The sequence below is a fragment of the Gymnodraco acuticeps genome, unplaced genomic scaffold (genome assembly GCF_902827175.1).
Source record: "Gymnodraco acuticeps unplaced genomic scaffold, fGymAcu1.1, whole genome shotgun sequence".
NCBI lineage: Eukaryota > Metazoa > Chordata > Actinopteri > Perciformes > Bathydraconidae > Gymnodraco > Gymnodraco acuticeps.
The window spans coordinates 796,053-868,141 of record NW_022992177.1 but is presented as its reverse complement, the minus strand read 5'-3'; the positions used below and the strand labels follow the sequence as shown (position 1 = coordinate 868,141).

At 40.5% G+C, this 72,089-nt stretch overlaps 1 protein-coding gene across 1 annotated transcript; it reads left to right on the top strand.

The window, feature by feature from the left end:
* The first annotated feature begins 34,790 nt into the window (after positions 1-34,790).
* LOC117538925 (alpha-2-macroglobulin-like) lies at positions 34,791-70,170 on the top strand. The gene is made up of 36 exons (XM_034204905.1): positions 34,791-35,096; positions 37,473-37,653; positions 38,649-38,805; positions 40,680-40,732; positions 41,565-41,585; positions 42,029-42,197; positions 42,300-42,384; positions 43,479-43,599; positions 43,692-43,806; positions 43,902-44,011; positions 44,781-44,936; positions 45,661-45,897; positions 46,192-46,255; positions 46,751-46,896; positions 47,005-47,154; positions 48,237-48,413; positions 48,635-48,710; positions 50,307-50,421; positions 51,246-51,471; positions 51,764-51,890; positions 52,895-53,016; positions 53,912-53,963; positions 56,429-56,512; positions 57,001-57,177; positions 57,522-57,603; positions 59,076-59,232; positions 60,249-60,323; positions 60,958-61,126; positions 65,585-65,781; positions 66,631-66,846; positions 67,568-67,686; positions 68,468-68,558; positions 68,705-68,773; positions 68,916-69,021; positions 69,710-69,749; positions 69,893-70,170. Exons 1-36 carry the CDS (start codon positions 35,017-35,019, stop codon positions 69,894-69,896), a joined length of 4,326 nt encoding a protein of 1,441 aa, XP_034060796.1. The 5' UTR covers positions 34,791-35,016; the 3' UTR covers positions 69,897-70,170.
* The last annotated feature ends 1,919 nt before the right edge of the window (positions 70,171-72,089 follow it).

Genomic DNA, 72,089 nt, shown 5'->3' with positions numbered 1-72,089 from the left:
TTTTGAACCTTAGCATGTTCACCACTTAACATCAAATCTTTTATATTTGTTCTTAATTTGCTAGCTTTACTTAGCTTAGCCTTTCTGCCATTTTGCAACCTCTCAAGTTTTTCCGCAAGTGCTTTGGCAGAGAGTTTAACTACCCGCTTAGTGCTTTGCGCATCACTACAGAGCTCTGGCCACGCTATCCAGCTTGCCAGCTGCTGGTATGTCCGCAGCGCGCTCCTCCATATTTGAATGTCTTAAAGTCAAAAGGATTGTTACAAATCAATCAGTACAATACAAGCGCTTATTGTTCATCCCTTTCACAACCAATGCATTGGAATTACGCCCCTTATGTGTGCACACAACTTAATTCCTATGGCCATTTAAACCGGTTGTAGCGCGCTACACATACCTCCTTAGATGAACGTAGTTCCGTGACAAGCGGCGAAAAGCTTCCCGGCACCATTCAGCGCGTTGCTCCTGTCGCCTTCCTGTGCAGCAGATGAGCAAACGAGTTGTAGCCGTCCTCCTCTCGGCGTCAGGTGGCTGATAACAGCTGAGCAGCCGGCGTGTTGTTTTCCTCCTCTCGGCGTCCGGTAGAAGGTGAGCAGCCGCTCTCAGCGTTCGATAAACGCAACGAAAAAATGTCTTCTTGTGTTACTCCAAAAAAGGCTAGTTTTTGACTATTTTACTCCAAAAAAGGCTAGTTTTTGACTGTTTGTAGAGGCTAAGCCAACGCTTTAAGCCTCTGAGGATCCGCTTGGTGGGTGTAATTGACGCACACCTTGTTTGCTGCCGAATAAAAGTCAGAACCAACGTTTCCAGTTCGAAATAGTCCATTTATTTCCCTTTTTTACTGGTTTCTTTGTTTCATTCACCACACGATATTTATGGTTTACACAATAACTTTTGCTTTGTTTTTAATCCCGTGTTTGTGTGCGCGTGCTCCTTGTGTGTGCTCTCCGTGTGTGGTCAAAAACTGTATGGACCTTCCGGCGGAACCTCTCACCAACACACATAGGTTCCTACCTTTATACCCACAGTTAATTGGCTCCTACACCCCCCTATATTTTTCTCCAGGATAGTCACAACTTCACCAAAATCATACTGGTGCTTGCTGTCCCCTTCTAGTTTGTGCTCACCAAAGCATTTTAATCTGGGCCCTGCAGGTACAAAACTAAAGAGGGGCTTCCAAATCCAGCAGCACCAACACCTGATCTGCCAGATTTTGAAGCCCCTCTTTAGTTTTTCACCTGCAGGGCCCAGAGTAAAATGCTTTTGTGAGCACAAACTAGAGGGGAACAGCAAGCACCAGTATTATTTTGGTGAGTCTGTGACTATCCTGGCCAAAATTACAGGGGGCGCTTCAAAATCCGGCAGCTCTAACAACTGCACTGCCGGATATGGAACCTCCTCTTTAGTTTTTCAACTGCTGGGCCCAGAGTAAAATGCTTTGGTGAGCATAAACTAGAGGGGAACAGGCAACACCAGTGTCATTGTGGTGAAGTTGTGACTGTCCTGGACAAAGTTGTAGGGGGGGGGGGTGCCATATCTGGCAGGAGAAATACCTGCTCTGCTGAACATGTTATAGAGAACAGTGCAGATCTAAAATAAGGAACATTAATAGTGTGATATAGGCAGATATAAGATCAATAATACCACCTTAAAATACAATAACAAATAAAATATGAGTGAAATTACAAACCACAGAGGAAAATTACATTCAAAGGAGCAATTAAAGCGAGTGAAGCCAGTTTGAACACATATCTTTTAGGCTTGTTGAAAATAACAGTGTCTGACATATTGTATATCATTACTGTCATATAATTGCTTACTATTCATGGTTATCAGTAGTGCTGTAGCGACGCGTCGACGATGTCGACTTCAAAATATCGTCGACGACATATTTCCGCGTCGACGCGTCGCTACACACACGTGGGTCACCCAAAGCAACAAGCAGTTCGCAATCGCACTTCAAACACAATGGAGACTGAAACGGCTACCACCTCCTCCTCACAGGATTGCGCACGAAGCCCCCAAACGAAAACATCTCGCCCTAGGTCTTCAAAAGCATGGGAATATTTTAAAGTTAGTCCAAAACGCAAAGATATTTATATATTTATATCTCACTGAGACTGCTGCATAGCCTAGCAGAAGCAGCAGCTAGCTGTGGTGGCTACCATTAGCAGCTAGCATTTGCTCTCCGATTTTTACATAAAATGGAATTATGGATTATAAATTCAATCATTTTTTTATACATAGACGTTAAAAACCTATGGATTAACCGATTCAGCCGCGTTTTTTCTCATTTTATTGCCATTGAACACGTCTTTTGATCAGATTACGGTGGTGAGACGATCTCCCGAGAAGCTCTGTGAAGGTACGTGTTGTGATGACTGTATTTGCTTCCCCTGTCGCGAGTCCGGATCACTCAGTGATGATACTATATACCCACATAATCTGTGGAGTCTCAGCTTTAATCGGATATATTGTATGTGCAGCTACGATAAGTAATAAGGGTACTTTTATCTTGAGTTCTGTGCCAATGTCCGTTAGCATTTTTCGCTCAGGGGTCATTTAGATGCTTCTTATGAGACTTGTGTTTTGTTTTGGTAAACATGGTTTGTATCGTCAGTTAGCTGAGATTATTACCGTTAATCTGGTATAACATATTAATAGGTTCTTAAATATTAAGATCCCCTGAGACACAGTATCGTGAAAAAAAAATGTTTTACATTACGTTTTTTTTACATTACGTTTTTTATGAATTGAACAACAGAAAAATAATCGTTAGATTAGTCGACTAATGAATCAAATAATCGCCCGATTAATCGTTTTCAAAATAATCGTTTCCCCCCAGCACTAGTTATCAGACACTTAAACAACAGAGAAGGTTTTAAGAAATAGGACTATACTGACAAATGACATATTATCCTGTCATTGTCTGTTCTGTAGGAAGGAGGAATATAACAGAGTGGGACTGCACTCAAAAACGGAAGTTTGTTCCAATACGAAGATTGTGACTATCTGAAAAGTGTCCTTAAAACGAGCCTCCTCGCAATTGTATGCACATTATTTATTCAGCCGTTTGCTGTTTAATCTGATGGGAAATATATCATTCAAAAGAGAGAGAAAAGCTTATTAAACTAGACGAACGCTCAATACAGGCGATGACGTCACGTTTGCGCGTCCCCGCGAACAGGGCTTCAATCTACGGCAAGTCTTCTTTCACTAAGCACAAGAGCAGACAACAAACTAGTACAATTAATAGTTATTAAATGAGCAGCCAACAATCAAAATTATGAAGTTACTGTTTAAGGACATTACAGGCAAAAAGATCGTTTTTTCATGCAGGCTACTATTTTGCTTCCATGTTCTCTTCCACTCTAATTGAAAGAAAACATTAAAAAAAAAACACATATAAATGGTGTTCGTCTTACTACCCTGTCTGAATTCATCTATATATATAAAGCTAATCTGCATTCAAACATAACATTTCCGGGGAAAATACTGACTTGACGTAAGTAACTATCTGGGGAAGTTGTCAGGTGCTATGTTTTTGTTTAGTGTATCCTTTTCACCTGCAATGCCTTGGTAACTTCATGCAAATTAGCGCATTTTAATTAGGCCTAGTTAACGCCTAATTTGCATATCAATGTGGCGATTGTGATGACGTTATTAGATACACATTTGACTGTATTCACCTTTAGTGTCTCTCCTTAAGTACAGTACATTAGCCTGCATGCCCATGATAAATTGCCTTAGCTACCATGAGCTAACTTATCCATTAGCTCAGTGGTTTTCAAACTGTGGTGGGTCGCGGAGGTACTGCAGGGGGTCGCCGGAAGATTTTTTAATTTTATTATTTTCTCCTTTTAGCTTTGTGAAGCACCTTGAGATGACGTTGTTTTTAAAGTGCACCTATATACATCAAATGTATTGTTATTATTATTATTCAATTGTAAACAAACACTGCTCGAAAATATCTCATTGGTCAGAGAGCTGTGGGCATTATTCTGCCCTTGCGTATGCATCGCACTGCATAGCTTAACAGATAGCGAACAAAGAAGGATACCTTTATTTTTGCTGCTTCGGCTTTAGCTCTTGCCCTTGTCGCTGCAGCACTGGCAGATGACTTGCTTGACCTTGTTGATGACCTGTGACTTGAGGCCCGGGACCTGGTCTCCACAGACCGGAGTTCTTCTTCCTGGTCATTCATCTTACTGCTGTCTGATAAATGAGTCTTTAGGTTGAAGTAGTAGCGTGCTGATCACAGAATTATTTCGCTGCCTTTCCAGCTGAGTAGTGTCTTTTTACTATTCTGCCCTTGCGTATGCATCGCACTGCATAGCTTAACAGATAGCGAACAAAGACTCAGAAGACAGTTGTTGAGTTGACCATTTACTGAGGCTTGAAATTGTAAAACTGCAAGAATAAACAGAAAAATACAACACAAGTTACACAATTGAAATAGTACATGTGCAACATAATGCAAATAGAGTGCAGTATAATCAACAGCCTATGCTAAGAATGAGCTATGTCCGTTAGCTTAGCAGCTAGTTAGCTTATAGCTAATCTTAAACATTGAAACCACACAATCAATTAAACCACATTTTTGAAACACATAACTTGGCACACAGGTAAGTTTGTATACTTACAGACAGATCTACTCCAAGGATTAAAACAAAATGATCTGTGGCATAGAACTGAGCTACGATGTGCTCTGCATGGCTTTGCTGTGTAAACTAAAACACAAGAAGGAGAGTCGCGCTATTTGGTGCCTTAAAGTTACAGTACTGACTTTTGCCACTAGGGGGTGCCAATACACTATGCGGTGTCAGAACACTCCCCGCTTGGTAAACCTGTTTACCACTATTTACATCTCTTTACCCTTGGTATCAGTAACACCACATCGCTGATGGGCCTAAGTTACTCTTTAGCTGACCCTTTCGCAATTTGCAGTCCAAACTTGGAATGGCCTTTACTATCAGACCAAGAGGCCAGTCATTACGTTGTGCTTGAACGTCCTTTAACAAAACAACGTCACCGTCCTGGAGATTAGGCTGCTCCTCGGTCCACTTCCTCCGAGGCTGAAGAGTTGCCAGATACTCCTGCTTCCACCGTTTCCAGAAGGAGTTCGCCAAGCTCTGGACCTGGCGCCACTGTACCTTACATAGGTGATCCAGTTCAAAGTCCCCGGGGGTGTGGGTGTCACACTCGCCTTCTGGGTTAGAAGAATAGCAGGTGAGAGTATCTCAGGAAGGTCTGTATCATAAGAGATGGGAACCAGAGGCCTGGCGTTCATGATGGCCATAACTTCAGCCATCAAAGTGGCCAGGACTTCACGGGTAAGTTTATCCTTATTCTTCAACTGCAGTGCATCAAGGACCCGTCGAGCCACACCAATCATCCTCTCCCAAGCTCCACCCATATGTGAGGAATGAGGTGCATTAAATATCCATGTACAACTGTGGTCTTGCAGATAGTCCTTGATCTCAGGATCGTCCGTGTTTATCTGAAGCTCTCTGCATGCTCCAATAAAGTTTGTGCCTCCGTCTGACCTGAGGTGTTTGACAGGTCCACGAATCGACAGGAAGCGCCTCAAGGCATTAATGAAACTTGAGGTGGACATGGTTTCAATAACCTCCAAGTGAACAGCTCTCGTACTGAGACATGTGAAAATGACTGCCCATCTTTTACTCTCAGCAGCACCACCTCTTGTGCGACGAGTTATCACACTCCATGGACCAAAGACATCAAGCCCTACATGTGTAAAAGGTGGATCCATGGACAGTCTGTCAGCAGGCAGATCGGACATTTTCTGAACCTCAAACTTGCCTCTCAACTTCCTGCAGATGACACATTTGAATGTTATACTCGAAATGAGCCTCTTCCCTCCTACTATCCAGACACCGGTGGTGCGCAGTGCGCCCTCTGTTAAATGGCGACCTTGGTGAGCTGCTTGATCATGATAGCGTCAGACTAAGAGAGTGGCAACATGATGACTGGCTGACAGAATGAGTGGATGTTTCTCTTGGTCTTCCAATTGGGCTTTATGGATGCGATCCCCAACTCTCAGCAATCCATCCTTGTCAAGAAATGGGTCCAGTTTCACAAGAGAGCTGTGGCTATGAACATTAATGCCCTGATTTGCGCAGTCCACCTCGTTCTTGTAAACATCCTGCTGCACTGCCTTCAAGATGATTGTTTTGGCCTGAGAGAGCTCTGAGGTGTGTGACTGTTTGCAGTGATGCCATCCATTGCACTCTACAGTGTGAGACTTGCTGGAATTGGCTACATGAATGAGCATTGCCATACCTCTTAGTAGAGCCTTCCAAGTAGAGAAATGTTTGAACCGTTGAGATCCGAGACTCTGCTCTGTGACTTTGGTTGCAAGAGAGATAACTTGAGGATACATTTCTTTATCAGTCTCTGGTTGCACAAGTTCAAATGATTCAGTCTTATTTTCTTGCTCTGTGTCTGGTCTCCTTTTGAATGAGCGCTGGAGAGAGGAGAGACGCTGCAAGGCATGTTCCCTGTAATTAGGAAGGGGTTTGCGGGGAAGCGAAAGGGCAGTGGTGCCACCCAGTGGTTTTCATCATCCATATACACCTCGTTTTCCATGGTTCGGAGAAAGACCATGTCATCCACAGACAGGGCTGGTTTGTCGTCATCAGGTGTTTTTCGAAACACACTTTCTCCTATACAATCTAAACTTCCATTAAGGACGTTTTCCAGGCTGTGAGAAGGGGCTGGAAGATGATGCTTGGCTGGACCATTTAACCTCTCCTTCACCTGAATGCTGTTTGTGCACGGCTTAAGAAAGGATGGGTGTCCATTTTGAAGGACATGGGTCTTGTAGACGTTGACACTGTTTGAATTGTGAGTCCCATCCAGGCATATTTCTCCAACTATGACCCAGCCAAGGTCAAGGCGCTGGGCGTAGGGTGAGTCGTGAGGCCCGTTACACTGTTCACGCACCTTATGTAGACGCAGAATGTCTCTTCCGAGCAGAAGGAGAATAGGAGCATTGGTGTCGAAGGGAGGAATCTTGTCAGTCACTTGCCTGAGGTGCGGAAAATACTGTGTGATCTCCGGAGTGGGAATCTCTGACCTGTCGTCAGGCAAGTTGTTACATTCCAACAGAGGAGGGAGTGCTGCTTTAGTTTTTCCATCAAGTGACTCCACTATAATGTTGCATGCTTTTCTTCCTGCTGTCTCTACTTTGCCTGAGCATGTTGTTAGAGTATAGGGAGATGCATTGCCATTCAAGCCAAACAGATCGAAGAATTGTGATTTTGCTAACGACCGATTACTTTGATCATCCAGCACTGCATACACTCTGTGTGACTTGTTGGGATAATCAGCCTGGTATACATTCACCAAGCAGATTTTCGAGCACGATCTGGGCTTGGGAGCACCACAGCAGATTTCTGTACACATGGAAGTTACTTCAGGTGGCCTTTGTCCTCCAGACTCGCCGCTTTGCTCATTCTCAGGTCTGAACATACCAAACGACCAAGGAGCTGGACCAGGATGCATGGCTGAGGTGTGTTTGTCACTTTCGCACTCCTTGCATTTAAGTGTTGCCTCGCAATCTTTGGCAATATGCTTTGTGGATTCACAACATCTAAAACAGATGGATTTCTCCTTTAAATAGGTTATTCTCTCATCAAGGTGTCTTCCTCGAAACCAATGGCATTTTGACAGTGGATGAGGCTTGTTATGCACTGGGCATTGTTTGTCTGGTTCCTCTGTCTTGATAGCTGAGCTAGACTGTGAGGCAGAAGAAGTCACTTCAGTTTTCCTAACTGAAACAGCTGTTCTCTGAGTGTATGTAGGTGTTCTATCCACTCTAATGTCACTTTGGGAAGAGGAGAGACTGAATGCAAAACTTGGATCATTTCTGATCTTTGCCTGGGCACATACAAATTTCACAAAGAAACTGAAAGGTGGGAAAGGCACAAGATAATCTTCCTTATACCTGGAGCCTTGCGTTACCCAGCGCTCTCGTAGGCTGTAAGGAAGCTTTTCCACTATTGGATTAACACCTCTTGCCGTGTCCAAATATGCTAGGCCAGGCAGGAATCCACCAGATTTAGCGGCATCTATCTCCAGTAGCAAGTCACCTAGCTCTCTGAGCTGGTGGATGTCTTTGTTTGAGATGGTTGGAAATGTCTCTATTCGTTTTAGAAGGGCATTTTCGATCACCTCTGGGCATCCATAACATTCCTCTAAGCGCCGCCATATCATATTGACACCTGCTGTGGGGTTATGAACGTGCACTGACCTTATCCGCTTTGCATGTGCTGCTGACTCCGGTCCAAGCCATTTGACAAGGAGGTTGAGCTCTTCGTGGTCAGACAGATACAGCTCCCTTGTAACTGCTTGGAATGATGATTTCCATGCCCAGTAATTTTCTGGACGATCATCAAAGGCAAGGAGCCCAGAACTCACCATCTCTTTTCTCATGAGATACTGAGCAAGATCAGGAGTATGAGGAGTTGGAGCTGAGTAGTTATTTGAAATGAATGCTGGAGAGACAGGAAGAGATGCATAGTGTAGGTCCTCAGTGGGTTTGTGCTCATCTGCACCCTTGTGTATGCCCTGCTGTCTGTTGTTGTGAGAAGTGAGTTTCTGTGTTTCCACGTTTTGAAACTGTTTGTGAGTGTTTTGTAAAAATGAATGTTTATCAATGTATTCTGTTGTGCGTCTTGCTGGATCCTCCTGAGCTACATCCTGTAACTCACCAAGATGTCCTTCTTCCAAATCTGCTGCAGCTGCTTCAAATATGGCTGCCTCTTTAGATGCGGCCACAGCTTTACTTTCCAGCTTCAAAACATAAAGGTTTGCCTCCACCTCTGCTTTCTGCCTCATCATGGCTGCCTCCACCTTTGCTTTCTGCCTAATCGTGGCTGCCTCCCTTTCTGCGAAGGATACCTTTATTTTTGCTGCTTCGGCTTTAGCTCTTGCCCTTGTCGCTGCAGCACTGGCAGATGACTTGCTTGACCTTGTTGATGACCTGTGACTTGAGGCCCGGGACCTGGTCTCCACAGACCGGAGTTCTTCTTCCTGGTCATTCATCTTACTGATGTCTGATAAATGAGTCTTTAGGTTGAAGTAGTAGCGTGCTGATCACAGAATTATTTCGCTGATTTTCCAGCTGAGTAGTGTCTTTTTACTATTCTGCCCTTGCGTATGCATCGCACTGCATAGCTTAACAGATAGCGAACAAAGACTCAGAAGACAGTTGTAGACAGATCTACTCCAAGGATTAAAACAAAATGATCTGTGGCATAGAACTGAGCTACGATGTGCTCTGCATGGCTTTGCTGTGTAAACTAAGACACAAGAAGGAGAGTTGCGCTATTTGGTGCCTTAAAGTTACAGTACTGACTTTTGCCACTAGGGGGTGCCAATACACTATGCGGTGTCAGAACAGGCATAATGCTGCCTTTTGCAACATCCTACTTGTGTGAGATAGGCTTGTTCTGCTGTTGCTACCATCAAAACGAAAAACAGATCAAAGCTGAACATTGAGAATGAACTGAGAGTGGCAGTCTCAAAACAACAGCCCCGCTTTGAGAAGATCTGCAAGGGAAAGCAAGCACACACAAGTCATTGATAGGCTATGTGTGGAATAGGAATGGTAAAGTGATGTGATCGTTTGCAACCTGCAGTAGAAATAGTAGTTAATTAATATATTTTCCTTAAAGAAATTTGAATTTAAAAATCTACTACTCAGGGAAGAAGGCCAAACAGTTTTAATTAGGCCAAATTAATTCACAGTATCTATTACAAGCACTTTTGTTCATGTGTAATCCATAATAAAATATAAAATGATAGTTGGATCTTTGTATCTTATTATTAGCAGAGAAAATGTAATGTTTTTACAACAATATCCAATTAATCCTACCAATATAGATGGGAACCGGGTTGGGGGGTCCCGAAAATATTTCCAATACCCAAGGGGGTCGCCACAGAAAAAGTTTGGGAACCACTGCATTAGCTAGTAGCCTACCTTGGTTAACTATATTTGTTTTTGTATTTTGGCTAATTAGATGTAAACTCGAGGCACTGGCAGCTTAGTCATTTGTTCATCACCACTCACCTTCAAACAAGCCAAGAAAAGCTGGCATAACATGGTAAAGTGGGAGGTGCTGCTACCTGTCTGTCTGAAATGACTGCCGAGGTCCGCACTGCTGTGCGTGAGACGTGGAGGGAGGGAGGGTGACATGATTATTTTTATTTTGTATTAAATCAATATATTTTTGGAAAGGGAAACTGTGCGCAAACAGCAATAGATATATATTCATTTATTTAAAAAGGAAAAAAAGGGCACTTTCTCTGGACGAAGAAAAAGGGCAGGGACTCAATCCCACTTTGATGTCTATGTGTGCACGTGCCTGCATGAGGCAAAAAAATGCAGAGGATAGGTGGGTGGGTGGGGTTACAGTATTTGGGATAAAGGAGAAGGAGGAGACAGGCAGGCACCATACAGCTGCCAATAGTGACTTTGAAATAGAATCTGCTGCTATTTCTTCCTGCAGTTAATGTGCTGACATGTTAATAGTTGAAGGGCAACACCACTAAATAACAGATAATTGCACATAGTGATATATATTTATGTAATTCAAGTGATTAAAGTTTGCTGTGCATGATCAGGGTGGTGCAAGCGTTGTAACTTTAATGATAACATTCAATTCAAATGGGATTGAGTGTAAGTGCAGACAGATGTGAGATTTGGATTCAATCAAATTGGATTTGATGTATTCAGCGCCGGTTGACTGAACGACAGCACAGATAGTCGCTCATGAAAGTCATGAGGACGTTTATTTTTTTCTGTGAAGTCTAGAGTAAATTGATTTGCCTGGGGAGAGGTGAAGGGAAAGAATAGGGATGTCACTCAGCAATAGGCCCCACACTTCTCAGATTTCCATGAACCTTGCCAAGCCTGGCAGGTGACCGGGTGAGACATGCTAGACTCCCCGCTCACCTGAACTCACCCACTGTTTCCATGCCAACAGGAGATGTGGCTACAAGGCATGAAGTGTGTGTGTGTGTGTGTGTGTGTGTGTGTGTGTGTGTGTGTGTGTGTGTGTGTGTGTGTGTGTGTTGGTGTGTGTGTGTGTGTGTGTGTGTGTGTGTGTGTGTGTGTGTGTGTGTGTGTGTGTGTGTGTGGTGTGTGTGTGTGTGTGTGTGTGTGTGTTGTGTGTGTGTGTGTGTGTGTGTGTGTGTGTGTGTGTGTGTGTGTGTGTGTGTGTGTGTGTTTGTGTGTGTGTGTGTGTGTGTGTGTTGTGTGTGTGTTTATACCAACATATGGTATACTCTGACAGGCAGTGTGGTTATAGTGTTACTCTCAGTGTTTCACAAAACAGACTGTAGAAAAAGACACATAAATACAGAGTAGAGTTGTTCTTAAACTAAAGTGAGTAAAATATTTCCTCAGCATCTCCAATGTGAAATACATGCAAAGTTATAGCTGCAGGGGCACTTGCCCTGACATATCTTACCTGATTATAGGAGTATTTCATTTTTAAGTGATCCAACCATATCTATTCTTAGCAGTAAAATGAGATAAAATTAATAGTGGTTTCAGCCCTGAACAATATAGATTTCATTTTTAAATGAATAAATTAGGTGTTTTTTATCATTAAAATGGAGCACATACATGTTTTAGGGTCTATGATTGAGTCTTCAGTGAAATTATGTCACCTAAAATCGGCCTTTTATTTGTAGGCTTGAGAGGTAAAATACACAGCTTAAACCCTTTATAGAGGAACAATTAAACTCCAAATATAAGAATGTGTTTTCTTCATGTGTTAAGCTTTTCTGCATGTGCTATGTCAAGTTTTGGCTACACAAACAGTCCTTAATTCCTAACTACTATACTTCAAACAGTATTTAAGATGCAAAAGGATAAGTAAGCCTGATTCTTTAACAGTCTCAATCTTGGATGGATAAAAGAAACATGGAGCAGAGAGCATCCTGTCCTCTTTTTCACAGGGCTTTGAATATTAATCCAATGTGTAAAGTTTAAGACTGCAGTATCAATAAAAAAGGGTTATAACCACCTCCATCTTCTCAAATAAGATGGTGGGTATTGAAAAGGTGTTATACATGAGCCGTGACATCTCTGAAGCCTTGTGTTGAGAAGCTGTTGAAGTGGATACGTGCTGATTTCTGCCCTCTCTGGAGGAAGATGTTGTCCCACTGTTAATGAGTATATGCCTGCTGATAAACAGAAACCTTAATTAGCATATGTCCAATTACTTCATAGCCAAGGTTCCAGGCTCTATTACTATCGCTCTGGAAAGGCTCCAGCAGACCGTGTAGAGGGAGATTTTAGCTGTAAAAGATCCTCTCATTGAGATCATCAAGCACCAGTTAATTTAACTTTAATATGATATCTTTGTAGGAGCGCAGGATGAACATATTGTTTTAATAAATAATTCATCAGCCAGAGATCCAGATTTAATGAGCCCCTCCCTGGATTGAAGACGAGAGACATGAAACAAACAGTGTGCTCTCAGCCTGAATGTCTGCTGCCCTCTCCTGCCTGCTGCTGTGAACGCACGCACACACAAACAGTCACACACATTAATTTTTTTTAAACACGATATAATCCACAAAAGCTAAATCAGACTCATTTAAAACATTATGTTATAATTGCTATCAGTACCAAGTTCCAGGAAGTACTGTACTGTACAAATGCAGTTCCCAAAATCCAAAATGTATTTTATTATCTTTCTGCTAATATTTGTGCGCGTACATGATACATATATACTGCTTTTTTAATTTCAGTTAAATGTAATGATATTACGGCAAACTAGATGTAAAAAAACCTGTGGCCTGGTACTACTACTGTTTGCCATGCAGGGTACATACACAGGCTCCAGGGGGCCCGACTAACATAAAATGTACATCATGTCATGGTGAATGTATGTTTAGGTTCACATACACTATGACAGTGTTCGGTAGCTGCCAATATACTTACACACAGTATCACTAACAACTGTGTACAGTAAGTTAAGTACATCCTGCTTGAATGTACTTTGACAGTACATTTATATTATGAAGTCATCGAACTGTGTCAGTTTTAAAAGATTCTTTTTTTCCTGAATAACTACCAATAGGTGCTTATATCAGCCTGTCCTCCTACACAAAACGACCATATAGGTCGATTGTTCAGCAGCTAAATACGACCCAGAGTCACGTTTTAAAGTGTAGCACCTCTAGTGGTCGTGTAAGAAACAAGATGCTCCTGTCGATTGCAAACGCTCCGGAGGGTCGTTTATTCACAAATTACCCTCTCTGGAAAATCCTAAATTGTGGAATAGTTTGGCCATTAAAATGTTTTTTTATTAGATTTCTAGCGAGAAGTGTATATTGTACTTTTATAATCTACGTCCAGTGGATGTGTAGGATCTACAGTTTGATAGATATACGAAGATAATTTGAGGTCTCGCCAGGAGAACGTGTACTGTATATGGGGCAGCTTCCATGTAAAGTTAGCATGGGTGAAAACAGTATTTCCGGTCTCGAAGTTTTCCTAATAAAACCGGAAGTATTCCCCACACTGTCAAATGATCTCCATTACTCATCCACTAAAAAACATCAGTTTATCCTTGTTAATTACACAATATTGATTGGTTTAAATTGTGTACAATGCTTTTGTGTTTTTAACCTTCGATTCGGAGAAACAAATAGTTTTTTCGGAGTTTAGACACTACAGAGTTTCCGAAGACACTACACTACCCAGAATCCCCAGCTATCGTTTGGGACTACAACATCCACCTTGCTTTACAAACCCCGTGATTAGCCCTCAAGCTCTGTGATTGGATGTTGGAGTGGCAGTGCGACAAGGTTACGCCGAATGTCAAACAGCTCTTTGAAATGGAATGGAACCACGCCAGACTATCCAAAACTGGACTTGGACGGGTCCAGCCCAGCCCTCCCCCCCAGAATTATACATGCTGGCTATTGTGTGTTTCGCAATATGTTCTATGGCACGTCTCTACTGGGAATTGTAGTTTTATAAGACGTTTTCGTATTTCCCACAATTAGAAGTTGCCAGTATTAAACTGTATACATCCCCGGAGGTTTAGGGGATACGAAACACATTGGTGTTATCAAATTTAAAACATATAATTAATACATGGGTGAAAATTGCTTGTGCCCATAATGGGCAGCATTAATATAGGCCTACCCACATGACAGCTAAGGTCAGAAGAGCTTTATTTAACAGCTGGTCTTATGTCTGTGACCTCTCCTGTTGTTAATTGATAAGCCTGAAACATGCACTTGTCAAGGTTCAGATGCACATTTAGCAAATATGGCAGTAGCCATCGATCATCTTAAGATAAGATACTTTATTGATCCCAAGTTGGGAAATGTTTTTGTTACAGCAGCATGTACTACTTTGTTCTACTCCACTACAATTCAGAGGTCAACCTGGTATTTTTACTCTACTACATTTATTTTTGTTACTTTGCAGATTCTGATTAATGATGTGAAATATAAACAACCCTTAAATCAGACTTTCGTTACACCTGAGTAAAATTCAGCCTTATCAGTTTGTCTGTTTTGCACATCCACCTGTTAATATATTTGGACGTCCTGCACTAAACTGTTTTATTGTAGAGATCACTACAGTATCTTCTTGATATTTTCTATTCTATATTTCTATCATTGACCCCTATTTTGTATGTAGGCTACTCTTAATATTTAAATGTTTTCATAAAAATTAAACTTATTCAACAACTAAATTCAATAACGTGCTTTAACCACTAGGAGGTACGGTTTAGACCAGTGGTCTAGTTAATAAAACATAATAATATCAAACATTATATAACTATTCACTTTATTGTGAAATTAAAACAGAACGGTAAAGGAAAATACAGTTTCAGTCTCTCAATGTGAAGCTTATGCATTGTACCATAAACTTTTATAGACCTGTAACAGTCAACTGCATGAGGAGTTGGAAAGGTAGTTCAGAAAATCAGTAATATCTTTAAAAACTACAAAAAAATCCCTTTCTATCAGCTGTGCACTGTTATGGTGTAAATACAGACTATCTACTTATTGGATCAAATATAAAAGTCAGCCGAATTAGTGTTGATACTGCAAGGAGACGTATTGTGTGAAAAGAAATGGAAGATGTTGTTTAATTGTTGATATTTTATGGTCCACGTCACGTATTCAGTTTTGGCGGCATCTCTTCCAGTTTGTCAAAAGGTCTTCTGATCAGGGCTCTATAAATACATATCTACGGCAGATATGTAATATTTAATGCAGCCGAACCGTGTATTACAATGCCGTTATGTGATGACTTTCAAAGAGAAAAGCAAGAACACTCGGAATAAAGTATTATTATTATTTTTTTAAATGTTTTCCGATTTCATATCACATAAACACCATATCCCGACGTGCATTGCGGCGTAATTTTAGCCTATCAAAACCTCTGAAAAAAGAAATGTGTCTCTCAGAATCGAAAGAGAAAACCCTATGAGAAAAACACAAAAGCATTGTACACAATTTAAACCAATTAATGTCGTATAATTAACTAGGATAAACTGATGTTTTTTAGTGGATGAGTACTGTCTGCAGATATCACTGTTAAATCATTTGATCATTGGTTTGATTATGAAAACGTCGAGACCGGAAATACTGTTTTCAACCCGTAACTTTACATGGAAGCTTGCCGCATATACACGTTCTCCTGATGAAACCTCAAATCATCTTCGTAATATCTATCAAACTATAGATCCTACATAACGACTGGACGTGGATTCTAAAAGTACAATATATACTTCTCGCTAGAAATCTAATCATAAAGCGTTTTAATGGCCAAACTATCCTACAATTTAGGATTTTACAGAGAGGGTTATTTGTGAATAAACGACCATCTGTAACGTTTGCATTCAACGTGAGCACTAGAGGCCGACATTTTTAAAACGTAATTATAGGTCGTATTGAACAAACGACATATTTGGTCGTAATAAGGGCTTAAACAATCGACCCATTTGGCCGTATGAGTTGGAGGACTTGTTGGTTTATATGCTTCATTCATCTCCATAAATCACACTGAAATACTTTCATGTTGGCAGCTACTGGGCAGCATGTTTCTCTCACAACACACTGGGAATTGAATAAAGATCATGTGATGCCTGCACACCATGGCCATCTTTTATTGAAAGCAATAGTACATCTTATCCTTTAGGGCTGTAAAAAGACATTCTGGAATACGTGACATACTGTATAAATAAGGGATAATGTGCATTGAGACGGTCATTAATGAAAAAAGAACACTGTCATGGTCAACCGGCGTCTCAACGCGAATACTAAATAAACCAATGACTTGACTCATAATATTGATTCAAAATAATTATATTGGTTTAGAAATTGACGTAGTCCGTTCCACTGCAGACCAACGGCTGGAACTGTGGCGACAACAACTTAACTTAAAATGAGGGCAGCACTGTTTTACCAAGCTATGTTCTCTGGTTTAAATAATCATACCTGTATTCAAACAATGGGGTCAAGAGCCTTCAGCCACTCTGCCCCCGTCTCTGGAACTCTCTCCCACAAGACATCCGCAATATGGACTCACTCTCAATCTTCAAATCCTGCCTGAAAACCCACCTTTTTAAACTGGGGTATTCAATATCATAATTCCTCAAACTGATTGTTGTTTTTAGTCTTTGTTTTTTAAGTCTCAAATTACTGTTTGACCTTCTGTGTTGCTTGTTTTTAATTATGCTTTGTAATGTGTCCTTGAGAGCTTTGAAGGGCGCCCATAAATAAAATGCATTAATATTATTAATGTATGCTGGTCACCTGGAATCCTGGTAAGCTTCCAGCATGGTATATTTAATACTATTATTAAACATAAGCTGGTGATAGATGGATGCTGGTGACCAGCCCAGCATACTATGCTGGTCTATGCTATTTTTTTTAGCTGGCCAGGATGGCTGGTTTAGCTGGTTTAGCTGGTTTAGCTGGTTTAGCTGGTGCACCAGCTAAACCAGCTAAACCAGCCATCCTGGCCAGCTAAAGTGTCCAAAACCCCTCTAAACAAGCCAACCATTCCAGCCTAATATCTACTGGCTGGTCAATGTAGCTGATCAGGCTGATTTATTCAGCAGGGTGCCATGGTAAATGTATGTTTAGGTTCATGGACTAAGACAGAGTTCAGTAGCTGCCAATATACTTACACACAGTATCACTAACAACTGTGTACAGTATGTTAAGTACAGCCTGCTTGAATGTACTTTGACAGTAAATTGATATTATGAAGTCATCAAACTGTCAGTTTTAAAAGATTCTTTTTTTCCTGAATAACTACCAATAGGTGTTTATATGCTTCATTAATCTCCATAAATCACACTGAAATACTTTTTTTATTTAATTGTTTATTAGCAGGGACAATGCACATCAATGAACACTTAAAACAAATATGTCAAGCGTAAATATGCCATATTTAGCTCTGAGCTAATTTCCACCCGCAGTCCCTGACATAAAACATTTAAGAAAATGACATTTTACAAACAGCAAAGACAAATACATGATATGCAAAAAGTGCAAAAGAGCAAGAGCAGCATACACAAGTATTTATGACATTGTAATACAATATAGCAGCAACGATATATAAAGTGCAAGAGAAGGTACAAGAGATACATAAAGTGTGAGAGGATACCCTTGTATTAGTGCATTTAGCGGTTATTGCACATCTGTTTGTTACTCAACCATTATTTCAGTTGACCTTTGAAGCTATTGAGTGGGACAATCCCGTATCTCAGTTGGGAGGCTATTCCAGAATGAGCTGCCTTTAATGGAAAGGACATTTTGTCCAAAAGTGGTCCGTCTGCGGTGGACTTCAATCTCCTCTGGTTTCTGACCTAGTGCAGCGTCCAGTATCTTTTTTGTGGATGAATTCCCCTAAGGGAGGGGGGGGCCATTCCATGTAAACATTTATAAATAAAGCACATACTTTTAAAAGACTTGAAATGGTCAAAACTCAAGAAATTATGTTTTTCAAGGATGGTACAGTGGTGGTATGAATATGGCTTTCTGTCAAACACCTCTATTGGTTCTATTGGTTTAAGGTTTGTGGCACAAGCAAACGACCAGTTTGTAAAACAGTATTCAATATGGGATAGAATCATACAGTGGAGGTATGACTTTGCAGCATTGACAGTCAGTGTCGGACTGGGACAATAAATCAGGCCGGGAATTATACACCCAGCCAGGCCACTACCAGTTTTCTTTTGTGCCATTTTCCTGGATTTATTTGTCAATATTTACAGCCTTGCTGCCCATAGTGATAGCCCTAAACTTTAAATCTACTATCCCAGAATAAACATATGGACATGGGTTAATATTTTTTTTTAAATGTGCAAATCGATTTAGGAACCGATGTGAACATATTTTAAGTGGAGGTGGACCTGAAATCCTCTAGGGGGGTCCAGGGGCATGCTCCCCCGGTAAGATTTTTTTTGTTTTAAATGTTGGACTTAAATGCATCAATCTGGTGCATTTTGAGGGGGAAATAAAGAGACTACACCCATATGAAACAGAACTGTATACATTTAAAAATCATAAAATCATAAGAACATGGCCATAACCAATATGAAAAAACATTGAAACTTGTTTATTTGTTTTTGGTTCATTTATAGTTGTGAGTGTGTCTGGGCTCCTGAACCAGCCTCACCCGTCTCCCCCTCTCACCCCTGCTCCTCTTTGAGGCAGCGGCAAAGACTAGTTTTAGCTCTCAATACGTTTTTAAAGTTTACCTTACCTTTTTTCACCTAGTTAACTTTTTATTTTTTATTATTCATGCGTATTTTACTAATCACTCCCCCTTCAAATGAAAATATGTGTTTACATAAATGGTGACCGAACCGTTTGAGACCCACAGAGAACTTAGACTAAGTTAACTATCTAAACACTCGGAGTCCTTTACCTCACCTGAGCTGTAGTTATCAGCCTCTCAGTCTGACAGTAGAGGACTCTCCTCCACCTTGTCGACAGCTCAGTTAGCGCAGCTAGCTAGCACCAGACGCTAACAACAAAACTACACGTAACCGGTGCGCGCGCTTTCTCGCTCGCTCGCGCCACACATACACATACCCTCCCGAGCTTGAATGACACACAGAGACCAATCGAGGGCATTAGTGTATGATCTGTATGAAAGTGGCCATGTCGGCAGGCCACATCATGTAGACAGCCAGTCACCCTCTGTGAGGCAGAGTCAGACCCACATTTGCGCAGCGTTGCGTTCACAATACATACAAAAAAAACTCCTTAGGCCAGCAGGCCACTTAACAGGCCAGGCCATCGGGAAACCTCCCGGTCCTCCCGATGGCCAGTCCGGGCCTGTTGACAGTTAAGAAGGGTCTAATTTGTTTAAAATGTTGCAAATTGAATAGTATTTGATACTTTCTTAATGGATACAAGCGGCCGAGATGGGTTTTCTCCGCAGGGTGGCTGGTGTCTCCCTTAGGGATAAGGTGAGAAGTTCGGTCATCAGGGAGGGACTCGGAGTTGAGCCGCTCCTCCTTCGCGTCGAAAGGAGCCAGTTGAGGTGGTTCGGGCACCTAGTTAGGATGCCACCTGGGCGCCTCCCTAGGGAGGTGTTCCAGGCACGTCCAGCTGGGAAGAGACCAAGGGGTAGACCTAGGACCAGGTGGAGGGATTATATCTCTTCGCTGGCCTGGGAGCGCCTTGGGATCCCCCAGTCAGAGCTGGTTGATGTCGCCAGGGAAAAGAAAGTTTGGGGCTCTCTGCTGGAACTGCTACCCCCGCGACCCGACCACGGATAAGCGGAAGAAGATGGATGGATGGATGGACTTTCTTAATGTGTTTTTTAAAAGTCAAGTTCAAGTCCATTATGACTCCAAGATACTTGAAGTGGGAGACTAGTTCTATTCTGCTCCATTTAAAAACATGTTGGATCCTTCGATTTTGACTGGTCGTTTACTGAACATCATGCATACTGTTTTTTTTACGTTTTACTGCAAGCAAATGTTGTTCAGCCAGTGTTGAACCTTGTCCAAAGCATTTGAGAGACAAGATGAGATAATTTCAGTGTTTTTACCGTGTATAAAGATGACCGCATCATCGGCATACATTTGCACATTCAACTCAGGAAATACATTAGGCAAGTCATTAATGTACAGTGAAACGGTTCAATAATGGAACCTTGTGGAACCCCAACAGGGTTGACAAGGAAAGGGGATTTGGCACCGTTGACCAAAACACACTGTTTTCTGTTCGATAAGTAAGACTTAAACCAATGTATCGAAACTGCTTAAAAATTTAAATGAGTCAGCTTTGTAAGGAGCACTTAGTGGTCAACAGTGTCAAAAGCCTTCCTGAGATCAAGGAAGACAGCACCTACATATGGGCTCGTGTCCAACATACATTTAACCTTTTCCACAAAGACACAGTTAGCTGTCTCAGTGGAGTGGTGAGCACGAAAACCAAACTGCATTGGGTGGAGTGGAGCGAAACTTTTGTCTAAATGTTTGGTAATTAGTTTTGACGCCCATTTCTCAGCTATCTTAGAGACACAGGGAGGATGCTGATAGGTCTATAATTGGACATCATTGCCTTATCCCCAGATTTAAAGTTCGATGTCACCGTGGCCACCTTCCAGGATGATGGAACTTCCCTCGTGCTGATAGATTGATTCACTAGCATAGTAATTGGTTTTATTAGACCGTCGATATGTCTTTATAAAGTTGGTGTCGAAATCATATGCATCCCTAGCCTTAGAACCTCTTAACCCTGAGATTATATGTTTTACCTCAACCTCTGTGATTTCCTCCAGGTCAAAAACGGGGTGTGTATCCACAGTCGGGCTAGGTGAGACCTCAGATGGCGGGAAGAGCTTTGTAATGTCCAAAGCACTATTTATGAAATATTCATTGAGAGAGTTGGCCAACACGGCAGGGTCTTTTATCAGGGCATCATTGATTTTTAATTCTAGAACATTATTTTCCTGTTTGGTATGTTTTCAACCCAGTCTCACGGCATTTCGTGTTCACCAACACGATTTTTAATCTATTGATTCGTGTTCACCAACACGATTCGCCCCTTTTTTTCGTGTTGCACAGCACGATTTTAAAAGCAATGTATTTCTACTGCCTGCAGCACGTCTTTTTCTCCGGTCGGGTCGAGGAAGAGCGGAAGCTGTGTGGTTCATAAAAACATGTTCTTACTCAATATCAAGCCACAGTTATTGCTTTTATTTGAAATCGTATAATTTCGGACTTTTGTTGCCGTCTGTGAGGAAAATAAATGGGGCTCAGAGCCTCAGGATACTGAAATCTGTATTTTTTAAATCTTTTTTTTCCTTCTAATTTGTTATTCTTTTCAAAATAACACACTGTTATTTACTCACCAATAACACACAATTATCCTTGCTTTTATTTATTGGTTTAATTCCATAATCTCGGGCTTTTTTGGCGTCCGTCAGGAACTGAATTTCAAAATAAAAATAGCCGGAAACAGACGTAGGCATTTCGAGCGATTACCCAAGATCCTCAGCTATGGTTTTAAGCTCGTTTATTGGATGTTTTAGCCGCAATGCATGCTGGGATTTGGTGTTTATATGATATGAAATCCGGAAAACATTTTAAAAGAATAAAAGAATACTTAATTCCGAGCGCTCTTGCTTTTCTCTTTGAAAGTCATCACATAACGGCATTGTAATACACGGTTCGGCTGCATTGTATATTACAGATCTGCCGTAGTTCTTTATTTATAGAGCACTGATGAGAAGACCTTTGGAAAAACTGAGAAAATGCCCCCGAAACTGAATACTTGACGTGGATCATAAATATATTCAACAATTAAACAACATCTTCAATTTCTCTTCACACAATACGTCTCCTTGCAGTATCAACACTAATTCGGCTGACTTTTACATTTGATCTAATTCACAGATAGGTTATATTTACACCATAACGGTGCACAGCTGATATAAAAGGACTGTAGTTTTTAAAGATATTACTGATTTTCTTTGAATGTAAGAATGTAAATACTGAGTCTGAAATAGTATAGCAATATGCTGTAAAATTATGTGAAAGCATGCATAAAACTACACATTTTCAGATGTTCTACGAAAACAAAAGTGTCCTACACTAATAATACAAAGTTATTATGGCTGTGTGTACCTTGTGTCACGATCTGTCTGTGTTGTTGTTTTGTCTTGTCTTTTTCTATCTTTGGGTTTCCTGTTTTATTTTGTAAATTGTTCACCCCCGTTTCCTGCCTGTTGCTTTCTGTCTGTTTTCCCTCCCTGATTACCCGATTGTGTTCACCTGGTGCCTCTGTGTTTTCTCCTACCTCCTCACCTGTCTCGTGTTTGTTTGATTAGTCCTGGGTGTATTTAAGTTCTGGGTTTTCCGTCTGTCTTTGTCGGTTCGTCTTGTATTTTGAGTAATTCTGCGGTGAGTGTTCTGTTCTGTGTCTAGATACTGTAGCCTTGAAATAAAGGAATTCTTTTGTCACTTAAGTCTGCATTTGGGTCCTGTTTCCCACACAAACCGTGACAGAACGAATCGACCAGAAATGGACCCAGCAGATGATCCATTTGAGGTGGAGCTACAGCATTTTTTCTTTGGTTTGGCTTGCTGCTGTGAGTGGTGGAGTGGAGCGTCCAGTGTTCGGCAGAGGGAGGCCGCTCTGGTAGAGGCGCACCGGTTGGCTATGGAGAAACCAGACTTGGTGAAGTTCTTGCCTGGCTGGATTTTGAACTTCCTCTGGGTGTGTGATTTCCAGCCTGCTGACTACAAGCGTCTCGGTGTGGTCCGTCTGGAGTCAGCCAGTGCTTCTGCCCCAGTTCCTGCTCCTGTCCAGGAGTCGTATTCCGGAACTCGTCAGGCTTATGGAGGTCCACGGAGTATTCAGGAGGCTGCTAAGAGGATTCGTCGCAAGGCCAGGCTAGCAGCCCGAGCCCCAGCAGCCATGGTTCCGGCTCCAGTACAGGCCCCAACTGCCATGGTTCCGGCTCCAGTGCCGGACCCAGCAGCCATGGTTCCGTGCTCCAGTACCATCCCACATAGCCATGGTACCATGCTCCAGTACCACCCCACACAGCCATGGATCCGTGTTCCGATTCCTTGCCCAGCAGCCATGGTTCCGGCTCCAGTGCCGGCCCCAGCAGCCATGTTTCCGGCTCCAAGACCGGCCCACACAGCAATGATCCAGGCTTCAGCTCCGGACCTTACAGCCATGTTTCCGGCTCCAGAACCGGACCTTACAGCCATGTTTCCGGCTTCAGAACCGGACCTTACAGCCATGTTTCCGGCTCCAGAACAGGACCTTACAGCCATGTTTCCGGCTCCAGAACAGGACCTTACAGCCATGATTCCGGCTCCAGAGCCGGCCCATTCAGCCATGTTTCCGGCTCCAGAACCAGACCTTACAGCCATGTTTCCGGCTCCAGAACCGGACCTTACAGCCATGTTTCCGGCTCCAGAACCGGACCTTACAGCCATGATTCTGGCTTCAATTCCGGCCCCCGCAGCCATGGTTCCGGCCCCAGCAGCCATGGTTCCGGCTTCAGTACCGGCCCCGGAAGCCATGGGCTCGACTCCAGTTTCGGCTACAGGGCTGGCTCCCCAGCCGACGCCAGCTCCCCGAGTCTTGTCGGCGTACCGGCTGACTCCAGCACCTCGTCTTCTGCTGACTCCCCAGCCGACGCCAGCTCCCCGAGTCTTGTCGGCGTACCGGCCGACTCCAGCACCTCGTCTCCTGCTGGCTCCCCAGCCGACACCAGCTCCCAGAGTCTTGTCGACGTACCGGCCGACTCCAGCACCTCGTTTCCTGCTGGCTCCCCAGACGACGCCAGCTCCTTGTCCTGTCTCGTTGGAGGTCCCGCCGACTGCTCTGCTGCCGGGAGGTCCTGCAAATCCCGTGTCCTCTTCCGTGGGGGATCCTGCCGAGGCCTGTCCCACCAGCTCCGACACCGGGTCCTGCCCGTCCTCCGGCACTGTCCCGTCAGCGCCTTCCTGCCCGGCCTCCGGAGCTGTCTGGTCTTCGCCCTCGAGCCCGGCCCTCTGAGAGCCGCAGTCTTCGCCCTCAAGCCCGGCCCTATGAGTGCCCGGCCCTCTGAGAGCCGCAGTCTTCACCCTCGAGCCCGGCCCCCTGAGAGCCGCGGTCCGCGCCCTCGGGCCCGGCCCCCTGACTCTTCCGGCCGCAGTCCTCGCCCTCATGCTCGGCCCCCTGACTTTTTCGGCCGCAGTCCTCGCCCTCATGCTCGGCCCCCTGAGTTCGCCCGCGGTGGCCTTCGCCCCTCCATAACCCCCATTTTGGACTCTGCCTTGCCCCCGGGCTGTCCGCCCGAGACCCCTTCCTGGTCCTCTGCCTTGCCCCCGGGCCGTCCGCCCGAGACCCCTTCCTGGTCCTCTGCCGTGCCCCTGGGCTGTCAGCCCAAGCCCGTCCTCCAGACCCCCTCCACCCACCCTGGTGGCTTAGTGATGCGGTGAGTGTTCTGTTCTGTGTCTAGATACTGTAGCCTTGAAATAAAGGAATTCTTTTGTCACTTAAGTCTGCATTTGGGTCCTGTTTCCCACACAAACCGTGACACCTTGTGTGCACCGCCTAGTGGTTAAAGCACGTTATTGAATTATTGTGTTTTATTTGAAAAATATTAAGAGTACATACTTTCATAGGAGGAAAGTATAAATATAAAAAATCAAGAAGATACTATAAGTGATCTCTACAATAAAACAGTTTAGTGCAGAATGTACAAAGATATTAATAGGAGGAGGTGCAAAACAGAAAAACGAATTAACCTTTATTTAAACATTAAATAACAGATTAAGGTCTTCTTTTAAATAAGAAAACAACTTTGGGGGTATCTATCTACAGATAAATATTAAGCCTGACAAAGTACTTAACGTCTAATATATTGCTTTCCTGCAATGTTAACTATGTTGAAGCACTTATTTTAACTGATATTATACATATGAATTATACTCTTATGTATGTAGAGAGAATAAGAAATGTGCAGAATATGACAGTTTAATGGTGGAGGTACACACATATTGATAGATGTCTTGTAATGCACTGTTGAGGAACCTGTGACCCAAGTGTTTCATTCATTGCATAACTACACCATAGTTGTGTATATGATATGTCAATACACCTTTGAAAATCTTGAAAGGGATGTGCAAAATAGCCATAATATACAATCTTTAATTAACTATTAGTAGAGAATAACGAGTAATGAATATACTTTATTACTCGTTTCCATTCATGTCAATTGCAGATACATGTTTAGTCTTCTCAAGCACCAACTATCAAATATCTCTCCTGATTGTTGGCACTTGACAATCACCTTACCTGAATTGTACTCGGGTGTAACTAAAGTCTGATTTAAGGGTTGTTTATATTTCACATAATTAATCAGAATCTGCAAAGTAACTCAAATAAATGCAGTGGAGTAAAAATACCAGGTTAACCTCTGAATTGTAGTAGAGTAGAATTACAAAGTAACAATGAGCTGTCATGTGGGTATTAATGTTGCGCATTATGGACACAAGCGATTTTCACCCATTTATTAATTATATGTTTTACATTTGATAACACCAATGTGTTTAATACTGGCAACTTCTAATTGTGGGAAAAACGAAAACGTTCAGTAGAGACGTCCCATAGAACATTTTGCGAAACACAATAGCCAGCATGTGTAGTTCTGGGGGGGCGTTCGATTCCAGTTTTGGATAGTCTGGCGTGGTTTCGTTCCATTTCACACAGCTGTTTGACGCTCTGCGTAACCTTACGGGGACTGTAGTCCTAAACGATAGCTGGGGATTATGGGTAGTGTAGTGTCTTCGGCCATCCTAAACTCAGAAATGTTGACAATCGCAATGATGCTCGAAATGTCCCTTATAGGCCTACGTCTGTTTCCGGTTATTTTTATTTTGAAATTCAGTTCCTGACGGACGCCAAAAAAACCCGAGATTATGGAATTAAACCAATAAATAAAAGCAAGGATAATTGTGTGTTATTGGTGAGTAAATAACAGTGTGTTATTTTGAAAAGAATATCGAATTAGAAGGAAAAAAATATTTTAAAAATACAGATTTCCGTATTCTGAGGCTCTGAGCCCCATTTATTTTCCTCACAGACGGCAACAAAAGTCCGAAATTATACGATTTCAAATAAAAGCAATAACTGTGGCTTGATATTGAGTAAGAACATGTTTTTATGAACCACACAGCTTCCGGTCTTCCTCGACCCGACCGGAGAAAAAGACGTGCTGCAGGCAGTAGAAATACATTGCTTTTAAATCGTGCTGTGCAACACGAAAAAAAGGGGCGAATCGTGTTGGTGAACACGAAATGCCGTGAGACTGGGTTGAATAGTTTATTTAAGATTTGCCAAATGTTTTTTCCGTTACCTTTCGCAGCTTCAATTATATTGATGAAAAAGTTAGCTTTGGCCTGTCTTATTGTTTGTGTTACCTTGTTACGAGCATGAGTGAATTTCTGTCTTATCAGCGGATAGTCTGGATTTCAAGCTCTGCTTCAATAGTTGGTCTCTAGATTTCATTAGATTCCTGCATTGTAGATTCAGCCAGGGAAGATGATGTTCCTTCCTATCCTTAAGGCACCCACCATACTTGCCAACCTTGAGACCTCAGAAATCGGGAGCATTTCCAAAACCACCGTGGGGGGGGGGATCGCCGGAGCAGGTTCACCGGAGCTGTATTAGATTAACATTAACATGCTTATTGTAGTTGTAAGTGCACTGTCTTGCGGCTTGTAGCACCATCCTTGATGGAGCATATGTGTGGGCAGGAAAGGAGTGAGCAGAGGAGAGTTGTTGATTCTTGTTCTGTTTTCTGTGACTATCTTCCTCACCCTATAGACTTTCAGTTGCGTGCGCTACTAATGAGACGCGCTACCATGGAAACCAAACAATGGTGTAGCTGTATTAAAGTCCGAGTGGAAACAGTCCTGAGTAAATCTGATTTTGTCAGAAATCGGGAGAAATGCGGGAGAAATATGACCCCGGGAGGAAACCGGGAGAGGGCAATGAAATCGGGAGTCTCCCGCGAAAATCGGGAGGGTTGGCAAGTATGGCACCCACTCATTGAGAAGGAAGACATCGTATCATAAATATTAGATATAAGCAGATCACTGTTTTCACCAATATCTTCAGAGGACAGAGTGTCCCCCCAATCAATCATTTTCACTGCATCCATAAAACGTTGTTGCAGATTTTTGGGAATGAAGCGAGAACCGAAGGCAGGGGTTAGGTGTAGCCATGAACATTTTTTTGGTGAGTTTCCTGGTAAAAAGAATAAGATTATGGTCAGAAAGACCAGTCAGCAAGTTGTAGATTTTAACTATTATGTCAGCTTTGTTTGTAAATAATAAATCTATAATAGTCTTGGAGGTTTTGGTTATTCTAGTCAGTTGATCCATTAGTTGTATGAAGTTGTGTTTATCCGTGATCCGTTTTAATTTTTTTCTATTTTGTTTGTCATTCCAGTTTATGTTAAAGTCTCCTAAAATAATTAGCTCTTAGTTGGAGTCACAGGAATTCAGCATGAGTTTTACCTGATCATAGAAATCCACCTTAGCGGTGGGTTGTCGATACAGGCAAATAATATTGAGGGACATTTCCTCAGTGTGATTTCCACACCAACACAATCAAACTCAATATTAGCTGGGAGGTCAATCTCCCTACAAGTAATGGTATTCCTCACATAAAGCAACACACCCCCTCCTTTTCCCTCCAGTCTGTCCTTCCTAAACACATTATATGCTGATTGCTGACATATATACAAGAGCGGATGGTGACGACTGTTTTAGCCAAAATTCCGATATTCCCAAACAGTCAAGATTGAACTCAAGGAGGAGATGTTCTAGCTGTTCATGTTTATTACAGATGCTGCGGAAATGTAAATGTCCACTGAACAGTCCCTTCGGCTTGCACCGAGGATCCCACACTACTTTTGCTTGATTCACTGTTTGAAACATTTTTGTGTAACGGTGTTTTTTTAAATACTGATTTCTAGGCTTTACCTCTGTGCTTTACCTTACTTTCATGTTGGCAGCTACTGGGCAGCATGTTTCTCTCACAACACAACACACTGGGAATTGAATGCAGATCTCCTCTCTGGTAAACAAAAACACCCTGAAAACTCTGGCAGGAGCACTCATTCAAGGGTACTATGACAAGAGGCGCATTCACACCGCAGGACTTTCCCTGGTACTTTGGTTCTTTAGTTCCGTTAGTACCAATAATGTTGCGTTCACACCGCCGGGACTACTCAGTGCCGGGAACTCTTTTGGCCATTTTTAGTCCCTGCTAGAGAGATGGTACTAACCTGGTGATAAAAGAGTGCCAATTTCTATTCTATTTCTATTGGCTGGGCGAATTGCAAACCACGCCCCGTTAGACTCTGAATTTGTTTTGTTAGGCAGCCATTTTTTTCCTCGCTACAAAACCACATCCAACTTGAGCGAATAGGTTGTTTGTACTTTAAAGTATGACTACACGTACAACACCGGAGCGGTGGAATGATGAGGAAGTGTCGGCGCTTCTGGCAATTTACTCCGAGGACGGGATGCAGCAGCTTCTACAGAAAGCAGTTCCCAACTCCAAATGTTTTGAGCGATGTTCGCAAAAGCTACTTGAGCTGGGAATCGTGTGCACACGGATGCCGGGTAAAAATAAAGAAACTCAGGCAGGACTATAAAAAAATTATAGACCACAATAATAAGAGTGGTAACGATTTTCTATTGTTATTATATATATATATTGCCACTGTTTTTTTAATACTGACACCTAACTTGCACTTAGGTGTGTATACCCCCTCCCCCGTGTAGTTCTTCTTCTCTCGTTTTTTTTTGTACTCGCCGTGAAGTGGTTTTGCGGCCTGCCAGTAAACCCAGAGAAGAAGAAGACGAAGTGACGTCAGCGTAATCTTGCCTCAGGGAAAGTCCTGCGGTGTGAATGCGGCTATGGCACTAGCCCCCTGGCGGATTCAGTGCCGTGGTACTTTAGTGCCGCAAGTCCTGCGGTGTGAAAGCGGCTTATGCTTGCACGTCATGGTACCATAGCACCTCCAAGGCGCTAAAAATAAAACTTCAAACATCGCAAAATAAACTGGTCAGACTACTGCTTGACCTTTCATCTAGAACCCACCTCACCTCTGCCCACTTTGACAACCTAGGATGGCTTAGAGTAGACGACAGAGTACAGCTACTTGCAATGGGCCTGGTCTACAAGATCCACTACACCTCTATGGTACCCATGTACATGTCAAAATTCTTCCCAAAGGTCAAGGAATACCATGATCATAACACCAGAGGGAGCTCCACAAATCATGTGAAACCCAGATTTGGCACAAAAAAGGGGGAATACACGTTTCGCAATTATGCCACATCAAGGTGGAACGCTCTTGCCACAACTGTAAAGGAAAGTAAAACTATACTTACCTTCAAAACCTCTCTTAAAGAGCACCTTCGGGGGAGAGCATTGCAAAACTGGCCCCGGTAATGGTACAAATCTCAACCTGTCGTTCAATGGACAGCTTCCCCCCCCCATCTATGTATATACTCGCATTTTAGACTCTGTTACTAACTGTATATCTGTAGACTTGGTATGTCTTAAATGTCCGGTTAGGATGTATTAGAACGAAATCTAAAATGAAAATTGTAAATAAGCAATCTGTTGTGGAAATATTTTCCAAGGCCCATAACTTTGACCCAGTTTATCAGTTCAAACTGTCCTGACTGAGCACAGGCACCTGTAACCTTGGCTGCTGTGCTCTCAGTGTTCTGTCTCCCTGTTCCTGCCTGTTGGCGTCAGCTGATAGAGGTGTTATGATTCTATGTTCCTGCCTGTTGACGTCAGCTGATAGAGGTGTTATGATTTTATCTTGTTATGCATCAGTTTGATGATGCTCTCAGAACTAGTTAAATACATGGGTCTGAGGTAGAGTTCTTTAGAATTGACGTGGCAACCCACCCGTGCAGTCTCACCGGGACTGCTGTGATTTGTGATGTGAATGCTCCGGCCGAAACTTCAATAAATCATCAGTGTTTTGACATCAAAGCTACTGCTCCTACCGTGTCTCCTTCCTGAGTCGGTGACTCCCACTGCATAGCTACACAGAAGTTTCCTTTACACAATCTGTATGTAAAAAAACCACCTGTATGTAAATTGTAAATAAGCCATCTGTATGTCAAATATGTCTTATATGTCTTAAATGATATGATGAATTGGATATGGGGGACCCTGATGTAAACAAGACGAAAGTCTTTCTCTGGTCTGCATCCCCTTAACAATTGTATGTTTTGAGCTGTACTGTACTGTACCCAATATACAAGCTGTTAATAAACTTTTCAATCACTCATGTGATGCCTGTACACCATGGCCATCTTTTATTGAAAGCAATAGTACATCTTATCCTTTAGGGCTGTAAAAAGACATTCTGGAATACGTGACATACTGTATAAGTAAGGGATAATGTGCATTGAGACGGTCATTAATGAAAAAAGAACACTGTCATGGTCAACCGGCGTCTCGACGAGAATACTAAATAAACCAACAACTCACAATATTGATTAAAAATAATTATATTGGTTTAGAAATTGACGTAGTCCGTTCCACTGCAGACCAAAGGCTGGAACTGTGGCGACAACAACTTAACTTAAAACGAGGGCAGCACTGTTTTACAAAGCTATGTTCTCTGGTTTAAATAATCATACCAGTATTTAAACAATGGGGTCAAGAGCCTTCAGCCACTTTGCCCCCGTCTCTGGAACTCTCTCCCACAAGACATCCGCAATATGGACTCACTCAACCTTCAAATCCTGCCTGAAAACCCACCTTTTTAAACTGGGGTATTCAATATCATAATTCCTCTAAACTGATTGTTGTTTTTAATTCTTTATTTTTTAAGTCTCGAATTACTGTTTGTTTTTCTGTGTTGCTTGTTTTTAATTATGCTTTGTAATGTGTCCTTGAGAGCTTTGAAGGGCGCCCATAAATAAAATGCATTAATATTATTAATGTATGCTGGTCACCTGGAATCCTGGTAAGCTTCCAGCATGGTATATTTAATACTATTATTAACATAAGCTGGTGATAGATGGATGCTGGTGACCAGCCCAGCATAGACCAGCATACTATGCTGGTCTATGCTGTTTTTTTTTAGCTGGCCAGGATGGCTGGTTTAGCTGGTGGCAGTTTTAGCTGGTTTAGCTGGTTTAGCTGGTGCACCAGCTAAACCAGCTAAACCAGCTAAACCAGCCATCCTGGCCAGCTAAAGTGTCCAAAACCCAGGACCTGCCCTGACCAATTTGCTGCCCTAGGCAAGATTTTAGATTTTCCCCAAATGCAGACACTCACTATGACTCGCGTATGCACGGTTGTGGCATGACCACCAAAACAGAAAGATATGGACACAAGATGTGTGCAACTGTATTTAGTATCCTATCCATTTGAACATGATTTAAGCGGGGGGTGGACCTAACATCCTCTAGGCGGGTCCAGGCTCCCCCAGGAAGATTTTTCTTTTTATATTGAAGTTAAAAGCATCAATCTGGTGCACTTTGAGAGCAAAATTAAGAGATCTATGGATACATCTCTCCCATATAAAACGGAACTGTAAGCAGATTTTATTTTTCTTTATGGATATTTTACAAGTCACTCCCCTTTTAAACTGTATCCTTGTTTATTAATAACAACTTTTTTGTACTGTCATATGGTATTTTATACCTGTTTTTCATCTGTTTTCTTATTTATTTTTATAACTATAATGATCATATAAAGGCGTGCCTTTACCTCACTGAGCTGAGGTTATCAGAGCCTCTCAGTCTTTCAGGAGAGAGCTCTCTAAAGCTCTCCCCCCGCGGCCGCTTACACAGTAAATTCCAATGTTCATAAAAGCATACAGAAGCTGTATACGTTTTTTGGGAGTTCGATTTATTTTAAATGAACACAAATACAAAATTAAAACCTATAATTGCACACTAAAACCATTATTTCAAAAAAAGAACTATTTCACATAAACCTCTGTTTTTTACTGGGGCTGGGGCAGTTCAACTTGATTTTTGGGTGGGGGGGGGTGCCATAGTTTATGGGCGGTGTACGCAATATAGGCGTAGTTCTGTTAGTATAAGACAATAAGATGTACTTTGTTGATCCAAAATCGGGAAATTGTGTTTATGAAATAAAAAAAAATAAAAAAATGTAATTTCAAAAAAAAATTCCTTTTGTTTTCTCCCCAATTTTCGGCACCCCCCGATGGGTTGATGCGCCCTTAGCATTCACCTATACTGCCTATGCCAAGGGCCGGCCCTGACAAAACCCCTATAAACCAGCCAACCATTCCAGCCTAATATCTACTGGCTGGTCCATTTAGCTGGTCTAAGCTGTTTTTTTCAGCAGGGTGCCATGGTAAATGTATGTTTAGGTTCACATAGACTATGACAGTGTTCAGTAGCTGCCAATATACTTACACACACAGTATCACTAACAACTGTGTACAGTATGTTAAGTACAGCCTGCTTGAATGTACTTTGACAGTAAATTGATATTATGAAGTCATCAAATTGTCAGTTTTAAAAGATTCTTTTTTTCCTGAATAACTACCAATAGGTGTTTATATGCTTCATTAATCTCCATAAATCACACTGAAATACTTTTTATTTAAACGTTTATTTAGCAGGGACAATGCACATCAATGAACACTTAAAACAATAAAATGTGTCAAGCGTAAATATGCCATATTTAGCTTTGAGCTCATTTCCATCCGCAGTCCCTGACATAAAACATTTAAGAACATTTCATTTTACAAACATAGCAAAAACAAATACATGATATGCAAAAAGAGCAAGAGCAGTAAACAAGTATTTATCACATGGTAATACAAGCGGCAAGAGAAGATACAAGAGATACATAAAGTGTGAGAGAAGATACCCCTGTATTAAATTGCATTTCGCGGTGATTGCACGGATGTTTGTTTCTCAACCATTCTTTCAGTTGACCTTTGAAGCTATTGAGTGGGACAATCCCGTATCTCAGTTGGGAGGCTATTCCAGAAAGAGCTGCCTTTAATGGAAAGGACATTTTGTCCAAAAGTGGTCCGTCTGCAGTGGACTTCAGTCTCCTCTTGTTTCTGACCTAGTGCAGCGTCCAGTATCTTTTTTGTGGATGAATTCCCCTAAGGGAGGGGGGGCCATTCCATGTAAACATTTATAAATAAAGCACCTACTTTTAAAAGACTTAAAATTGTCAAAACTCAAGAAATTGTGTTTTTCAAGGATGGTACAGTGGTGGTATGAATATGGCTTTCTGTCAAACACCTTGATAGCTCTCTTGTACAGCTGTTCTATTGGTTTAAGGTTTGTGGCACAAGCAAACGACCAGTTTGTCAGACAGTATTCAATATGGGATAGAATCATACAGTGGAGGTATGACTTTGCAGCATTGACAGTTAAGATAACAACCTGTCCTTCACTGCAAACATCGTTGCTACAACCCGTTGCTGCAGATACACGCTTTACAACATCAGGAAGATACGTCCCCAGCTGACTCAGAAAGCGACTCAGGTTCTGGTCCAGGCTCTCGTCATCTCACGCCTAGACTACTGCAACTCCCTCCTGGCTGGTCTACCTGCATGTGCCATCCGACCTCTGCAGCTCATCCAGAATGCAGCGGCTCGTCTGGTCTTCAACCTTCCTAAATTCTCCCACACCACTCCGCTCCTCCGCTCCCTTCACTGGCTTCCGGTAACTGCTAGAATCCACTTCAAGACACTGGTACTTGCTTACCATGCTGCGAATGGATCTGGCCCTTCCTACATCCAGGACATGGTTAAACCGTACACCCCAGCGCGTGTACTACGCTCTGCATCAGCCAAACGACTCGTTGCGCCCTCGCTGCGAGGGGGACCCAAGTTCCCATCGGCGAAAACACGTGGGTTTGCTGTCCTGGCTCCAAGATGGTGGAATGAGCTCCCCATTGACATCAGGACGGCAGATAGCTTGCACATCTTCCGGCGCAAACTGAAAACTCATCTCTTTCGACTCCACTTTGAGCGTTAGAACTATTAACAAAGCACTTTTATACTAATATAGGACTGGCTTACCTAAAGCCAGTTGAGTAGCACTTGAAATGTTTGGCTCTATGAAACCTGATGTACTTATATGATTCTGTTTTCTTCAAGGTTGTGTCTTCCTGTTCGAATGTACTTATTGTAAGTCGCTTTGGATAAAAGCATCAGCTAAATGCAATGTAATGTAATGTAATGTTAAGAAGGGTCCAATTTGTTTAACATGTTGCAAGTTGAATTTAATAGTATTTGATAGTTTCTTAATGTGTTTCTTAAAAGTTAAGTTTGAGTCCAATATGTCTCCAAGATACTTGAACTGGGAGACTTGTTCTAATTCTTCTCATTAGTCAAAGTGAAACCTTTGTGTAAATGTTTGGTGATTAGTTTTGACAACCATTTCTCAGCTATCTTAGAGACACCGGGGAGGATGTATGCATTATTATTATTAATGTATGCTGGTCACCTGGAATCCTGGTAAGCTTCCAGCATGGTATATTTAATACTATTATTAAACATAAGCTGGTGATAGATGGATGCTGGTGACCAGCCCAGCATTCCAGCATACTATGCTGGTCTATGCTGTTTTTTTTAGCTGGCCAGGATGGCCGGTTTAGCTGGTTTAGCTGGTGCTGACCAGCCTGACCAGCCTGACCAGCTAAGTTGGTCTAAGCTGGGTTTTTTTCAGCCGGGTAGGGAGGAGGCTGCCGAGCTCCAACGGATTTGTGGGGGAGTGACTCCAGAGGGAGGGGTGGCGTTGGTTTGGAGTTAAAAAGCCAACCACTGCCTCCATCCCCACAACGTTTGAGCAACCTGCCCTGCACATCACTGTCCGCTCTCTCTGCATACGGCCTGCAGTCAGTTGGTCTGGAAGTTCGGGCTCCTCCGGTGCACTCTGCTCAACTTACCCCGCTGCAAAGCTCTGTCTCCGGTGTGCAGACATGGCACCGCCACCTGTGCTGCTAATGCTCGCGGTCGTCATCGCATCAGCGCTCGTGCAATCTGCATTCCTCGATGGAATGTGAGTACAATGTTTTTTTTCCCCAAAACTGTCCCAACTCGTGTTATTGTTTGCAAAAGTTTGCTATGTGCGTCCCGTCACGCAGTGTTTGACGGTTGAGATTAAGTTGGCTCAAAGTTAAATTCAATGTGGTGAATGTTTGGCATCACTAAAGGACTTAAAATCCAGTATCGTGTCTTGGAGAGGCAAAAAGTCTTGTTGGCCTCAGGATACTGTAATGCAATATATAGTGGTGTTTGTGTGTGTGTATGTCTCAGAGAGTACCCCCCCCCCATCTGCTAGCAATAACCACCATTTGAATTTTAAGCTGCCAACAGGTGTAATGTAACTCAATTTAAGTAATGTACCTAAGTACAATTTTGAGGTAATTGACTTGAGCATATTCATTTAAAGGTGGGGTAGGTACGTTTGAGAAACCGGCTCGAGATACAATTTTTGTTATATTCCATGGAATGCTCTTAACATCCTGATAGCAATGAATATCTTAAGTGCTTTGACAACAAATCCATAAAAAAAATGTCATCTGTGGAAGCCGTAGTACTGTAAAAAGCACGACCGGCCTGGCTAAAATAACTGGATGGCCTACCTGCCTGTCAGCCTTCCATCTGTGCACAAACTTATCTTGTGCCCTCATTGGTCATGTGCGCGTTCGTGTGTTGGAGGAGGGGCTCTGTAAGAAAGTAGCAGATTTCTTCCGGCTGTGTATTTTCAAATTCTAGCGCACTCAAACTGGTTTTTCCAAAATTACCTGCCCCACCTTTAATGCTACTTTGTACTTACTCCGCTACAATTCAGAAGTAAATCGTGTACTGTATTTCTACTCCACTACATGTATAGGTTAGGTTACTCTGCATATTTAGATTAATGATACATTCACAATCTACCCTGCAGCATACAAAGTAATTACAATTTGTTCAACCTTTACCAGCTTTGATAACACTTGAATGCAGCAATACTCATCAAAACATTGTATTATTCTAAAATGGGCCAATCTGCATAATGAGTACTTCTACTTTTGATACTTTAAGTATATTTTAAGGCCAATACTCTTACTTGAGTAACATTTTGTTTGCAGGACTGTTACTTGTAACCAAGGGTGTAACTTTGGTTTGGGAAGTGGGGGGGGACACACAAAACAGGGGGTCCTCCGCAATGAAACATTGTTCTCGATTTAATTCCATTCCCTGCCTTTCTACAAATATATTAATGACTATGGTGTTAACTAATCCAAGAAAAATGTGTAATGTATATAATGAGTGCGCAAACTTATCTAGTATCCTATTCATGTGAGCCTGTTTTATTTGATACTCCAAACTATTAGAATATGCTCACAACCAATAACAAATAATTGATATACTCCTCTCTCCTATCTTTATCTTACCTAGTCTGCATTCTTTCTTTTTATTTATGCATATTTTACTAATCACTCCCCTTTTAAATTGTGTTTTTTTTATCTTTTTACTGACATTGGAATTATTTTTTACTGGGCATTGGAATGATTTAACTTATTTTGAACAACTATATTAAATAGATGGAAATATTTGTTTACATAGATGACCAAACCGTTTGAGACCCACTGAGATAATTTAGACTAAAGTTTACAATCTAATCGCTCAGCGAGTCCTTTACCTCACCTAAACTGACGTTATCTCAGTCTCATGTTCATGTTGTGTTTGGTGAACACCTGCACAGTGTGGGACTGTGTTGTGTTGTCTCGAATCGCTTATGGCTGCTATGCCTTAACTGGAAGTAATGATAGACCCTCAGCTAGCTAGTTAACTAGCGACTTCATCTTTCGTGGTAGCAAATCATTACAGACGTCTCAATTTACCCAATAAAATGAACAGTGGCTGCTTTTATCACCAGTAGAGTGGAAAGTGTATAACATATAGAAAAACAGTCACATGTATAACTTTAATTGAAATAGTGCCGTGTTGACTTGAGCTGTCGCAATTGGGCCTGGAAGCGCCACTACTGTTACGTAGCCAAGATGGCGATCGTAGAGTGTGATTAGCGTTCCACAGTCAACTTTTTAACCGGAATGAGTGCACCTTTCGGGAACTCGTGGTGCATTGTTACCATCATTTTGCATGGGAACGCACTTAAACAGCTAAAATGGCACGTTTAATCACAGATGTACGACAATTAATACACAGCATTTAATTTATGTAACAGGTGATAACGGCTAATTATTTCCTTCTGCTCAGCCTCAATGGGTACTAGAAAAGATCCATGACTCCAATAGTTGATATAGGAGCATTTTTGCAATAACCAAACGCATAAGAATGAGTACTAAAAACCCTGCTTTCTGTTCTGATGTGAAGCACACCATGTCCTTTTTTTTAAACTAATGTAATGTCTTCTTTCTGGCTGCAGTATTTTTGCAGTGACTGTGAGCTCCCAGGTGAGAGGAGGGCAACAGGAGACCCTGTGTGCTCACATCGACGGCCCAACGACGCCCGTCAAATTGACCATCACCCTCGAGATGGGGCCCAGCAAAACCACCATACTCGAGCAGGCTGTTGACAAGAACTTCTATCGCTGCTTAAACTTCCAGGTCTGACTCAGCATGTGTACACCCACATTTTGGCAATTTGCAAAGTGTCTTCTCAAATTTCAGTCAAAACAAATCAAATGTATAACTGCTCTTAGTCATTTGCCAAAGTAGAGTATGGAAGATCAGGAAGTTGTTGTTAGTGGTTAGATGCATTCATGAGCTTTCAAGGCACGTTCCTCTCGCCCCTAATCAGTCAGCTGGCTCCATGACTGAGGCTTTCAACACCCACATTTTGGAAGTAGTCCCTGTTATATAATCGCAGTTCCATTAGCAAGTAAAAACACATGACGACATTTCCTGATTAACCATGTCTGTTCTTTTATTTCTCCAAACAGTTCTTGTATACAATTATAGGTACAATCTACATTGAAAATACCCCAGTTCTTACCTTACATGGTCCCCTGTTTTGCTTTTTGGGGTTTTCCCTTTCTTGTAGTGTTATATAGGTTTGTGTGCATGTAAATGGTCTGCAAAGGGTAAAATCACAAAGTTCCCTCCAGAGGGAGTTTCTCTCCCACCCAGCGCTCCAACACAACACATTGTACATGATAGGCTAAGGGGAGGGACATTTTCGTCATCTCTAAAAGGTTGAACAATCACAACAGAGCTGGCCAGCTAACCAATCAGAGCAGACTGGGCTCTGGTTTCAGACGGAGGGTGAAAAGAGGTGCTGTAGCACAGGCACTATGGGGAAAAATAAAGGCCCTGTTTAACATTAAAGCATGTAAACATGTCACAGTAGAGGCACAACATACAAATATGAACCTGAAAATCAAGTAACATGTCCTAAGCAGCGGACAGATGATGCTCATATTCAGTTTGCTCTGATTAGTAAACTGGCTGGCTTCGTTGTGATAGGTCAACCGCTTACAGATTAGCGCTAGTAAATAGAAGCACACGTGTTACAAAGTGATGTCACTTTGTCGCAGAAGTAAATAAAGGTTGGGCCATGTCACATACCCTCTCTGAAAGATGTATGTTTTCTTCTTCTACAGGTCCCCACAGTGCATCACAGAACTGTGGCATCCATTATTGTCACTATTACGGCTGAGGGTGTCTCAATGAGCAAGAACACCAAAATCCTGATTGAGCGTCCTGCTTTCATCCACATCATCCAGACTGATAAACCCATCTACAAACCTGGACAGAAAGGTTAGTATCACATGTTGTGGTACTTCAGTTTTAGGGTTTCCTGCTGTGTGGTAAAATGACTGCTCTGCTGCAGTCGTACTGTTCATACAGCCCACATTCTCCCATCTGCAATAATCACCGATTCAGCTGCACTTGCACAATTTTGGACTACATAATGCTGAGCCACTACTTGACAACTTTAGGAATTATAACTAAATTCAGCACACAGAAAGATGGGGGTTGAGTTCTTAGTGGAGGTTTAAAAATCACCATGTTATTTTTGTAATCACCACGTTATTGCTAAATTAATATTACCTTGGTATATTTGCTATAGAAAGACGAGACGGGTGTCCTAATATGATACTACTATTATCTACTGCTACAAAAGCCAAAAACACTACAATTAGGAGAAAAACACTGCACTTTAAGAAATGATGCAAATGACTGACTAAAGTACCCGCATAAACAAAACCCTACAAACTGAAAACGCTGCAAATACAAAAACGCTGCAAGAAGCTCAAATGAAAACGAGGACACTAAAAAGGGATGCACAGCTGGAAGAAGAGTGCTTGTTGACATTGGTCTGTTTCATAATTAAGTGTCATCAGTATATTTGAAATGACTAGGTTGGATACGTTCCCTATAGCTTTCAGCAGATTTGGAAGGAATCGTGCGATCACATTGTTGGAATAATCCAATAAAAAGGAATTTTAGGAAAGTTTCCAACAACAGTTACAGTTGTTTAAATTATTCTCGAATGCCCTCCAGAGTGCATTCATTTTAGTGTCCTTGTTGTGTTCTGAGCAACTTAAAGCGTTTTTACTTGCAGCGTTTTATTTTTGCAGCATTTTGTGTTTGCAGGGTTTCATTTATGCTGCGCCTTCAGGAAACGATGTGCATGTATCGTGAAGTTGGTGAAGATGTTTCCTCATTTGGATGTTTTCGGGCACATTTTTGTTTTTATATATTTTTTTGCAGTGGAAAATGTGCAAAAGTGTTTTGCTGGTTTTGAAGAGCGCTGGCCACCGTACCGTACATATGTAATCAAAAAGTGCTTTGGTAGTAAAAGGCATTTCACGCAATCGGGTTGAATAAAAAAATAAAAAAATAAAACAACCTAAAGAAACGTTTCTATGGTGACCTCCCCTGCTAGCTTCATTCAGCTTTCATCTGATTGGTTGTGTGTCGAAAGGTCAGTGGGAAAGAAGGTCTTTGTCATCTTTACCATAACATCCTCTATGATTAGACCCTACCCACTCCATGGCTCTGGAGGAGCTTCAATAAAACGACTAGTTCAGTGATGTCATCAGGATTATTTTGTCTTGTGTTTGGGGATTTTTCATGAAAAGCCAGTATTACATACAGGGGTTTTCCAGGCACCAGAAAAGAATCACTAATTCTACAGAGTAGCATTAAAAAATATACAGTATCCAGTGTTTTGGACCTTTTGTCCCTTACTACTTCAGAGATTCTGCTGATCTAATTTTGACTGGTTTTCTTTTTAAATAATTCCCCTAACTTAACAAAGAGGCAGATATTAATTGCTGCAGTGCCTTTTTTAAACATTGTTTCTCATAAACCCTAGACTGTGGCTGACTAGCACTTCCCCGTCTACAGTGTAACGCAATAGGAAAACTTCAGAAATATGCTTTTTAAAATAGCTTCACACAGTCCGCTATCACTAGAAACTTTATCTAAGTTAGGCCTTTAAGAATAGTGCCTTTGTACCATGCAAGTTATCCATCAATGTCCCTCCTCCCACTGGCTGTACTGTAGGGTCTTATTTAATTGATTCTCTGTTTCCCTTACCGATGTTATGTATTGCTGTTTGTGTTTTATGTTCAGAGAAAACATTAATGCTATTTTCTTTTTTGTTTCCTGCTTTTTATTTACAGTTCAATTCCGAATTGTCTCGATGGATTCCAATTTCATTCCTGTAGCCCGACTGGTATGTATATTTATTTGTTATCGCCTTTCAAAATAATTCTATATCGCATGATATATTTAGTTATTCCAACCAGGGAACTTTGCAATCTGGTGCGATTTCTACCAAGCAGTCAGTGAATCTGAGGAGCGAGGTCTATTTTGGTTCAGGAGAGTGGGAGGTGAAAGGAGAGCTGTTTGTTGATTTAGAAGACAGCGTGGGCGTGAATCGCCTTGTGGAGTAGTGTGATAAATATGCCGTCAGAGTTCATTTGGCACACACTGGCCGTTTCTCAATGTCGAGTAAACCTGCTGCAGAGCCACTATTTCAAGTATACTACGTCATCGAGTGGAGCCGAATGACTGTTTAAATGCATGTTAAATGCCCTGCATTCAGCGCCACTTGATGATGTAGTACACTTGAAATAGTGGCTCTGCAGCAGGTATACTCGACATTGAGAAACGGCCACTGCATCTGACCCAAACATCTGAAATAAATTCAAATGTATCGTATCATGCGGGTAGGAAGCTAAAAGTAGTTAATTTAGCTGTGATATTGTAACCATTTCAAATGCTCTGAATGCTATGAAACTGCATCCAAAACTATGACTGTTTTAATTTAAGTGAATGAAAGTGTCTTTTTTTAAATGTTGATATTCTGTATTTTGCACTTTGGTGTCTGTTCAACCAGGTAAATCTTGCCAATTACCCAGTACTCCTCCTGTTTGTGGATTGTTAATTTTTGCTATTGAAAAAGCTAATGATTTATATTCTGTGAATTTGCTTTACAGTTGTATTCTTCTTGCATATAATGTACAAATTCTACATGCAACTGAAAATGTTCTTTTCTTTTTCAGTACAAAGTGGTGGAGCTCCAGGTAAGAATGAAACAAAGTTATAGTATGAGAAGCTGTCTCTAATGCTTGCTGTATAAGACCCTTATACACATTGCGTGCTAATTCTATAATTCTATACTAATAGAGTACATAAATGCAGTGTTTTATTTTGAGAACATTTTAAAGGCCCTATTGGCAGGATTTAAACATTGTTTCTGGCTTTTCATTTGATCATGGCGACCCCTAGTTGTAGTGCCAAACATACAATCCAATCAACAAACATTGACATGAACTTACACTAACTTTCACAAGTATTATAATGTCTTTATACAAACTGCCATCTGAATATTTTAAAAGATGTAACTATTGCAGGAAAAAATCCATAAGGTTTTTGTTGCCTTATTATAGATAGATTGTAGATACCATGAGACACCGCAGTTCACAGTTCTAAACTCAACCTCAAATGTGCCTCTGCCTTCATGTAGGATCCCAATTCAAATCGCATTGCTCAGTGGTTGGATAGGAACCTTGTTAGCGGTATCCTTGATATTTCCCACCCCATGATTCCTGAGGCGGTTCAGGGAAGCTACCTGATCACTGCGACAACGGACCAAGGAGAGGAAATATCCCACAGCTTCGACATCAAGGAATACGGTCTGCTGCAGTTATTTGCTGAATATTACCAAAATGATTGATATGTTTGATCTTTGTTCCTTTTCAGCAGTTCGATTTTTAAATCATTTTCCTCTCCTTCAGTTTTGCCAAAATATGAGGTAAAGGTTGAACTGCCCAATGTGATCTCCATCCTGGACAAGGAGGCAACGCTAAAGATTTGTGGAAAGTGAGTGTCTCACATCAAGGACCTGACAGTGGTTAGCAATGGCAATGAAGTTTAGCACAGTGGCTATTTTATGAAAAAGATATGTAATTCTCCTCAATGTTGGTATAACGAAAAGGAAAGCTCTACTGGTACTGCTGCATTTTTTTGCAAGAGTATAAAACTGTTTTAGGCAATGGTGTCTGAGTGTGCGTTTCACACAGAAAACCGTTCTCTGGTATCTGAAGGCCAACACCCCAATAGTCCAAAACATGTCCCACTGGACCGAAAGCTCATTCGTCCTATGGCCCATTGCTTCACAAATACACATTCTTAACGAACAAACAGCAGCGTATAGCTATTACAACCACATAGCAACAAACCTTAATTATTGTTAAGTTATTTGGGGATTTTTGGGCTTTTTTCAATGTTTGCCCAAATATGAGAGGCTTGAGGGCAAGAGAGGACGCATAGACGAATCTTTCCTATTTGTTTGTATTTATTTCTCCTTTCAACAGTTGACTTATGTAGATATCTATAGTAATTGTCCAGGTAGAAAACCTTAAAAACAATAGAAAAACACAAATGTAGTAACATGTTAGATAATAGAGAATGCCATACAAACAAACTGAGCATAAACAATTCAGCCATCTGAATCTAATTAGATTTTAAATGTTGTCTTAACAATCAAAGTGTTTCCTACTATAGCAAAGGCATGACTGCATCAAACTGCCTCCGATTGGCTAGTACATGTTGAGTTTGTCTGTTGAGTTGGCAAAAAATTAGGAATGCCGTTTGAGATTTATTATAGGTCGGTACAAATATCACGGTTGGGGTGAAAATATTAAGGTGAGTCAATCGGAGGCTGAGTAGGGACTTTCATGTCTTAATCATGGATGGAAGGAAAATAAAAGTGTACGTATTTTTGGAGCAATGGTCGTTTTTCTTTGGTAAAGAAATTAGCAGTTTGTGTGTACTGTTAAGTGCGATTCTTAATAAATAAGAGCTTTCGGACCTTAATGAACATTAACGTATTGTACTGCAATAAATACACATTTTAAATGTCCATTTATCCATTCCTGAAGAGCATTCCTCAATCTGTGTGCCCCCTCCTGCAGATACACCTATGGGAAACCAGTTGTCGGTTCAGTCAAGGCAGTTTTTTGCAAAATTGCTACCCAAATATTCTGGTTTGAAAGGAAGAAGGACATAGATATCTGCAAAACTTATGAACTGACGGTGAGTACCCCAGATTAATAAAAGACATGCTGTTATTTCTCTCTTTAATTCTATGTTTTGGTTTGAAATTGACTTGTGCTATTATCTTCCAGACTGACAAAGCTGGCTGTGCTACACAAACTGTGAACTTGGCAGTGTTTCAACTCAACTTGAGCATAAACTATGTCAGCTTTGAGTTGAATGCAGAATTGGAGGAGTACGGCACAGGTAGCTTGGCTGTTTACACAGGAGCATTGACTGTTCATTGAGAAATCACCATTATTTCCTGATGAGCTGTGATCTGTATGTTTTCTACCATTTAGGAGTCATTCTTACAGGCACTGGGCGCACCAGCTTCAGCGCTATTGTCAGAACTGTCACCTTCGAGGACGTACCTGAAGCATACATGCCTGGCATCTTGTTCGAGGGAAAGGTATTTAGTCTCGAGAGAGACCACTGGGAGCTACCATATAGATGCCGTCACCACACCACATGATACATATTTATTCATCTCCATGCTAGACTGGTGGATAGTTAGCGATACCACAGTTTGGGAAATTATCCACAAACAGTTAGGAGGGTATCTTTGAAAAAATGCATTGCGTTATATTGACCTGTAAATGTAATTAGTAACCTAATCTGAGTATCTAAATATAAAGGAAATGTAACCAGATTTGTTACTTTTGTATAACCTCAATATCAAATAAATAAAAGATAAAAAATATCAATAAGATGTTTTTTATTTTAATGTAACCTTAGAAAAGAGAAGACGATATTTAAAAATGTGTCTTTCATTAAGCATATTCAGGCAGTAGCCTATACACCAACAATGAAACGCATGAGCACATACTGTAATGCAGTTTAAAAAAGTCTGAATTCTGAGCTGACAGAAAATGCTCTGTTTTAGTTTTATATATACAGTTTAGCTCACGCTATTTTATGAACATATAGGTTCACCTACTGAATTTAAAGTAGGCCATTATCGCCATTGCTCATAGGCTAGCTTATACTGCATAAATATTTACCATATGAACATGAATATTCCTATCACACAGAGGACCAGAGGGAATAACCCCTTTAGGCTTAAACCCTTAAATGACCAGCATCGCAAAGTGTACAATTTTAGTGTTACAGTACTTGAAAGTGTCACTTTGTTGAATGGATGAAGATCTTTTAGCTTCTGCTTTCTCACTTATTTACAGGTCAAAGTGATCGGTCCAGACAACAAAGCTGTCACCAATGAGGCCGTGTATGTGTCTGCTGGCAACTCTCCATCAGTCAAGCTGACTACAGGCACGAATGGCAAGGCTTCGTTTTCTTTTGACACCACCCTCTGGAAGGGCAATGTGAATATACAGGTTGGTTACTGCAGCATAATGAATTCAGTTCAAGAGCTTCCTATTTATAACCAATTCTCTATTGATCAATTATACAATCCATATCTAGTTAAAGAAACTTTCCACCCTATTGATCATGTTGGAGGTGAACAAGATTATTTTTTATTTAATTAATCCCATTTTGAAATCATTAAGGTTCATATGTAATAGTTAAAGGTATATAGAGTGCAGGGATAAGGCCTACAATCTGGAAAAGACTTGGTAATTTACCCCTTCCGGTTACATTGTCTCAAAGTTTTTTCCAATGTGTTTGTGGTTAGCAGCCTGAAAAAAAGTCTGTGGCTAACACAAGTTTACGAGATTTTCACATTTGGTTCTATGATATAAAATATGTCAGTAAGTACCCCACTGCCGTATGTCCAAAGCTTCTGTGAGTCAGAAAAATGGCGGTTGCTTCCATCATGTAGTTTTGTTTATTGCTTTTTACTTGTTTTACAGCTGATTCTGTTTACTCTTCAAAAATCATAAAGTGGTGTTAATATGTGGAGATTATCCTGCGTAAAAAAACTTGTGTTGGCCACAATGCTTATTTTCTGCATTAGACGGAAATTCAATAAGGAAATCCTGTTGCTTTTTGACGAGAGAACCCTTGAGATGCTAGACTTCAAAAATACGTCAATACTGCACCTTTCTATAAGTGAAGGCGGTTGTTTTAAAACCTGAGATGTGATTGTTTGGTCTCCAGGCTCGATCCAGAGAGACGGAAGTGAATGAGCCGTATGTGCCAGGCGTGCGCAAACCAGAGTACAGGACTGCATACCACGACGTCATACAATTTTACTCCAAGAGCAGTAGTTTCCTGAAACTCATGCAGGTGAACGGGAAGCTGGCTTGTGACAAAGACGCAACGGTGCGTGCTCAGTACATCATCGATGGGACGGAGTTGAAGGACGACCAGGAGATCCTCCAAATCTTTTACCTGGTAAGACTCGTGTAATAAGTTATGAGGTACTGTCAGTATTAGCTCATTGTAATTACCAGTTTTGCAAAGATCATCTACATGTTGCTAGCTTTTTGCTTGTAGCTGAAGCACACTTACAGACTGGGAAAGTTAGTTGCAAAATGTCATGGGTTTGTTTGCGCTGTTGTCTAGTCGGACAGTCTTTTGTTTTTCTAATTGAATATCTGACTGAACTTGAAAGACTGTAGGATGCATTGCAAAACTATATCTAATGTAATTATTGAATTGATCTGCCTGCGTCATGTTTCTTCGTAGGTGATGTCCAGGGGTGGAATTGTTCAGCATGGCAGTCTCCCAGTTGCTGTTCAACCGGAAATTGGTAATAACAACTGCTACTTAAACTAAGATGGGCATCAAAATGGATTAGTCTGGTCATGATTGTATTTATATTATTGTCAGCAGATGCCAATCACAAGGTAGCCACGCCCAAATGCACAACCTACTTCATTGTCTATTTGACTCTAAATGGGATCATAATGTACATCATTTAACATCATGATGTATTAAAGATAATTAAAACTACTCAATTAAACCATAAACTCATAAAGAATATATTTACCAAATTATTATATCAGGGACTTTTTTTTCATAGACTTCTATGCATTCAGAGTTTTTGCAACCAGTGGAGTCTCCACCTGGTGGGCATTTAAAAAGAAGAAATATGTATGTGCCTATTGGTACCTACATTAGCATCAGGCTACTTCCGCAGGTTATTATATTATGTTAGTTGAATGAGAAGAGTACATTATTTGTGTTTGCTTATTGTGATGATTTCATATGTAATTTATTTTTCTCTCTGTGTGTCATGCTTCAGTCAACAAAGGAGAGTTGTCTGTGCCACTGCGTCAGGTTACAAACCTGGCACCTTTTGCCCAGGTGGTCGTTTATACTGTGATGCCCAAAGGGGAGCTTGTGGCCGATAGCATGGACTTCCCAATCAGTCTCTGCCTCAATAACAAGGTATTCAACTTCATGGTTTAAAGTCTTTACCATACAGTAGGTCTTTACTTCTTCACTTCTTTTGGGCTGTCAAACTAATGCTTCCCCACCTCGGTGTCTTCCCTGCAGGTGTCTCTGAGGTTCTCCTCTCTCCAGGAGCTTCCAGCAGAGAAGACCACGCTCACCCTGCAGGCTCACCCAGGCTCCATGTGCTCCGTCAGAGCCATCGACCAGAGCGTCCTGCTGCTACAGAAAGAGCAGGAACTCACTGTTGACTCGGTATGAAACCATATCATATCTTTACGCACACCTGAGCATGATGTTTTTAATGCTTAAAACAAGGCATGGATTTAAAAGGAGCTAGAAGTTAAAATAGTATAGATAGAAAACAAGGATTCTCATTACGCAACATACGGTTGCACAACCAAATGTCGTTGTAGCCTAGTCCATTATGCTAGACATGGAAACCCGATGGAACAGAGAGAAAGAAAACGTTACAAATCGTCCTAGTTAACATTTATTTTGCTTCCTCTTAATACTGGAGTCAAGTGCAATAGCATGATATTGGATGATAGTATGATATTGGATGATACTACAGTATAGCCCCTGAAATATCTTTTGAATTGATCAGTAATGATTGTCCTTGATCTGACTGTAAATCATTCTAATACACTCTACAGAATCGGTAAATGCAATGACTTTCTGCTAAAGATAACATTCAGATCAGTTCTTTTCATTTATAAGTTAACAGTTTTTTAACATAGAGCTTACATTTTTAACACTTTTTATAGCCTACAGTTTTCACAGAAAGATTCAGCAGAGCTGACCTGTGGAGCTGTGTAGCTACTGACTATTCACACTACTTATCTTGAGAAATCAGTCTTTTGTTTTCCCGCAAACTAACATAAATTGACCAGTTATAGAAACAAAAAAATCAAGTTGTGATCTCCAGATAAAGGCATTACAAATACCTTTTTTCCACTGTCAGCTGCCAGATCCACACTGCAGGTCTTTTTTTATTTGAACTTAAAAGGTCCCATGACATGGACATTTCTACTGATCATAATTCCATTGTTGAGGTCTACTAGAATAGATTGACATTGTTCAATGTTCCAAACTCACATTGGTTTCTCATACAGCATCTCTGTATAGTATTGTGTGTATTCACTCTCTGTCCTAAACGGCTTGTTGGAGCTCCTGCCCTCCCCTCCCTAAGGACCTTTACTTTTTTTTAAGATGATTTAAAAGGAAAAAATATGTTGTATTAGGAACATGATGATGATGTTGACCTCAACTTGGACTGATCTTTACCTTCTGCGTAAACTGATGACTTACCCTGACTCATGTGTGTTTTTATGCAGGTGTACAGCCGGTTGCCTGTGCAAAAGCTCTCAGGATACAGCTATGAGCTTGCAGACGATGAGTTCAATCCCTGCGAGTTTCATCCAGTACCAAGGCCTGGAATGAGGCCCTTTAATAGTCGCCCATACTACTTTCCAGAGAACGATCAGAAGAATGACGTCTACAACATTTTTAAAGTGAAACATGTCATTTTTTTATTGGTTTTAAATAATGGGCTGTAGATATTGAGATTGATAGATATAACATTAATTTTGAAGGAGAAAATGTATCCTTTTGTAATTTCTGTCAGGGTCATTTAAAACGGTGTGGCTGCGTTATAAATGTGTGACCAATCATATACAAAATATGACTTCATATTTTGCATGTTAACTAATAATCTCTCTCTTTCCCCTTCTAGGGAATCGGGATCAAAATTGTGACCAACTCCGATATTAGAAAACCTATTGACTGCTATCCATGGCACTATTTCGAGAGTATGTTTTATAGTTTGCTACTGATATTGTCCATTCTTATTGACAGTAGGGGAAGAAATATAATATACTGTACACTATTACAGCACTGATTCTTGAGGTAAGTTGCAAAACAAGTTTTAAATACAACCCTTATTTGAATGTGGTATATTTATTAGACAAAGGAATGAGCCAATTAATCAGGTAAGGGAACACCTTTTTTGATAAAAACACTTTTTAGTACAATTGATTTTTTTAATTCATTTCCTAACTTGATTTTGTCAACTCCGTCAGATACACCTGACATGCCATTTGTATTAAATGAATTCAACAAGAGTTCTTAAATATCTGATTATGGTGTTTATATAATCCATAATCTAAGGCAAAAAATATCATTGTATGACATTTGGCTGATGTTATTATATATAAACACATTTAACAAAGAGTAGCAGTTATTTAACAAAATTACAAAAACCTTCTTCTGACGGTCTTGACAAATTACTGATTCTGATGAACACTTGCTATTAGAATTATTAATTAAAAATATTATAAAAACACAAATTCACATTGACTTTTTATGAAGTGTCAAATGTGATTTAACTATTACTTTCATTTCATATTTATATTTATGCATTTATAGCATTAATAAACACTTGTTCTTGGCTGACATGGAGCTACGTTTTGATGACGACATGTCACGCATGTGTTTTTGGGTACAGAGTCTAGCAATCTGATAAAGATTCCAATGAAACAGAAACTGTTGTGTACCTTATCTCAATCAGAGGTGTTTTGCGCCACAGCAGACGCAGAAGTGGAAGGGGATGTGCCAGCAGTGGCGTTTTTGTATATGTACAAAAGTGATGGGGCACGAACCACTTAGATATAAACTTCTGGTGCTTTTTTAAACACGTAAAGAAATTGCTGTAGGCTATCCATGGTTCCGATAGAGAGGGGGGGGGGGGGGGGGGGGACAGACACTCATAACCGAGGTCACAATATCAATCGATCCAGCAGAGCAATAGGCTCTGTGCACAAGATGGCGTCTATCATAGGCAAAACACAGAAGGTCAACAAAAGATATGACATAAAATAACTTACCAAAGCTGAAGTAGATGGTCAACTTCATTCATTTTCTTTCCGTTTTACTGATTTTAATCGCTATACTCTGCTCTCTCTCGTCTCCTCTTCACAACTACTATTTTCGCGGCACACGTACTTACAGCCAATCAGCTCTCTGAATTATGAGATGACGTTTGGTAGGTATGTCAGCACACTGCCCCATGGTGATTATTTTGTTGCCGCACACATTGAATAGAAAAATACTCTGAGCATGCGCAGTGTAGTTTTTACAGCACCCATTCATTTTGACAGCAGAGAGAGGGGCTAGATCGGGGCTTGTCCCACATCGCTCAACACGGCTCAATAGGCACACTGTTGACACTAATTGGAATAACGCAGATTAAAACAGCAATGTAGAGACGAATCAGATGACTAAACATGATCTTAAAATATATTTTTATATTGTTTTTGCATATGTTTTTAATTCATATTTGCATTACCTTCTGCTGACACTAGGTGGTGCTTAATTCGATTGTTGTTTTTTTATTTGTGTGTTCCCAGGGCTAAACTCTCCAACCATGGCCATGGCAAGTCCAGGTGGTGAAGTGAAGCAGAAGAAAGAGACTCTCAGGACATTCTTCCCTGAAACCTGGATCTGGGACCTAGTTTCTGTGGGGTAATAATAACAACATATATGAATAGGAAGAAAAAATAAGACATTTGTGACTTTCAAACGTGCGTGTGAGCAAACACATTACGTTTAACAGGCATTTTTCTTACTGACATTCAAGGTGCCCAGTGAAATAAAGCTAATGACACAAATGTGTTACAGTCATTCATGGTGCCCAGTGGATGTATCCTTATTACTCTTTTTCTTGTGCCGCTATCATCATAATTCAAATGGATCCAATACTTTGGTGTATGACTAAATACCTGCAAATCTAAGCCCCAGAAGTACTTTTCACCTGTGTTATTGCTTATTAGCTAATTTTGTTGAGAAAGTTGTGCCCAGACAAAGCCTGATATTCCAACTTTGTGTTTAACTTCAGACAGAGGCTAACATTTGTAGTTTTTGACTTAATATCTTAGCAACTACTGGATGTTTTATCAGGATGTTTTGTATTTACTAAACAACTTTAACAAATGATACATGCTAATAATGAACGTGGTTAACATTATACCTGTTTGATATTAGCAATTTAGCATTGACAGTGTTAGCATGCTGATGTTAGCATTAACTCAAAGCACTTCACAGAGCTGCTAGCATAGCTGTCGACCTTTTGTTTTGTTAGAAGTTGTTTTCTTGGGCAGGAATGAAGTTCCATTTCAACCAAATGCACTATTTATTGATCATTTCAGCTGTACTAAAGAATATTTACACTGAAATATACTGAGCACTTAAATCTCATGTGCAGCAGCAATGCATGGAATTTGCTAAGCATATGTATTTTTTTGTGCTACTTTTTGATTTGACTCTTGCTTGCTTGTTTGTTTGAACAGAGACAGTGGCTCAGTGAACGTGGAGAAGACGGTCCCTGACACCATCACTAAGTGGGCAGCTGGAGCGTTCTGCGTCTCATCTGTGGGCTTCGGCGTGGCGCCCAACGTGGCGCTTGTCGCCTTCCAGCCGTTCTTTGTCAGTCTCACCCTGCCCTACTCGGTCATCCGAGGGGAGGTGTTTACACTTAAAGCAACAGTCTTCAACTATCTCTCCAAGTGCATTATGGTAAATATTCTAGCTGTTGCAGATGTCATTGATTTGAATGGATACACGTAGGACTGTGGATAGGGTAGTCAAATTGTCTTTTTTAAAACGTTGTTTTTACATGTTTAGTTTAGTTTATTTGTTTATTGTGTCGTGAAAAGTCCCCATTAATCAACTGTCACAAAAAACAGTAAATGTGGCAGCTTTAGCCAACATTGCTAATTTCCAGCTGTTGTCCCCGGCCAGATGATAATGGGCATGTATTTTATATATTTTTATTTCTGATTATGTTTGTCTTTGATTGTGTCTGCAGGTTAAAACCACTCTGGCTGATTCCGACCAGTACACCTCCATAAACTGCGACGGCTGCCAGTACAGTGTGTGTTTGTGTGGGGAGGAGAGCAGGACTTTCTCGTGGATTGTAACTCCAACCACCCTAGGTACTGATGGCTGGCGCATTCCGTTTAGAAACATGAACATGTTATTGCAAATTATACAGTATGAGGCAGTCAGGGTTTTTTTTCACGTAGTTTCCATATATTCTTTGGTGGTCGGTGGAAAGAGCTTAATTCTTTTTACAGGACATTAAAACGACAGTTCGGCCTTTTTGACCATTTAAAGCTCCTGAAAAACCATGATTAGAAGTATTGCTTAGTAACATTAGATTTGTAAGACTAAAAAGAGCACTAAAAGTGAATATATGCTGTAAAAACATCCTTATTGATTTTGAATCCACCTATTAATCCACCTTTTTAATTAAACTCCTGATAGTTCAAAAACATGTGACATCACATTTGCTAAGTGACGAGTGAAAAAAATCACAGAAAGAAATACACCCAAAAATCTCTCATCTGAAATATCCATAATTATTTTGTAATTTGTCATACATAGGGTGTTAATTAAGATTCAAATTCTGATTGAAAAAATATAAATTATAAGGTTTCTAAATATTTTTGGGGAAATTGTTTCAAAACTACAAAAACAACATCCATATTGGAGATAGTATAATAATGATAATCATGAAACACTTTGTTGTGGCTTGAAGTAGTGATGTCTAGAACACTAAAACACTAATATGGTCCTAATGTGTAAGCTTCAATGCTCTTTTTTGGGGCACCTTGGCACCATTACGTTCTGGATTTGAATTTAATATCTGTGCAAGATATCAGCTTTCAGCTTCAATAAAAAAATGTCTGACTGTTTGAGATATTATTCATTGTATTGAATTTATTTATTCAGATGGAGCGCAATAATAAGGCAGCAAATGGGGATTAATGAGGGTGAATAACACGGCGAAACAGTGGGAGGAAGGAAACCGGACAGGAGGTGTGGAGGATAATGAGTTGGGTTGAAAAGCAGACAGGAAACTGTTTCTGCCTCCGTACACACAAAGTGACAGGGTGACAGGAAGCGCTAATCAATACGACTGTATGTGTACCCACAGGTCAGGTGAATCTGAAGGTCAGCGCTGAAGCCATGAAGACTAACAAACGGTGTGGCAACGAGGTGGCAACTGTCCCCGACATGGGCAACATCGACACGGTGGTCCGCACTCTGCTGGTGGAGGTGAGTCTCTGTCAAACACAACACACCGGAGAAACAAGGTGGCATGAGCAGAAGAGTTTGACTACTGATATGGACAATATTTTCATTAATATTTGGGGAAATTACCTATTTTAGGGATTTGAGAAGAATGAACCATCTGAAGCTGCAGACCATGTTTGGTAGTGTGGTTGCATCTGAAGAGCCTTCTCTAAAGAGGAATTTATATATACTTAAAATACTTAATAATATAATTTGTTTTATCATTAGTCAACACAAATGTATTACCCTGTTATATTTGTTATTTGGCTTTGTTGTGTCCAGTCTTTTTGATGAATGATAGTGGCAGTTTTTTATTTTCCCTGTTTATGGCACGTTGGCCATTTCTTTCTACTGAAGACGAAAATCGTAAATGTACTTTATTTAAAGGGTCCCTATTATGCTCATTTAAATATTTGTATGTTGTGCCTCTACACTGTGTTTAATGTTCAAAAAGGTATATATCTTTCTCATACTGCACCCTTTTTCACCCTCTGTCTGAAACCAGCAAAAAGACTCTTTCCAAATCAGCTTGTTGCTGTAGTTTAACATAACTCAGACAAAGTCATGGTCAATAATGTTGGGACTATTTCCAACGGCGGATTATCCACGTTTGGTTTACTAGTTTAGGTCAGCTGGACGATGAATGTTATTTAGTTTTGGGAATTAGTCCAAATTAACTGTTTGTGTTGATGAAGGAACATGGTGCCCAAGGCAACAGCATTTCAAATTGATTAATTGTAATAGTTTTTGCACCCCGAGGAATAACTTGTATTAGAAGCTGGATACACACACAGATTGCACTTGTTACAATGCTTTCCAGTTTTCCTGTGGTATATCTTCAACCCAATCTCATTCTCTTTGTCTCTGTCTCCACCAGGCTGAAGGAACACCACAGATGGTCAGTCATAACGCTCTCCTCTGTCCTGCAGGTGAGCACACACACAACCTGTGTATCAGCGTCTGTAATGTGAAGCCTCTGGGTTAACGGCCATCTTGATTATCTCTCATTCTGTCATGGTGTTTAGAGTCGGAGAGGTCCTGATAATTTATTCCGGTAAATTACTCTGACCTACTAATTCACCTTTCCGAAGTTATTGAGTCTATGTAAGGTTGCTGCTTGGCTCAGATCCACCAACGTCAGCAAGATCTCACCTCTATAACCCCCCGAAGAACCAGGTTCAATTAACTGCTGTTTCAATTCAGACAACTCTTTTTTAATCTGTTTTAAGCGATCCCGAAGGATTTTGATATCAGTAAATGGAGTGTGCTCCTACCTAAGTGTGTGTGGCAGGGTGCAGTCTTACCTTTTAAGCAGGAGAGGAGAGCACAGGTGTCTTTTAAAGTATCCCAATCCAACTGGTGGGATTCAGTTTATTTGAAGAAAAATAGGTCCAACTAATACAGGGTTTTTACCTTCTCTCTTTACAACATTATAATCATCCTAACAAAATACCGTGCTGTGATCATGTTCAAATGAAACTTTAATTCACAGTCTTACATTTATTACCAAAATGTTTTAATTTCAACTGCCCATTTCAGTTGTGACATTTTAAAATTCTCCCGATAGAATTTAGAGGTATTTCCTCGTAAAAAGACCGGTGACAATAAAAAGCGCATTCAACTTTTTCATTTCACCAACTCAATTCACATCAGTTTCATACCGTTTTTTCCGACACAGACGGCGGATTAACACTCAAAAACCCATACCTGTCCGCAAAATTCGGGGGACAAGATTTCCCCACAGGTAGCGGTATTTATAATATTCATACACTTTTTCCGACACAGATGGCGGATTAACACTCAAAAACCCATACCTGTCCGCAAAATTCGGGGGACAACATTTCCCCACAGGTAGCGGTATTTATAATATTCATACACACATCTCTCATCAAATCATTCCACTCAGCCAACAACCAAGAAATTCGAGAGATATTTACCCCGTCTGACAGAACCTTACCGAGAGCCAGTTACCCAGCTCTGAAGCACACAACCTGCCGGGAGAGAGTCTACCAGGGGTTCCCCCCCTCCTCCTCTCTCTGTGTGTCTCCTCTAAAAAAAACAGTCTCTTTATGCTAAAAAGACTGGATCGAAAACCCAAAAAACAAACTCCTCCTCTACACCTAATTTGTGAAGAACTGCGCATGTCCTATAATGTACAAGGCTGAACATGCCTCAACATGTTCCATAGCTTTATGACATAAGACTCACCTTCTCATGTTAGTGTGAAAAGGACATGAACTATTTTTGACCTCTGTATTTCTCCCTAAGCCCGGAGCCCCCCTCCCTGTGCACCGCTGCCACAGGAGAGGAAGAAAACTCAACCTAAACAAACCACTTTGTTTTGTTTATACTGTAACTATAGAAAAACCTAAAATATGAAGCATTTTCATTGTGGGTTATACAAGAATATAATTGATTATATTTGATTATAACTAACTTTCGTTTTTAAATATTAAACATACTATGAAAACTCACAACATCTTCTTTTCAAAACGCAAAGTTCTCAAATAGCAACAGAAAAAAATTGTAAGCATAGATACATATTCAAAAACCGTCAAGAAGCATTCTCATTATGGGTTTATACAAGAATATGATTGATCATGTATGATTTATAATTAACTTTCGTTTTTAAGTATTCACTTCATACGATGATCTCAATTAACTTTCGTTTTAAGTATTCACTTCATATGAAGATCTCAACAATGGAGACCAGAGTCAGGGTCAGGAGTTGAGTTTGAGGGATGATAAAATGTTATCTGCACCTCATTCATTGTTCAGAAGCCTTTTGTGTTTGTCGGATCGATTGTGTGAAATAGTTGACCATGTTAGAACAAAAGCATAACAGCTGTATACGGTTGCTAAACTAAATACACAGAATCAATACAACCCTACGTTGTTAGTGTTAAAAACATTCATCACTAAGAAACCATGAGACTATTAGCTTTGCGTAGAGACTCTCTAAAACTCACTAATGAACATTTTACATGTTGTTTTTAATCTTTTTTTCGTTGTTAATCCATTCAAAAAGAATGCCAAGCTATTGCTTTATGTGCGGTTAAATGCTAAGCTAATTAGCTGCTGCTTTAAGTTGCATTACATTACATTACATTACATGTTACTTGTTAGACGCTTTTATCCAAAGCGACTTACATACTCAATACTGTGGAGTGTGGACAATCCCCACAGGAGCAATTTGGGATGAAGTGTCTTGCCCAGGGACACAACGACATGCTGACTGCAGTGGGGTTTGAACCTGTTTGAACCTGTGCTCCCCTTATCCCAACACCAAGGCTCTAACCACTGCGCCACACGCCTCTATACAGGCATTTTTTTTCAAGCTGGGAAAGTTGTTTTTTTAACCTTTTTTTTCTTTTGTTCTGTTCTTTGTTTCCAGAGGGCCCTGTGGAGAAGACCATTTCCCTTCTGTTGCCCGAGATGTTTGTGGCTGGATCCGCCAGGGCCTCTGTCTCTGTACTGGGTCAGTCACACAGTCTCTCTTGTCTTTTTTTCAACTCTAGTTATCAATACTTGCGATTTACCAGCACATTTCTCCTGTATTTTTAATAGTGCTGTCAATCAATAACAACATTGTATCATGTTTATCACAATAATAATCTTAAAAGTTTAAAATAATAGTTTCTACTTGTATTTTGGCGGGAGATAAAACAAATAGAGATGTGGTGGCATGACAAACTGGTGAAAGAAATCAGATTTTGTAACTTTAACAAGATTTCTGAATTACTGACCTTGTCATGGAGAGCTCTCCTGTCTGTACTTTATATGTAGCTTGTCCAGATTCATGGTAAACATCTGTGCTGAAAATACAGGAGGAAGTTTGGGTCAAACTTGGTTTTTTAAACGCGTTACGGTTTTCAGATTAATTATGGTGTTTACGTTGTTTCACCCTCCAACCTGCGAAGAATGAAATGTTGTGCGGGTGTTATATTTGTCCTGTTGCTCCTGCAGGGGACCTGATGGGCCGGGCCATGAAGAACCTGGACAAGCTCCTGGCCATGCCGTACGGCTGCGGGGAGCAGAACATGGTGCTGTTTGCGCCCAACATCTTCATCCTCAACTACCTGAAAAGCACAGAACAGCTGACCAAGGACATTCAGGAGAAAGCCACACGCTTCTTAGAGAGCGGTGAGTGCCATCTTTGACAGACAGTGAAAGTGGAAAATAGTTCACAAGGTGTTGCATCAGACAGTAGATCCCTATGTTACATGAATGTCACCTCATTCATCTTGAAAAAAATGAAAAGTTAGTCTAAATCTCGTCTCCAAGTATTATAAATGCTGTTCTGACATCTGATAGGCCGTCAGACTCTTGATGTATTATTTAAAGCAGCCTGCTGGGATTGTATCATCGTCTCACCAGCATGTGAAACAACTGGGCCTCACCAGTGTAGCCCCCCAGCACTCTTCTTCTTTTGTTTTTGTCTGTCTGCAAAGCTGACTTTTTCGTAAATGTGTGTGTGATTGTTGCAGGATATCAGAGGGAGCTTAACTACAAGCACGACGACGGCTCCTACAGCGCCTTCGGGAATAGCGATATATCTGGAAACACCTGGTCAGTAACCCCTCCTCAACATCTGTAACAACATGATGATTAGGATAAAGCTAATGACTTGTAATAGCCCTAACATTTTCTATATTTGTTAACAGCTGATGGCAAAACCAGTGTCATATATTTTAATTAAGAAGATCTTTTGTGCCTTATTTTGTAATTTATTTTTTGTTGGGATATAGCACAACACAACTGTTTTAATTAGAAGAGGCATTTTTATCATTACTATTTTAAAATACATATTCTGTTCTATGATGTGTCATTTATACATTTTAAATTATTAAAAAACCAAGACGGCTGTACAAAGAAATAACAACCAAATTGAAAGAAAATACATTTGAAAGGTGCAAAGTAAATTAGATGAAATATTTAGGAATAAGACAAAATAGTAACATTAATACAAATAATAAATATAATTTATATAATACAAAAATAATAATAATACAAATGATGTGTTTTTAATTCCACCGATACAGAAAGCACATTTGGAAAGGAGAATAGGAAATGTTGGGACAGTGTGAGTTTGAGGGAGCTTTCACTGGCCTTTTGTTGGGAGTCCCCAGTAAAGAGGCCTTTTTCTGGGCAGAGCATATACACAAAAGAATACTAGACCTTGCAATTTTCCACATTTCTTTTTTAAACGTGGATTTTCCCCTTTCTGTCAGTGAGGTGTGTGTTTGTGGTGAGCAGGAAGTAGGGCTCTCAAGTGTGTAATTGAATTAGAATTCCAAACAGAGATTGGGTGGAATGGTCTAATAAACTTGAAAAAAAGGGCTTAAAATGAATTTTATTATAGATTTCTTTCCAAGCTACTGTTATCAGCATCTTATATGAACATTTGCACATTTGGTTATGTGTAGATTTTTTTCATTACTCTTGGAAATACAGCTGCGGGAATGTTTTTTGAGTATATGACAACATGGCAATAATCTCCTTTAACAGACAATTTGGTCAAAGTAGAGATTAGCAGGGTTGACCAATACTGAAAGACAAAATGCTTAGTAATGTAATGTATCTATTATTGTGAACATTTCTTGACGCATTACATCTGAAATACAACATTACAATTAGGGATGTCACATTACCACATTAATGCTCCCGATGTTTAAGTGTCGGGAAGTTGTCGAAATTCCTGACAACAATTCAGAAATCATGTTGTATGAAAGTGAAAAACCCTCTTACCACTTGCATTTCTTTATTATAACCGTTACCGCACATGTATTTGTTTTATCCCCCCCCAAACATTCCAAGTAAATACTAATATTTAAATTAATGTGATTAATCACAGATTATTATTGTGATCACCACAATTACATTTTTGAATCTATGTACAGCACTAATCAAAATATAATATGTGGATATTTTACTTCCCATCGTTATTCTGGGCTCCGAGGAAGGGTTCATTTGGGGGTAACTGAACACAGGCCCACTTGGTTGGATTTGTTTATAAAGACTTTGTGTTTGTATCCTTCCAGGCTGACCTCTTTCGTGATGAAGTCCTTTGGCGGGGCGAAACCGTACATCTTTGTGGAAGACAAGCACATTCAAGAAGCCCGGAGCTGGCTCTCCAAGCTCCAGCGGCCTGACGGCTGCATCCAATCTGTGGGGAAACTCTTCCACAACGGCATGAAGGTGACAACATCAGTCTGAAACTTGGACATTTTAGCTGGGAATATAGGGTTTCACATCATCTGCCTTTAGTCGTTTAGAGCTTTGCGTGGGTGATTTTCTTCCTATAAGACCTAAACCAGAGAATTAATTCAATGTGAGGAGAAAATTGCATGTTGTCTCTGAGAGCTGTGTGCAGGGAGGGATGATAGCCCCAGGCCTGCCTGCAAGCAGCACACCCTAACAGCAGAGGAAATATCCCAAACTGATTAGTTCTAGCCTATCCAACTACAACATTTCATGAAGCCAACTAACACCAAAATAAATGAAAGATGTGTGGCAGATGCCGGTACCTATGTGTTTTGGAAAGTAGTTGTATTGGATAAAAAGCTCTGAAAATAGATCATTCTCAATGTCAGCTGATTACTGTATTGAGCGAAGGATTATTCTCAGTCTCTCTCACACACACACACACACACACACACACACACACACACACACACACACACACACACACACCACACACACACACACACACACACACACACACACACACACACACACACACACAGAGATTCCCATCTAGGAAGTTCTTCAGCATTAGCTGCTGAATACATGGCACATTCACCGTGTAACACCTTTAATACATTTTGAACATCTAACTTAATCATACACTTTAAATACCGTAACCCTTCTCACTTTCATCACAAGAAGGGGGTTTACTTTGGATGCAAATGAGATAAGGTTTGTTGTTATAAAGAACTGCAGCCCCGGTTTTCTTCTGGCCCAGTCAAATGTAATGTTGTAGATAGAAAAGGGTTTACTACGTTAAATAAAATAGTGTTGAGTGTAAAGAATCCCACACCTGTTTAGTGCAGCTTTTGCAGGATCCTAGAAAGTAAATATTGTATTCAACATAACTGCAATAGCAACTTGTGTGCCATGTTCATGCATTTTTTAGTTCTTTAAGTTGCCAGTAATGACAGTGACATGAATAAAAGTGTGTTTTCTGACTGTTCCTCCTGTGATGTTTCTAACAGGGAGGAGTGAGTGACGATGTGTCTCTGACGGCCTACATCACAGCTGCCATGCTGGAGCTCGACACAAACACCTCCGTGAGTCTCGGTCACAACTCGAACTCTGATGAACTTTCATTGTTGATATCCACCTGTTGCATTCCTGATTTTAAATGTTATCATATGATGTTCGTCTGATAAGTGCTTGTACTGCAACAATGATACATTTACTGTAAATATTCTGCAACCTGGATCCTTTAGATTAATTATTAAGTCAAACACTAAAAATAGTTTTCATGCCCTGGTAAATATTAAAACTTTGGGCTATTTGCTCCCATAACTTCTCCTCTTTCAGACCATTTTGAGAGCAAAACATCCAAAATACACAGGTGTTTATTTGTGTCTAACTTTGTATATTTCTTAGTGTGGATTTCTCTTTAATTCAACACAAATGTGGCAACTTGTCATTTAAAAAGGAATATCTTATTGTAAATAATTAACAGGGGAAAAAGTAAATGTTGATCTATTACTTAAAGTGTTCTTTCAGAGATGTGTGTTTGTGTTCTTTTTGACTCTTCATCTTGAAATAGGCTGTGGTTGAATATTTCCGTTCAAATGACTTCAAATTCGTATACAAAATGAATATGGTTCATTGTTGTGGTTGACAGTTCTCGCCCTCCTTTATATTCTGCTGCTCATTGTTTCCTCTGTGTGGGTGCTGGGTGTGTGACAGGCCCCCGTGGTGCAGAGGTGCCTGAGCTGTCTGAAGGCATCAGTGGACTCCCAGCTAGAAGAAAACCTGTACACCACCGCGCTGCTGTCCTACACCTTCACTCTGGCTGGAGACGAGGAGATGAGGATCAAACTCATCACTTACCTGAACCAGAAGTCCAACACGCAGGGTAAGACGGCAACATCTGAACCTCAGTTAATGCTAGACCTCTGATAACACTGTTTCATATCAATGAGACAGTGAGACATTTATCAAAATGTTTTACTAAAGCTGAATTTGTAGCATGACATAGTATTAAAAAAAACTGTGAAGTTCAAATAGCAATTCAATATTGAACGAAATCAGCATAACTGTTCAAATGGAAGTGCTGAAAGGAAGCAGATGTTGTAGTGTAAGCCTTGAACACATTCATATTTCTCTTTAACTACTTTAATATTCCTTTACGTCAGATTGCAAGTAATTGTTAAACGTAAGTGACATTTTAGTTAAAGTGGAAAGCCTGAACTCTGCCCTGAAAGCAGTTTTTTCAAGCAATGAAGGCAGTTGAAAAATAATAACATTTATCTTTAAGAAATAAACTGTTAAAAATTAAATGTTGGAATAATAGATTTCTTTTTTGTCAGGATATTGTTGTTATTTTAATACAGATTCTAGCCATAAGAGGCAATAAGACTGAACAGATAAGCGCAGATTAAAATGCATTTGTAGTCACAAGAAAGACATAGAATAGACAATATAGCTTTGCCGATATCTGTGTTGATAGGTAATAGATTAAGAGCGGTGAATCATAGAAACAGGAAGCGCTCAAACGTTTGTGTGAGTGTATCTAATTTAGCAGTGATTCCATGTCAGCCACAGCTTGTTACAAAAAACATGACTGATAGTGTGTTTAACAAACTTAAACTAGCTTTATTAAATGTCAGGTCTTTGGCAGGAAAAACATTTTTAATCAATGATTTTATCACTGAGCACAATCTCGATTTTATGTTTTTAACAGAAACTTGGATTGAACAAAATAACAGTGCAGCTGTTCTTATCGAATCAACCCCTCCCAACTTTAGTTTTATGAGTCAGGAAAGAATGCATAAGAAAGGAGGTGGAGTTGCTATTCTGTTCAATGATTCCCTTCAATGCAGGAAGACATCTTATGGAAACTTTGATTCTTTTGAATATGTGGCCCTTCGGCTGAAATGCTCCTCTCGAGCTCTGTTCCTAAATATCTATAGACCACCCAAATACTGTGCAAGCTTTTTTGATGACTTTACTGAACTGCTGTCTATAGTGTGTATTGACTTTGACCGTCTAGTCATTGTTGGTGATTTGAACATCCATGTTGACAACCCCCAGGACAGAGGGGCTAAAGAACTGTTTTGTGTTCTTGATAGCTATGGACTGACTCAGCATGTGACGGAGCCCACGCACAATAAGGGGCACACTCTGGACTTAATTATCTCAAAGGGTCTGAATATCTCTAAGGTTGTGGTGACTGATGTTGCACTCTCTGACCATTCCTGTGTTTTCTTTGAGAGCTCTATTTCTGTTCACAAAAATGTTCAAAAAGAGGTAACCACAAAGCGATATTTAACTGAAAATACTAGGGAAATGTTTACTCAGAATTTCTCTTCCACACTTGCCCCTGCCAACATCTCAGTAAATGAGCTAGTAGATCATTTTAATTCAAAAATTCAAAATGTTATAGATGCCATTGCTCCAACTAAGGTAAAGGAAGTGTCTGGCAAGAAAATATCTCCATGGAGAAAGGCCATGACCGTGAAAACAGAAAAAAGAGAATGTCGAAAAGCTGAACGCAGGTGGCGAAAAACAAATCTCCAGGTTCACTTTGAAATCTATAAAGAGAGACTTGGCCTTTATAATTTGGAATTGAAAAACGCACGACAATCGTTCTTCTCTGACATCATTACCAAAAACAAAAACAACGCACGTGCCTTGTTTGCTACCGTCGACAGACTAACTAACCCCCCAGTGTCAGTAGCCTCTGAATTTCTATCCACCAGGGCGTGCAATGATTTTGCCTCCTTTTTCACTGACAAAATTCAGAAAATCAGACAAGCAGTCAGTGCCTCTGCATCAGGAACAGCAAATGTGTTGTCCCTATCTCCACTTAACATCAATTCAGACATCATGACACAATTCCATCAGATTAATGATAAAAACGTAGAGGACATTATTCAACTTCTGAAATCCTCTTCTTGCTGCCTTGATATTATTCCAACAGGATTTTTCAAAGATGTTTTGCCTTGCATGGCCTCAGATCTACTTCATATAGTAAACAAATCTCTTCACTCAGGTATTTTTCCACAGGCCCTGAAAACTGCAGTCATTAAACCGCTCTTAAAAAAGAATAATCTAGATGCTTCAGTAATGAATAATTACAGGCCCATATCAAACCTCCCATTTCTAGGTAAAATCATTGAAAAAGTTGTTTTTCAACAGTTGAGTAATTTCTTGCATTTAAATAACTGTTTTGATGTGTTCCAGTCAGGCTTTCGTCCAAACCACAGCACTGAGACTGCTCTTGTAAAGGTCTTTAATGACATCCACTTAAACACAGACAGTGGCAGAACTTCAGTGTTAGTATTATTAGATCTCAGTGCTGCGTTTGACACTGTTGACCACAGCATATTACTAGACCGACTGGAGAACTGGGTGGGACTTTCGGAAACAGTTCTGAATTGGTTTGAATCCTACTTAAAGGACAGAAACAACTTTGTTTCTATAGGTAAATACACATCTGAGTTGACAAATATGACATGTGGGGTTCCTCAAGGCTCCATCTTGGGGCCTCTTCTCTTTAACATCTACATGCTACCACTGGCTCAGATAATGAAGAACAACAAAATAAGTTACCATAGCTATGCAGATGACACACAAATTTACGTAACAATTTCACCAGGAGACTATGCTCCAATTCAAACACTGAGTAAGTGCATTGAACAAATCAATGACTGGATGTGTCAGAACTTTCTCCAATTAAACAAAGATAAAACTGAGGTAATGGTTTTTGGAGCCAAGGCAGAACGTATAAAAGTTAGCGCTGAGCTTCAGTGTGCAATGTTCAAAACAACAGATAAAGCCAGAAATCTAGGTGTAGTCATGGACTCTGACCTGAGTTTCAACAGTCACATTAAAACAGTTACTAAATCAGCCTACTATCACCTAAAGAATATATCTAGGATTAAAAGACTAATGTCACAGCAGGATTTGGAAAAACTTGTCCATGCTTTTATCTTCAGTAGACTCGACTACTGCAATGGTGTCTTCACAGGTCTCACTAAAAAATCTATTAGGAAGCTGCAGCTAATTCAGAACGCTGCTGCTCGAGTCCTCACTAACACTAAGAAAGTGGATCACATCACTCCTGTTCTGAAGTCTTTACACTGGCTTCCTGTGTGTCACAGAATAGATTTCAAAATACTGCTGCTGGTTTATAAAGCACTGAATGGTTTAGGCCCAAAATATATTTCTGACCTCCTGCTAAATTATGAACCATCCAGATCTCTCAGGTCTTCAGGGACTGGTCAGCTTTCTGTCCCCAGAGTCAGAACTAAACATGGTAAAGCAGCGTTCAGTTATTATGCTCCAAATATCTGGAACAAACTCCCAGAAACCTGCAGGTCCGCTGCAACTCTTACTACTTTTAAATCCAGGCTGAAGACTTTTCTTTTTGTCGCTGCTTTTAATTGAACTATTCATATCTTAGACTGCACTGTAACTTTTATCCATGTACTTTTTTCTTTTAATGTTTAATTGCACTGTAACTTTTATCCATGTATTTTTTCTTTTAATGTTTATTTTATTAGCTTTTCTTTTTAATGACTGATTTTAAATGCCATTTTCTTAATCTCTTTCATTTTTTGTAAAGCACTTTGAATTGCCTTGTGTTGAAAAGTGCTATATAAATAAACTTGCCTTGCCTTGCCTTGCCTTCTGTTTGAAGTGCAACGAGAAATCAAAACTCACCTTGAAGAAAACATGAATGCTTTTAGTTTTTAGAACATGCAGTTCAGCCTCCATTAAGGATTATCCACCTTAATTTAAAAAACATTGCCAAATGACGATTAAAAGTTATCTTACAAAGCCTAGCATAGCGAGCTAGTGCACAGGGTCGGTCATTGCTTACCTTCTAAAGCAGGGATGTCAAACTCAAGGCCCGGGGGCCAAATCCGGCCCGCGACTTCATTTTATGTGGCCCCACAAGAGCTTGCAAAAAATATGATATGTTTATTATACGGTTACATGCTACTTTACAGAGGCACATTGCCCATAAACTACATGTCCCACAATGCATCTCAAATTTGACTTTTTTTTCTTCAAAATGTCGCTTTTTTTTAATTTTCACATTTTTTCCAGAATGTGGCTTTTCTTTTTAAAACATTTCGTGACATTCTCACTGAAGAGACTTGCAATTATTTGCCCTAGACTTCTGCTTAAGTTTCAGACGTAGTTAATTATGAAGGTATTACCCTATCCGATAATAATCCAATGCAGAGGCAATAATGTCATATAATACATTATTTTATATATGTTAAATATTTATATATGTATTTTTATATAGTCTTAAAGTTACAACCGTTCTAAAGGATGAATCCACTGTTCTGATTGACAGGTGGCTCCCGTCACTGGGACAGAGCCGGGACTTCTGGGAAAGGCCTGGACTCTCTGGAGGTGGAGATGACCTCCTACGTCCTGCTGGCTCTGCTCTCCGGTCCGGCCCTGCCAGACTTCGGCCTGGATTACTCCTCCAGCATCGTGCGCTGGCTGGTCCAGCAGCAGAACCCGTACGGGGGCTTCTCTTCCACACAGGTAACACACATCACACACAGGTGGCTTATGGGAAAACTCTTCTTAGTGACACCTGGCGTAGCAACGTAAAAATCAGCTGTTGTCTAGAGAGAGATAAGTGAGGCAACAATTGCATACAAAAATAGTAATTAGTATATTAATCTTGCTAAAATCTGTTAATGCTTGCAATGATGGCACCCTCCGAATGAGTGAGCACCACTCAACTATAATACGTAAGGTAAAACACCCACAGACCAGGTGCCCGTTATAAAACCCTAGACATATACTCTATTACTATTTTTGAGGGGTTTCTCAAAATGTTGACCTGATGACAGGTACTTTTACTTTACCTGAGTTTTCTACTCGAAGCAGACGTGGTACTTTTACTCCTCTCTATTTATCTGACAGCTTAAGTTACTAGTTACTTGAACACACACATTATAAGCTAATATAGGTTAAGATATTCAGCAGCAGAATACAAAATGATTACTATCAGTCACCATTTAACACCTTGGCTACAATAATATTGGGATCAAAATATACTTAAGTAAGATCTTGAATGCAGGACTTTTACTTGTAACAGAGTATTTTTACAATTGAGTATCACTGCTTTTAATTATAGTAGCCTATAAACAACAACAAAAAGTATAAATTCCGAGTACCTCTTCCATTTCTTCCTGACAACCCCAGGTCAGTTTGTTTCTCTTCCCACAGACTCCAGAAAAACTAACACTTCATCCTATAACTTGTTTGTTTTTAACATGTAATCCTGATGTAGTGTAGATCTCGATAAAAACATATTTTAAGGTTACATTTAAAACACCTTCAAACCAACATTTCTGTTCCTCCTGTAACCCCTCCGTCCCTCAGGACACCGTGGTGGCCCTCCAGGCCCTGGCTAAGTACGGCGCGGCCACCTACAGCGCAGAGGGCAGCACGAAGGTGACGGTGACCTCGCTGGGAGGCCTGAACACAGAGTTCAGGGTGGATCAGAGCAACAGGCTGCTGTACCAGGAGCAGAAGCTGAGCGAGGTCCCCGGAGAATACACCATCAGGGCCCAGGGCCAGAGCTGCGTCCTGGCACAGGTACGGGGCATGGGTGTATAAAGATAACTGGATACTGCGTCGGAGGAGGGGCCTCCTTCATTCCTATGAGAGTTGCTCAGTGGCGCATGGAGCCCAAATGGTCTGATGCTCTCGAGAGCAAAAGTCCCAAATGACCCATCATGCCCGCCTGTCGAGAGCAAAGTGCCCGTATGTACGCTCATAGAGCATGCGCACTTGAGTTCTCCTTAAGCCCCGCCCCCGATCTCCCTCTCTCTGCTCAGTAGAATAGAGAGAGAAAATCAAACTGAATTCAGGTTTTAGCGAATGTACACATTTTAAAACCCTAATGATTCAAATATGGGCTATACAAGTGTTCATACTGGTTTGTTTATTTATTTATTTATTTTTAAATGATCTGCTGATTTACAGACATCTCTTTCCCAATGTAAGTCAATGGGGAAAAGTAATATTGGGCCCAATGATGCAGAAGTTGTAGAACCACAGTTTGGCCACTACGAATATTTGCATGAGCGTCTGGCGCACTTGGGTACTGGGGTCTTGGTACGGGGGCCTCGAAGGACGAGAAAAAGAAGAGCCTCGCGACACAAAGGGCTAAAATTGACGTAAACTAAGAAGTAAAAGCAGTATATGATATTGTAATGCTACAGATGTGTTTTTTATTTTAAGTTACTGAAATATTTGATCAAAGCGTATTGTTCCTTTGTACTGTGTATTGACTGTGATGACCTGTCTCTCTCAGATTTCCATGCACTACAACATCCCCCCTCCCCCCGACTTCTCTGCCTTCAACATCACCACTAACACCAAGACCAAGTGCAACATCAAAAGGCCCCAGCTCATCCTCTTTGTGCATGTCAGGTACAGTGTGTGTGTTAGCTGTAATAGAGATTGGAAACCTTTTAGTTTCAGTAATACAGTGAAGGAAATAATAATTTGATCCCTTGCCGATTTTGTAAATTCACCCACTTACAAGTAAATGAACAGTCTATCATTTTAATGGTAGGTTTATTTAATCCAGAAATGTACATCATATAAGATAAATAAATGTATTTGCTGTGGGAAATAAGTATTTGATCCCCTTGCAACAAACAAGGATTCTGGCTCCCACAGACCGCTTACAGAAGTCCTTTTCCTTTAAAAAAGACTCCTAATATCAACTTGTTACCTGTATAAAGGACACCTGTCCACAGAATCAATCAATCAGATTCAAACCTCTCCACCATGGGACATGTTTTGCAAGGGGATCAAATACTTATTTCACACAGCACATCAATGTTTATCTTTTAGTTAATGTCAATTTCTGGATTTTCTTTTTGATATTGTGTGTCAAAAAGTGGGCAAACTTAAAACATTTGCAGGGGATCAAATAATTATTTCTTCCACTGTATATGTTGGTACAAATATTGTCGCAAATATTCAATCATACCAAAAAAACATCTCAATGCTCCTTGAACTGTAAAAAACAAAGTTAGTTATCGTGTGTGTGTGTGTGTGTGTGTGTGTGTGTGTGTGTGTGTGTGTGTGTGTGTGTGTGTGTGTGTGTGTGTGTGTGTGTGTGTGTGTGTGTGTGTGTGTGTGTGTGTGTGTGTGTGTGTGTGTGTGTGTGTGTGTGTGTGTGTGTGTGCGTGTGTGTGTGCAGGTACCAGGGCAGGAGAGAGGAAACCAACATGGTGATCATCAACATCAAGCTGCTGTCTGGATACATTCTGGATAAGAGCTCCCTGGAGCTGGTAAGTTCTTCCACTGAATAGCACATGTTTAGATACTTTAATACACATGTAGTCTGTGCAGTACTAGACTGTAGCAAATTCATACTACATAATATATTTTTATATTGGTGTATACTGATGGCTGTGTGTTCTGTGCTTATTTTTAGCTGAAGAGCGACCGCTCAGTGAAGCGTGTGGATCTGGACGAAGGATACATCAACATCTACTTAGACGGGGTAGGAAGCACCAACTGTGTGCCTCAGATATGCATGAATTAATCCTTTATTTTATATCATTTATTTAAACCATTACGACCTGTGTGCAGAGCTTGTGATAAAGTAAATAGTAAAGTATGAGTTTGTTCTTTTGTGGTTGCAGTTGAAAAAGGACGAGACGCTGATATACAGTGTGACACTGGAGGAGGATGTTCCTGTCAGGAATCTGAAACCAGCTGTGGTCAAAGTCTACGATTACTACCAGACAAGTAAGAGCTTCATAGTTACTTAGTTTGTAATGTATGTGATGCTCAGTTTCTTTAAGTTAACTAAATGTACGGAAGCCCTGAGAGGCAAGATTTATTATTTTTTCCCCTTGTGATCCATTTTATAATTTGGATTTATATTGTTTTCTCGCCTGTCTTTATGAGACAAGAACACTTTATAGAAAAGGTATGCTATGAAAATCTTTCAAAGATAAACAATATTAAAATGTTGTCATTTGTGAAAACGAGGTGGAAATTAATTTTGCCAGAACGATTTTTCATCTTTTTCGATCCATAAACAGATCTTTTAACTAAAAGCACTCGTGTTTTCTTTAACCTGAGTTTTTTTCCAAGAACTCTAAAAACAGGGAGCATATACCTGAAAGGAAACATGTCTGATTCATATGGTTCACTTCCTGCCTCTTGAGCCCAAAATAAGAATAACAACAACACATCCTAAAAATGTTTTATCCTGGCCAACTTTTAATTTCACCTGGTAAGACTTCTGTCACAGATAAAATAAGAAATAGAAACGTAAAACATTTTCCTAGCAAAGGTTTTCCTAAGTCATAAAAACAGCAAAGGGAAAACAAATGTTATTACTAACTTCTCATGGCTTCCAAACAACGACACAGTATTTCCTCCCTCGTATTACTCGCCCTGTTTCTGATGTTTGTGTTGATATTTGCAGGTGATGAGGCGGTCACTGAGTACAGCTCCCCCTGTGCAGAGTAAGTAACATTGTTAAGATCTGTGATGACTTCATTCTTACTGTTGTGCCAAGTGGAACTCAAAACTAGGGTTTCTGTAAGTGTCGTATTGAAACGGTAAATGTGTAGTCCACAGGTAAATAACACAACGTTTTCTCTTCCAGGTGACGTCATCAACGAGCTGTAACTCACTTGGCAGAATCAATGCGTCGGAGAAAGAAACTTCTCGATGTTCATTTTTTTTCTTAGACTGTCTTCATTTGTTTTTACTCCTTTTAACTGTTTTAGCTTTGTTTTATTGAGTGAATTCCACCTTTTTAGGAACAAAAATGATAATACATTTAATTTCCAAGCGCCTTTTCAGGTGCTCAAAGGCACTTTACAGTGGTGATAAAACGAGATATAATACAATAAAAAAATATTAAAACAGCAACACATATTATAATAGAATAACAACAATATTAAAACAGCAACACAACATAATTCACAAATTAAAAGCCAGTCTGAAGAGGTGTGTTTTGGTCAGTGTTTTGAAGGTGGAGGTGTCGATGCAGTCTCTGATGTGTTGTGGAAGGGAGTTCCGGAGGGTGGGGGCAGCGATGGAGAAGGCTCTGTACCCCCAGGTTCGGAGCTTGGTTCATGTGGGGATAGAAAGGAGGTTCGCTTCTGATGAACGAAGGCTGCGGGAAGGGGTGTGGTGGTGGATCAGGTCGGTGAGGTAGGGGGGGGGGGGCTGGTCGTTGAGAACTTTGTGTGTTAGCAGAAGGATTTTGAAGTGTATTCGTTGACGGACAGGGAGCCAGTGCAGGTTTTGAAGGACGGGAGTGATGTGGTCTCTGGAGCGGGTGTGGGTGAGGAGGCGGGCAGCGCAGTTCTGGATATATTGCAGTTTATTTAGAATGTTGGATGATGAGCCATACAGGATGCTGTTACAGTAGTCCAGTTTTGAAGTGATGAATGCGTGGATGAGGGTTTCAGCAGCCGGGAAGGAGAGTGAGGGGCTGAGGATCGAAGAAGGCAGTCCTGGTGATGTGGTTTATGTGTTTATCGAATTTGAGCTGGCTGTCAAAAATGACTCCAAGGTTGCGAATATGAGTAGAGGGGGTTAGTGTGGCGTTGTCAAGGGTGAGGTTGAAGTTCTGGGTGGTGTTGGTGCGGGATGTGGGTCCGATTATGATAATATCTGATTTGTCGCTGTTCAGTTGAAGGTAATTTGTTTGCATCCAGGATTTAATTTCTGAGAGACAGTTGTTGGTGAGTGTGGTGTGTTATACTGTGTGTTCTGCTGTACCAGTAAATAAAAAAAGATTGATACATCACTACCATACAATTTGCAATGTAACTGATCAACAATAAAATTTCTAAGATGACAAAAATAAGTACAAATTGTCTTTTTCATATAACACTGTTTCATTTCAATAGTAATATTATTTTTTTCATTCAGGCATCCTCTTTACAGTATATTGAGTTTCCTTTCTTCTCGACATAGATTACAACAGTAATGTATATACCAGCTACTATCAACAGACATGATTTAGCAGCCTTGCCAGAGTTGAATAGTTTGGTTTGCACATGTTAACTGTGCAGTGTTTACGGAAGCCTAGAGGCAACTTCTTTTCAGATTTGTTTTGAATTATAGACACCGGAGAGAAAAAATCATTTGTAAAAAACATTGATCACATTTTTTTTCTCACTTATCTCGGGGCTTCCGTAGAAGGGGAAGTAAAGGCAAGGGGACAGAATATATTAAGGTCTTTTCACTAGTCTTCTTTTTCAATAGTAAACGTGTAACATCTCAGGCACCACAACCATACATTTTCATTACTGTCCCGACACATGAAACTAAACGCGAGTTCCACATGCTCTGAAAATCACAGTTTGTCGTCTGCTTCTACAAAACAAACGGCATACGGAATCTGTTTACTACAATCCGTCTATAGACTCACAACGTGATGATCGACACTTGATGACAGTCTTTTAAAGCTGAAGATATTTTTTGTATCCGCTCTCATGCATGCAAGCCTCCACTCAGTGAGGATTCAAAGCAGGGGTCTTTAACACTTCCAATTCAGTGACGCTAAATAAAAGTCGACTGAACAGTTTTGTTAGTTCAAACGACTACGATAAAAAAAAGGCTAATTATATATTTAAAAATAGTCAAATTAATTGATAACCACAGTTCCAGGGGTTTGCATCATATCACACGTTGACTTACTTTTGGCAAACTTTGTTATTTGTAAAATTATTGTTTTTCCTTTTCTTTTATGTGATCTTAAGACGGTTAAAAAACGGTTGCAAACGATGCACAACCCATAGTGCTAACAGCGGCCGCAATCAATTATCTGTGAATTCCCCCCATCA

What these genes read in the sequence shown, in the direction of transcription:
- LOC117538925 (XM_034204905.1), top strand. Translation starts at nt 35,017, where the DNA reads ATGGCACCGCCACCTGTGCTGCTAATGCTCGCGGTCGTCATCGCATCA. An exon ending in CTACAAACCTGGACAGAAAG is followed by an intron (nt 38,806 to 40,679) that starts GTTAGTATCACA and finishes TTTTATTTACAG; the next exon opens with TTCAATTCCGAATTGTCTCG. An exon ending in CACACGCTTCTTAGAGAGCG is followed by an intron (nt 57,178 to 57,521) that starts GTGAGTGCCATC and finishes TGATTGTTGCAG; the next exon opens with GATATCAGAGGGAGCTTAAC.